This window comes from Rhinolophus sinicus, linkage group LG04 (genome assembly GCF_036562045.2).
Source record: "Rhinolophus sinicus isolate RSC01 linkage group LG04, ASM3656204v1, whole genome shotgun sequence".
Lineage (NCBI taxonomy): Eukaryota > Metazoa > Chordata > Mammalia > Chiroptera > Rhinolophidae > Rhinolophus > Rhinolophus sinicus.
In genome coordinates, this window is record NC_133754.1 from 51,555,967 (window position 1) to 51,628,055 (window position 72,089).

At 36.2% G+C, this 72,089-nt stretch overlaps 1 protein-coding gene across 1 annotated transcript; it reads left to right on the plus strand.

The window, feature by feature from the left end:
• Positions 1-15,250: 15,250 nt before the first annotated feature.
• On the plus strand, positions 15,251-45,713 carry TNFSF13B (TNF superfamily member 13b). Its single transcript, XM_019731025.2, has 6 exons — positions 15,251-15,790; positions 15,895-15,982; positions 31,189-31,245; positions 40,906-41,018; positions 41,104-41,254; positions 44,265-45,713. Exons 1-6 carry the CDS (start codon positions 15,440-15,442, stop codon positions 44,375-44,377), a joined length of 873 nt encoding a protein of 290 aa, XP_019586584.2. The 5' UTR covers positions 15,251-15,439; the 3' UTR covers positions 44,378-45,713.
• Positions 45,714-72,089: the final 26,376 nt, after the last annotated feature.

Genomic DNA, 72,089 nt, shown 5'->3' on the forward strand with positions numbered 1-72,089 from the left:
ACATTTTTCATTCTTTCCAGCTGCCCAGCAGCACCTGCCCTTGGCTTTGGCAAAGATGAGCCAGAGATGGTCTCCCCACGGGGGATGCTCCTCTCACAGCTAAGATGCAGATTCTGTCCATGACCCAGACTTTGTCAATCAGATTTACGGTGGAGGCTGGTGACATGGGAAAGGAAGAGCACATCAGACCTGTGCTGACATGGGCAATGGCCATGAGTAGCAGCAGCATCCTGATGCCGATTTCAGAGCCTCAGCACCTGTGGTTCTAAGTAGGCTCCCGAATGTGTGAGTGCAAATGGTGGTACAACCTGAAGGCTCTGTGCCCACAGGGAAGAGCAATAGTAGTTTTATGGGCCCGATTCTGCACTGTAGAACCTAGAATCGAGGAATTTGGACATTTAAAGGATAGGAGAATGAGAGCTGTCCCTAGATGAGAAAGAGAATGAGATGTTTGATTCAACTCTTTGCAGAGTAGCTGGCACTTGACAGTTTGGAACAAGGTTTGTGACCTTGTTCAAAATTTGAATGAAGGAATTAGCTAATCCTCAGTTAGAGAGCTCCTGAGGTTGTTATTAATTGCTTATGTAAATACACGTGGGTTATAAAATTTGGTGTATAGTATCATGGTGAAAAAGATTAGCAAACTGGTGTCACAGCAAAGAACCAAAGAACGGCTCTTTTTATTACGGTGCAGAGTCCACAGGAATTAAAGGGGGCAGAGACTCGCGGCTCTGTACTGTTTACTCCTCATGGAACAAGAAGCAAGACACCATTTTCTGAAACTCTTTTAACAGTCTTAACTTATCACCATGTTCCCAACACGCATTGTAATTTACTATTTCTCTGTTACTTAAAATTTATTCATGAATTTTGGTCATCATCAACAACCTTCATTGCTATTAGATTACCACACCTTTATTTGCTTAATAATGTCAACTCCTCTAGGTTAACAATAAACGTGGTGACAAAGTTAATTCTTACATTTCTTTTTTTCCTTAGCTGGATACTTAAAGGTGGCAAAAATGAACATATTTATGATAAAGATAAAGGAGTAAGAAAGAGAGGATGATATTCACACTTAGAATAGTGTAATTATAACCACTCATTGGCCAAAGGCAGAAGATCAGGGCAGTTTTACAGTATTGACTCTTGTTACTATAGAGGGGGAGGAGGAGGGAGAGGGAGAGGGTAAGGGGGGAGGGAGAGGGGGAGAGAGGCTATTTATGTTGGCCTTTTGATTCTGTTCCATTGACTTCTCTGTCTTTATTTCAGTACCACTTTGATGGAATTGAAATAATTTAGTGCAAATCCTCAGCATTTATTCTTTTTCAAGATTTTTTGACTATTCTAAATCATTTGTATTTCCATACAAATGAAATCAGTATGTTACTTTCTTCTAAAAGCCTATGAATTGATGAACTATCAATTTGGGTCAAATTTATCTTTAAAAATATTCATCTTGAGGCTTTCTTTAAGTTCTCTCAGCATTCTTTTTAAATTTACAGTTTGTTTTCAAATAAGACACTTCTTCATGTAAAATTTAAGAACCTTTATATGATATACTAATGTTTTCCCCCTCTTGCCTTTGTGTTAGTTTTCTCATTTATTTTGCTTCTATATATGTTACTTTCACACCAAAAACTCAATTGTAAATGCAGTGTTAGAGCAAGAAATAATGGCTAAATCAAAAAGCTGTTTTTTTACACCAACTCGGTGTCATCATTTTACTTTTTGGAAAAAGGATTGTTATGTACATGGACAAAAGACTGAGGTGCCACCTCCAACATTTGCTTTCCACAGAACAAAAAGATGATTGATCTTTTATTCCTTTTTTTTTTTTTTTTGGGGGGGGCGTCACAGAGTTTTCATGCCTACACAGATGTTGAAATAATAAAATAGATAACCATTCACTCGCCATTTATATTCAGAATTTGCTTATTTTTTTTCCATGTTTGCTTCACTTCTCTGTCAGTTAGTTTTATCTATCATGTATCTTTTATGTTGAACTATTTCAAAGTAAGTTGCAGGTATGACAACACTTAATATTTCAGTATACATCACCTAACGTTGGCAGTCAGTCCTCAAATGACCAACGAGACGGTGACGCTGAGAGTGTGGGTGTTAAAACAGATGTGTCACAGTAAAGTATGTAGATTTATTTTGCTAACGTGGGTTGATAACAGTAACTATAAAATTAATCCAACTAAGTCCCCTGATAAACTCAGCAACCTCCTACTTCTGATTTTGCTTCACCATGTTTTTGCAAATGAATCAGCATATTTGATAATATTTGTTGATCAATAAGAATTGTTTGTCTATCTATAGTTTTATTTCACATTGTTAATAAGTTAACATGCATGTTATTAAAAAATAGTTTAGAAGAAAAAATATATATAATGGGGGTGTCAAAAAAATGTATACAAGTGGACACTTGGTCAGCATTGCTCAAGCAGTAGTTCGCCATAATCAGAAGTGTCTGGATGCTGATGGTAACCACTTTGAACACTTCTTGTAATTGCAGAAGTCAAACGTGACTTGTATTCATCTTTTGTTATTGGTATATATTGAATATTACAATTTTAATAATTTTTTCCTTTCTTAAAATTTGTATACATGTTTGACACTGTGTGTGTGTGTGTGTGTGTGTGTGTGTATACTTTTATTTTTCTTTGACCTTGGTTCCTGACACAGAGTTCCTAAATTCCTTTGAATATCCTAGGTGGTAGCAGTGTTTTTTGTTCTAATCAGGTGATGGTCACTGCAAGGACAAAACAACAATTAGAAGCTTGGAATTTTCAGTTCTACCAGCAATTCTCCAGAGCTGGGAGAGGGGCTGGAAGTGGAGGTAATGATTGATCATGTCTAATGAACCCTTATAAAAATCCTTAAAATAGGAGGTTTGAAGAGCTTCTGAACTGGTTAGTGCACATGGATGCTGCGAGAGTGGTTTTCCTGAAGAGGGTGCGGTAGCTCCACACCTCTTCCCACCTACTGTGCCCTACACATCTCTTTCATCTGAATGTTTATGTGTACCCTTAGTCATATTCTTCTATAACAAACTGGTAAACAGTAAGTAAACTCTCTTCCTGAGACGTGTGAGCTGCTCTAGCAAATTAATCAAACCCAAGGAGGGGGTTGTGGGGACCACTGATATATAGACAATCCATCAGAAGCACAGGTGACAACCTGGACTTGTGATTGACATATGAAGTGAGGTGGAGACAGTCTTGTGGGACTGAGCCATTAACCTGCAGAATCTAACACTAGCTCCAGGTAGATAGTGTCAGAATTGAAGTGATAGGACCTCCAGCTGGTTTTGCAGAGAATTGCTGATGGGGGAATATGCACACACATCTAGTGTCAGAAGTGTTGTATGGTGGTAGTGTGAGGGTAAAAGAGATACATGGAAGGAAGACTGAGGTTTTTTACAGGCAGAATTGAGAAAATTTGCCAATCAATGAATAAGAACTGTCTATAGTTTTATTTCATACTGTAAATAAGTTAGCATGTATGTTATTTTTTAAGTAATTTTTTAAAGCTTTAAAAAATGTCCATGGTTCATCACTAATCAGGGAAATAGCAATCAAAACTACAATTACATATTACTTCATATCCGTTAGGATGGCTACTATGAAAAAACTAGAAAATAACAAGTGTTGGCAGTGATGGTGCAAAATTGGAACCTTTGGTCACTGTTGGTGGGAATGTAAAAATTGTGCAGCTGCTATAGAAAATTGTATCGAGATTCCTCAAAAAATTTAAAATTATCATATGTTTTAGCAATTCCATTTCTGTGGATATATTCAAAACAATTGAAAGCAGGGTCTCAAAGAGATGTGTGCACTTTCGTATTCATTGCAGCAATTATTCACAATCGCTGAAACATGGAAGCAACCCAAGGTGATCATCATCCATCACTGATGGGTGAATGGATATGCAAACATGCAGTCTTGTATTAGGATTCTCCAGAGAAAAGGAACCAACGATCTGTGTGTGTGTATGTATGAATATATATACGTTGCAATAGAAGTCTGAAGGTCTGAGAACAGGGAAAGTTGATGGTGTAAGTTCTGGTCTGGAAGTTAGTAGGCTCAATACCCCAGAAGAGCCACTGTTTCTGTTTAAGTCTGAAGGAAGAAAAAGACCTAAGTTCAGGCTCAGCATTCAGGTAGGAGGAGTTTCCTTCTGCTTGAGGGACCGTCAGCCCCTTTGTTTTATTCAGTCCGTCAACGGATTGGATGAGGGCCACCTACATTCATCACAGACATGTTAGATTGGTGCAAAAGTAATTGCGGTTTTTGCAATTATTTTTAACCTTTTAAACTGCAATTACGTTTGCACCAACCTAATACATATGTGCAATGGAATATTATTCGGCCTTGAAAAGGAAGGAAATTCTGACATATGCTATACATGGATGAATCTTGAGGACATCGTGCTAATTAAAATAAGCCACAAAATGATAAATACTGAATGATTCCACTTATATGAGATTCTAGAGTAGTCAAAAATTGTAGAGACAGAAAGTAGTATGATGGTTACCAGGGGTTGGGGGAGGGGTAGTGGAGTTGTTAGTTCAATGTGTATAGATGTTCAGTTTTTAAGATGAAAAAGTTCTGGAGGTGGATGGTGGTAATGGTTGTATGACAGTGTGAATGTGCTTAATACTACTGAATTGTGCACTTTAAAATGGTTAAGATAGTAAATTTTATGCTTTGTGTTTTTTACCACAATTAAAAAATATATATATAGGGCCACAGAAAGCATTGCAGGCAAAGGATAGCCCTGGGAATCAAATGCCTTTCTCTGCACTGATTAGAATAGAAGAGACCCTAAAGAAGAGTTACTATTTTTCTCCAAATGACTAAGATGAGACTTGAGGGTGAAGTGACCAAACCTAGTCAACAAACTATAACTAGAACCCAGATTTTCTGAGTGCTAGCCGGGCTTGTTCCACACACTCTGCTGCCTTCTGACGCCTGAGGTGATATATACATCCTCTTTGTGCTGCAAAATCCATGACATGCAGAGGTTTCCCAAAATGAAATAGGTTTTCTTGTCTGGAATGGGATGAGAATTACCAAGTCAAAGGTCAACTATATTAAAGAGAAATTAAAGAGTGACTTTAAAAAAGAAAAGAGTAAGGTAGAAAATTTTATGTGATGTGTACTTTAACCCAATTTTTTAAAAAGTAAAAAAGAAAAATATTGTCTACAGTTAATGATTTAAGATGAGTACTATTCTGAAATGGTAAGGATTTTAATAGTCATTAGCAGAGTGTGGTTTATACTTTATTTATTTGATTTGACTTGTGCTTGGTTAATTATTATAAGTACTGCTGATTGATAAACGATAATGAAAATTTCACGTGAATTTTGCACTGCATTATGAGTGCTTTTCCTGAGTGTGGAAATACTAACATCGGTCTGAATTCTGTTTAATTTTTGAAACTATTAGAAGCTCATTATTTACTTTAAAATATGTGAACAGCTGTAGCTGTGAAATGAGAGATTATGCTTTTGGTTAAAATCCTGGAAATCACCTTCTCCTTTTTTCATACTGGCAGTAGAACAACGAGGCTTATATTTAAGAAGAATAAACAAAAAAATCAGCAAATTCATTTTGAATGCAACAAATTCAGAAGTAATTAACAATAAGTACAATTGATGAATTCTTACTGACATACGAGACATGTTTTATGACTGCCCGCAATTATCTAATACAGCTTTTATAAATTTTTATATAGAATTATATTTCTCTTGGGTGATTAGACTTGGTAATAAAACGATCTGAGAACAAGAGAGTCTTTAGCTTTATAGTTTGAGTAGCAGGAAAACCCAAGACGTTACTGATTCCAAACAGACGACTAAACATAATGGAATTTAATCTTATGTGAGACTATGTATATGTGTTCTTTTCTCCCAATGGATAGATTCTTAGCAATAAAATTGTTGAGTGGAGCTATGTATGTGTTTTCCATGTTACTAGGTATTGTCAAATTGGTTTCAAAAACAACTTTATTATTTTACATTTTTGAAAGTGTAGCCTTTGTTCACATCCTAACTAGCAATACAAAATTAATAGACATCAGCATTTGGTTCTTTTGAATATCCTTGTATTTTGATTATAGTTTTGTCTTCAATGCTATAATTTTATTGATGAGTAGCCTTTGCTGTTTTAGTATAAATTGTTTCCTTCTCATTGGTTTCTAGGTAGTTTCTAATTTCAGTTTGGCATACCTCTTTGATTATAACTTTACCTGTGAATCTATTTTTACATTTTCAAATAAACAATTCTGGTCAACTTTTGTAATGATTCCTTTTTTTATTAAATTGTATAATTAGTGAATGTGATATTTCAGTTATCTGTTGCTAAGTAACAAACCACCTTAATTTCATGTCTTACGAGTGTAACAGTGATGATTTATTATTTTTGTAATTCTGTGGGTTATCTGAGTGGTTCTGCAGTTCCCTCTCAGCACACTCATGTGACTGCATGCATCTGGCAGCCATGCTGGGCTGGAAGGTTCAAGATGGCCTTACTCACATGTTTGGTAGTAGATGCTGGGACATTTTGGTGCTTCTCCGTGTGTCTTCTCATCCCCAGTAGGCTAAACTGACTTTCTTATATAGTGGTCTCAGGGAAGCAGTCCAAGAGCGTGAAAGCTGAAACTGGGTCACGTCTGCCATGTTTTACTGCTCAGAACAACTCACAAAATCAGCTCAGATTCAAGGGGCAAGAACATAGAGAAACCTTTTGCTTGGAAGAGCTACAAAGTCACATTGCAAATGGGCTTCCACCAGAGGGTTTGTTCTCACAATCTTCACAAACTGTCCCTCACAGCGGCCTGTAAAAACCTCTACCTTTTTGAGTTGTTAACATTGATTAAATTTTGTAGTATTCCTTGTACGTTTGGGAAAAAAAAAGATGTTTTAATAGACACGAGTCATTCTTATCTTTTTTGAATATTTTTGAACTAAATAATATAATGTTAAATAATATAGCACTGAGATCATAAAGTTAAAACCACAGGAGAAACAACTGGAAATACACAGAGAAAGACATTAGATGTATGAGACATTAGTCCATCTCTATTAGTCTGTGACAGACCACATAAACAAAAAATAAGGATATTGAAGATTTAGTAAAATTGTACCTTATTTTCAAGCATTTATGTTATATTCACACAATGATAATATTATTAATCCACAAAAGCTTTAATTAAATTTTATAAATAGAAATAGTGAAAATGTTAATGCTATACAATAAACTAGAAATTAGTACGAAAAATGGGGAAAAAAATGCCTGGAAATTAACATACACCTCTTAAAATGACTCTTGAGTCAAAGTAGAAATCCAAACCTAGTTATCAGAATTTTTTGAAAATATTAATAATAAAAACATTACATATCAAATATGCTTGAATTTCACTAAGAAATGCTTATATTCCTATGATCATTTAATAGCCTATATTTATATCAAATAAGAAATGAATGCTTAAAATTTAACGGAAGAAGTTACAGAACAAAACAACTTAAGAAAAATAGAATGAAGCAAATCATAAAATAAAATTACCTGCGATTATTTAAACAACAATAACAAAATAAGTTTTAGCTATCCTTTCATGAAATAAAGGGAGAAGTCACAAGTAGGCAATTAAAAAGATAGCTACAGCTACACAAGAAATTGAAAATGAGATAAGAAGCTATTTTGCATAAATTTATCAAATAAATTTTGAAATTGTTTGAAATGAATGATCTTACATAACAGAACGTAAGCTCCATTAACAGTTTTCAATTTTTCATTTTTTCCTTTTGTACCTCCAGCACCTAGAACATTACTGAAGAAGTAAATTGTGAGTGTCCTTCATCTAGCAATTGCTTTCCCTGCTTTATTGTTTCATTTTTGTTGTACACACACACACACACACACACACACACACACACACACACACACAAAGTATGTAAACTTCTATTTCTCCTTATTACTGCAAAAAATAGTTCATAATACCCTTACTATTATTTTAGCGTCTGTAATAGCTCTAGAAATGTCCCATTTTTCATTGTTAGTGTAAATTTATACATTCTTTTTTTCTTTGTCTTCCTAAAGATTGTTCATTTATTTGTTGTTTCAAATAACCAAATTTCCTCATCCTCTTTATTATATGTCTGCTTGCTATCTATTAATTTCTTCTCTTCTTTTTATATTTCATTTATCGTCTTAATTTGCTTTTACTTCTTTAATTTTTTAGCACTTTGTGAACTGTATGCTTAGGTCATTCTTTTCCACTCTTTTCTGAAATACAGAATTGAAGCTGCTATATTACTCGTTTTAAAAATAGCTTTAAATGCATCTCACAAGTTTTGATATGCTTTATTTTCCACACATCCCACAAATTTTGCTATGTTCAGGAATTTCACTGGAACTTTCTTAGGTCTATTTTTCTGAGTTTCTACTTGGGGAAGCTCATGGTGAGCACTTTCAAACTGCAGTTTCAGATCTTTCATAAATTAAAAAAAAAAGGTTTGTTTGTTTTTTCTACAAGTTTTTAAATCATGGTCTCTTTAATCTATCCCTCCCCCACTTATGTCTCCTATTTTTTGCATGTTAGGCCTATACTTTGTTTTTAAGGTTTTACTTCCACTTTATCCTGTAGGCCAATAATTCAGAGCTCAAAAGTGACCACCCTTTCCTTCATTTTATCTATTGAATTGTTTAATTGGGGAATTATGGGAATCCTTTTTAGTTCCAAAAAAAAAAATTCCTGCAATTGAATCTTTCATTAATTTTTAAAATTCGAGTTGTCTCTGTCACCTCTGTTTTGTGTATGTACAGGGGGATTTTTGTGTTCTCTTTCTTTCTGTAACTGCTGACCTCTTCTAAAAATCTCATTAGTTGTTTTTACCGCCAGAGCTGGTGCATTCTTGTCCAACTGGTGACAAATCAAGTCATCTCTAACCTGATAAACTGGCTTTGTACTCACAAGGAAACTTGTAGTCTGCTGCTTTCCTCTCATCTCTTTATATTCGCCCAGCCTTGGGGACTGGACGACAACTGGACTCATCTAGTTCCTTTGTGCACTCGGAGGTCAAGGAAACTTGGCACTCTCATGTGGGGCTCATGGTAATTACCCTGGAGCCCACAGATTTCTGCTCACCCGTTCATTACAGGATCCACTGAGACTCCAGTCCCAGATAGCATACTACAAATTCTTACTTTGGAGGAAAAAGCCTCACTTTATTTTTCTTTCTCTAGGGACGATTTGAACCCAATGTCTTATTAACATCCAGCCTCTAGGCTCTAGGCTCCCTGCAGTCTGGCTCAGGAAAGATAGATAATGTATAGGAAGTTATCTGAAAGGAAGGTAGGAAGGAGAAAAAAAAATGCATTCATGTTGCGTTTTTTTCTCAGAATACCCTGGGCTTCCTTTAGTTTTTCTTTTATTTGAAGTGATTCCCTCCTTATATGGAGACCCACAATTCTGATTTCATATTTTCTTTTTTTGAAAAAGGTGACTGAATTTATTCTGGGACCACATAGAAAAGACAGATCCACTAAATACATCTCTACAAAAAGCACTTATAAAGATGCTGTTTTCTTAAGTGTCCTAATACTACGAAATAACTGAAATTACCAAAAAAATAACTTTATAGCAAAACTGAAAATAAAAGTCTTTTTAATGAATGAATTAGCCTTTCTAGCAATGGATGCTGACCTTTTCTCTTTACACTGTAGTTTTTAAAATGTCGACATTTGAAAAAAAAATCTGAAAACATTCAAAATTGTTCTATAAAAAGTTCTTTAGTTGTAGGAATATAAATATCCTCAAACTAGCAGAATTCATCAGTATGTCTTTGTGTGCATTGTAGACGAAGAAGGGGCCACATACTAAACCTAAAAAGCTCAGGGGTGGCCTGCATGGCAGGCCCTACAAACTCAGAGACTGAAATTAACCACATAGGATGGTCTGAACATAAAAATTCCTAACTAAAAGCAGGTCATGGCTGGTAGTCACATCCTTGGTCTGTAGCTTCCTTGACAAAGGTCAGTCTTTATCTTAAGTGAGCCCGTCTATTGTCTTTTGGCATCTAAGATAACATACCCATGGAAAATCAGAGTAATCCCTTTTTCCAGACCACTCAGGGCACAACCCACAGCACCAGAAAACAGAAACCCTCACTGTTATCTTATTTCCCAAAATCATCTGTATGTGCTATAAAATGTTAATTGTTAACTATCCTGTACCCACCAATGTAAAAGAAATATGTGTCTCTCCATTTTACTTTTTATTCAATCCCAGAGATATCCCTGCTTTGCTTTCTCCCACCCCCTTAATCTATCACCAATGGATTTCATGTAACCCTCCTTACATCTTCTTGTTTGATTGTAATGTATAAAATAAGCGGTGAAACTGCCATTTTCTGAAGCATTTTCTTAATCCGTTGAGATTTTGCTTCCAGGCGATTGTCATCAGTTTGGTTCAAATAAACTCATTAAACTTCTCTACAGGTTTGGACGTTTCATACATCGACAGCATTAACATCTAATCTTGTGTCAAAATGGCTTAAAGAGTAAGGAAAAAGTATTACTCAATACACGAAGTACCGAAATAGGGAACACGAAGAATAGATTAAGTCAGCAGAACAATGGCGTTAAAGACCCAGATTTCTTCTATGATCCTGCTCTCCTACCCTCAGCCTGGCAGCCTGAGCATCACAGCAGTTGGTCAGCCAGCAAAGTTCTAGGTTGTCATATACAGATATGTGAGAGAGCAAGAAGAGTGTCTTTTTCTTGTATTTCTCTTTAAAGAGGATGAGCCTCTCAAGAGACTACCCTTTTATATCTGATTGTTGAAAATCTCTCTCATTCATCCGCGCTTAGCTCTCGGTGGCAATGTGGATGGAGTCACCAGGACTACACTGCAGTGAGTAAGACTAAAGCGTGCAATCGGTCAGCATCCCACAAAGGTGGATATCTAAACAAAATTTGTTTCTAGATTTGCAGCAGGAAAGAATCTGTTAAGATGCTGAAACAAAGTTGGGCATACAGATTTGTCTGACTTCAGAGCCCGCACTCCTAGCCCCTATCGTTTTACTTCTTACATTCAATAAGCACAATTTCAAATTAATCATTAAAAATGTTTGAAAACTCTGCTTTATTAATTTTTAAAGGCAGAGAGAATTTCATAATTAATATTTCCTGCATGGGTAGAATTACTTTATCATTTCTTCCAAGGTTTTTAAGGTGGTCAAATCTGACCAGGTATTATTTGAGGGTTCCTGTGTGTCAATGTGTATTCTGTGTGTCTATATATGTAAAATAGAAAAACCCATTCATGTATATGAAATAAGTAGATGATCTCATTGACTGACATATGGTATGTCCATCTTAATATTAATGAAAATATTATGTAAATATAAAGGTAATGCATGACTAAATTATACCTTTATTGAAAATGATACTGACTAAACAGAAATTTCTTTATTTAATTTTTTTATTTATTAAATTTATTGGAGTTAATAAGATTTTATAAGTTTCAAGTACACAATTTATATCACACATCATCTGTTTATTGCATTGTGTGCTCATCATCCAAAGTGTAGTCTCCTTCTGTCACCATGTATTTAATAACCTCCTTTACTTTCTTCAACCTCCCTTCATCCCCCCTTCCCCTCTGGTAGCCACATACTGTTGTCAAACAGACATTTATTAAAAACACACTTCAATAAACATTATTCAAGAGCCTTAAATCTGAGAGCAGTTACACAACAAATTGAGGACATAGTCACAAATGAACACTGAGTTCTTACCAAGGTGGATTTTTTTTTTCAACAGTGAAAAACACTTAAGCTCCAGGAAATGCATACATACTCCTCTTTTTCATTATAACTATTAAGAAAAAGAAATCAGCATTACTAGTCATGACACTTTTTTGTATAAGAAATGATCAGAGTTGTCTAATTTTAAAAACATATTGTTGCTTCACAGTTAAATTACACAGGGTGATTAGCATTTAGCCTTCCAAATGAAGTTTCATTATAATAACCTCTGACTACATATCTATTTCTACCACAAAACAATATAATTTTTTCTGAAATGTAATAATTACTTGTATCAAACTATTTTTCGTATTGCGAACACTTTAGGAAGCCATCTTTCCCTAGATCTGTTGATCTGTTTTTAGGTACATGCATATATAGATATATATAGATATATATAGATATATATATAAGAATTATTGTCTCCATGCTTGAGTGGTCCAAATCCTTGTGAAACGTTTCATCAAAGAAAGGGATATAGCAGAGATTTTCCAAACCTTCTAATTCTTCATAATACTATTAGCCAGAAGTTTATAATTAAGCATGTTGAATATTTTTGAGGTTGTCAATATAAGAAGCAAGCAGTCAAAGAACAGTTGTTTGTTTCATACTGTGGTTTAGCCTCTTGGATAAACTTAGAACTTAAATTCTTTTCAAATGTATCTTCACATGTTCCTAAATGCCCACTCCTGAGTGGGTGGGACAAGTAACATGGTATCTCCATTTGTTTATTAAATTTGGTATAGTTATATTACAGAATGTTTTACATTCCAGCTGAGAAAAACAAGTGGGTAAAAAGTAGCTAAATACTAATAGAGACCTCTTTGTGGCTCAGGTATCATAGCTTTTCCTCCCTGAATAAACTTGTGATTTAGTGTGTTATTCAATGAATATGGACATGCTATTCATTTAACAGAAGTTCAGTTGAATTATTGTGAAATCATTTCCTCTGCAGGAAACAGATCCTTGATTTATGGAGGGATAACTTCCTTTTTTTCCTCTAGGTAAGACATTCAAGAGCACATGAATTCCATTCAGTTATCTACCTGTCTTCAGAGAAATTTAATTGTGTGATCACTGTGGAGGACATGCAAATGGCAACGACTGCTTCTCCATGCCTGGGTCAGGGGGAGGCCTCTCTGCTGCCTTTTGTGGAGGAAACACTAGCTCTTTTTATGCTCAGGGTTGCTCACTGCGTGATTCAAGATGGAGTATTTGTTTTAAAATGGCTACATATAGCCTGGTCAGTGGCTGTCTCTTGAGCCCATCAGGCATGAAGGTCTCTGCCCAATAGGGCACTGAAGGCAGAGGCAGTTCCCTGAAGCAGTCAAATTATGCCCTCTCTCTTCAGAACTTTTACAGTAGATTATGGTGACAAGTGGCCCATCAGAAGTGGAAGCATGTTGACTCACAGAAAGACGCCGTGGCCTGCTGCACCCTGAGAGTAGCTAGTTTCTGTCACTGCCTTGAATTCTTTTATTTCTGCATGATTTTAGGTAATATTAATGCACACATATAATCTGAGCGAGATTCAAATACTTTCAGTCGAAAGGGTTTAATTACAATCCCAAACTAATGCTTTTTTATTTTTTAAAAAAAGGAACATTATCTAGTATGTGTCACCCTGATTGACATGGAAACAAAGACTGTGACAAATGACTTGCATTACGTGATGTCTGATGCAAAAGAGTTTGCATACTCATTTATAGAACAAGACCTCAGAGATTAGAGAACAACTAGTTTGGGGGACCTAGGTAATCATTAAAACATTTTTAACTTTTTAAAAGGTTTTTAAAAGTCATTTAAAAAGGTCTTGGAACTTACAAACATAATGGAAACAAATAACAATCCCAACAGGTGAAAATGAATAAAATGGAGTCAAGCTTAGTGGGATAATGAGGAAACGGGAACTCGTGGGAGGGTAACTATGTTGACACCTGGTAAAGGTGAAGACGGGCCTACTTTTCAGCAGGTGTTTGCTTGAGAAACACCTTGCAAATGTTACAAGGAGACATATACAAAGATGTCTATTGTGGCACTGCTTGTAATAATGAAAATATTTCACATAATGAATGAGTGAAACATTTCATTCATATAATGAGTGATATGTATGTAAGGTAATGAACAAACGCGGTGACTAAAAATGAATAAAAAATGGAAGCATCTTCCATTCTACATTCCTGTTAGCCTCATTACAAGTCTCAGGGACAGTTATCATCCCATTTAACAGATGAAGAAACTGAATCACAGAGAGGTTACATATGTTGCCAAAGGAAAGTAAGGGGAGAGCCAGGATTTGTACCCTGGCTCTGGAGCCAGTATCTTTACTTACATTATTTCTGTCACTTTCCTTTTGAAGGGAGCATAGAAATGTGGGGTGAGGGAGAGCTCCACAGTCTTAGCACCTAGGGGAGTTGTGCCCAGCCAGGCCTCGGCAAGAGCTCAGTAACAGTTCTTGAAGTGTGAACTCCTTACATGATACGTAGGTGCTAGGGGCAGAGCAGCCAGAAACCAAGAATGTCCAGGAGCTGATATTCAAGACAAGGCATGATTTGTGTCCCTGCAGCAATACCCAATCCAACAATAGAATTTTGAAACTAAAGTGACCCTGGGTTGAGTCAAGTTGTTTCGTGTACATGTTAGACTGGGGCAGAGGCAACCTATGGACTCATACAGAGGTGCTTTAGGGAAAGAGCAGTTCATGGTGGGACTGAGGTATTTGGAGCTGGAAACACGGCCGATTCTCCTCAAAACACTGTCAGACTGAGTGAGGACTTAAAGCTCCAAAAGTGGAAAGAGCAGAGGTGGGACGCCCCTCAGGACGAGTTATCCTGTGGGGAACTGACTCCCAAGCTGTGAGTCCCAGAAGGAAAAAGCTTTCCCTTCAAAATGTATCCCCCCCACGTGTAATGAACCCCCCTCATAATTTAATCTAAATAGGCTTGCAAAATTTAGTCACATTCTTTTTATTACATTGCGAAGATAATAAAGAGAATACTCCCCAGTGGACTTCCGTGCCTCCCTTGAGGACGCTTCGTTTTGTTTCCTACTTGAGGGCTGTTAATAAATCACTCTCCAGCTGAGTATAGTTCAATGCTAAAGCACTTAGCTTATCTGACCTTCACATTAATTATTTTTATTACACAAGCAGGAACTTTAATGTTCCTTTTCCCCTTCCCTGCAAAGCCACATGGCCCCAAGTAGACCCAGTTCGCTCATGGTGCAAAAGGGGGAGCTCCTTAAGCACCTGCGTAGCTAAGTTCCCTCAAGTGTGTTGATCCAAACCCAAAGTTCTGTCAAATCAGTAGTTTTGAGGGGCTCGTTTGTGAATGAGTATTTTGAGATGCCATTAAAATTCTTACAAAAACTGAAAGTGAAATGAGGAAGACTGATTGAGCAATCGACTAGAAGGGCAAATGCCAGGAAGACCTATCAGACAATAGGGGCAGCGATGCAGCAGGACAGGGAGAAGAAAATTCAGGAGAATTCTCCTGAGGGCAAGAGCCTAGCGGGGCCATGTAATCAATGTAGGACATCAGCAAACACAGATAACAGGAAATGATCCATTCCCTGTGGTCACTTATTCTAAAGACCCAAACCTTCAAAGCACAAGGAGTGAAATGGATGACTCCACAGAAGGGGAGCAGTCACGCCTTTCTTCTTGTCTTAAGGGAAGAGAAGAAATGAAACTGAAGGAGTGTGTCTCCATCCTCCCCCAGAAGGAAAGTCCCTCTGTCCGATTCTCCAGAGATGGAACGCTGCTGGCCGTAACCTTGCTGCTGGCCCTGATGTCCTGCTGCCTCACGGTGGTGTCTTTCTGCAGGGTGGCTACCCTGCAAGCAGAGCTGGGGAACCTCCGGGCGGAACTGCAGGAGCACCCAGCTGAGCGGCTGCCAGGTCTCCCCCAGGCGGGAGCAGCAGCCCCCAGGGCAGCTGCGCAGGAGGCTACAGCTGCCACCGCTGCACTGAAAGTAAGTTGGCAGCAGCTGCAGCCCCAGCACAGTTTCCCCACAAGGCTGCCTCCCCCACCTCAGATGTCTTTGCCATAACTTGGAATTCTTTTTCCTCTTCTTAGGGCATCTTTGCAGCACCAGCTTTAGGAAACAGCAACTCCAGTCAAAGCAGGAGGAATAAGCGTGCCACTCAGGGTCCAGAAGAAACAGGTACGTTTTGGACACAGAAGCATTTAGGAGTCAGGGATCCCAGCGTTCACAGGTGTGCAGGATAGCATCGGTTTGGGGGAGTAAGAGGTGAACATAACCTGGAGACTGCAGAATTTCCCATCTAAACCAGAGGTGGCTTTCCTGCAAAGCCCGAGCACTGACAGATTTAATAGGCTGCACAGCACGTTTTGTCCTCCAATGAGCAGATTGTGGGGGTAGACGTATTTGTCTGTGCTATACTTTAATTCTAGAGGAGGAAAATGGGACACATCTTTTTCCTGAAATACATAGTTCATGCCTATGCCAGAAGCATTGTCCAGCTCTCCAGAAAAAACCACTGCATGTTAGAGGAGAATTAGATTTTGTCGACCAAGGTCACAGAAGGTCAGCCAAAGACAAACATTTCCTGAGGGTGCATCGTATGCTGTGAAACCAAGGAAAGATTATAGCTCAGGCAGGTGTGTGTTTGTGCTTTATTTTGTTTCTTGATTTAAAACGTTTATTTTATTCACACATACACACTGATTTTAAAGCTTTTCTTCAATGTATGCTTTTCTAGGAGATCCACATACTCATAATCGTCTTGAAATGTTGCTTTAGTAGTTTCTGCCTCTCTTCACGTTTCACTTGTTCCACAGATTTTTATAGATTCCTGAAACCTCAGATTTGGTGAGGCCTCCCAAAATGCTCAATTCCAGGTCTTTCATTTCGAAGATGAAGAAGAGCATTCGCATTGCATTAACGATCACAATTGAACAGAACCTTGGCATGACTCCCCTTTTATATTGAAGAACATTTTTTTGAGCACCTAGAATATGCCAGGCAGGAATGTATTAGGATAAGTATTGTCACACCTACTATTTTCTTTAACCTTCACAGTGACTATGAGGTAAACAGAACAGGTGTAATCATTTGTATATATATATTTGTACTTCTGAAGAGAAGTGCATGGGAAACATAAAGATGGGTATTCAGGTATTCTTCTATTAGACCCTCTACCCCCCTCCTCGTGCCCCACGCACACGCACATTAGCTGCTCTGACTGAACTTATTTTCACTAAATGCCTTATTCATACAAAATATTTTTTATTTTGTAAAACCATATTTTTATCTGGTTATCATATCTTTGCATCAGTTATCAGAAACAGTTGGTTTTAAACATTTTTTACTCATATTTTTACTATAATTTAACACATCAATTATTTTTATATTTTTCATTTTAGCATCTATATTTTTTACATAATTGAAAAAATGCAACATGTATATTTTTGTGTTCACTTATTGTTGCACAATAAACATTTTCCCTATTTCTAAGTAAGTCTCACATATCTATATTAGCTTATTCATATAATTATTTAACATAATCATTTCCAATTTCTTTTTGCAGTAATGGAATATGCCAAAATTATTGTGCAGATCTCTTCTGTTTCTGAGGAATTATATATTCAATGTAAATTCCTTAGATGGAATGTCTGCGATAAAGAGGATAAACATCCTTATCACCCTGGCTACCTATTGCCATATTGCTTTCAAACTGAGTTATAAATGTATGCAATTAAAATGTAAGTTTTCCACAGACTTACAACATTTTATCTTTTAAAACTTATTTTGGCTAGTTCAGTAGTTGTAAAACAGTATCTCAAATTTATTTTCTTCTTACAAATAAGAATTAACTTCTTTCCACATATTTTGATAACTTCTAATTTTATCTTTTGCTAATTTATTTGTAAGTTCTCTCATTTGTTTCTCCTATTTTTATAATTTTGAATAAACTCTATATTAGGCATATTAATTATATATCAAAATTTTGATGTAAATATTTTCACAATATTTTGCTGCTTTTTAAAACTTGTACAGACATTTTTGCATCTGTGTATTTTAATGTGATAAACTTTTACTTTGATTTTCTCTCATACATCAAAACTAAAAATATGTTTGTTCATAACCTCTGAAATAGGCATGTTATTCTCTGCTATTTTGAGTATTTGATAATTTAGTGTTTTAGTTTGGTATTCAACTCATTAATCCTTCTGGCGTTTACTTTGGTAAGTCATGTCATACCAGCTTTAACTTCCCCTTTCTTTGATTTTTTTTCTTCCTAAACTGCTGCTAAATATCTCCAAAAATTTTATTAGATGATTTTTTTTTAACTTGTTTGCATTGGAAAGTTTATTAAGTTCCTCAGGTATAGTTGAACCTATTTTGAGACTTTTTTCCATTGATTTATTATTCTGTTTTAAATCAAATATTTTAAGTGATTTTATAATGTAATGAGCTTCAATGTCTAGTGGGTTTAGGATACCTCAGTCTTCTTCAACCTTCTCTGCTAGTATTCCCCTGCCTCTAAATTTTAGTTTTAAAAATAAACCTTAACTTTCCTATTGTATAGAGGATATAGGATACAGCAGATTTAAGAAGTAAAGGATTGAATAAGAAATCAATAACTCCTTGAGTCCCACTTCTCCAAATTATCTCTATTAATATTTTCAAATTCTTCCTATGTGCAAAATTTTACATATCTATGTTTTTATAGCATCCAGAAATTTTATACTGATGAAAAAATGTCCCCAAATAATTTCAGATTTTTATCAACTTGGAGAATAACAGAAAATTCTAACCTAGTAAGTAAAAATTTACCCACTTTCCACAGTCCAGATGTAACCACTGTTATTATCATGGTTTGCCTCAAGTTTTTATAAACTTTTAGTATAGTATATTTATAAAGTATATAGTATATATAGTACATATGTATATAGATATACTATATAGTATCTATATATAGTATATATATATCATGTATATATAGTGTATAGTACATATGTCTAATGTCTATATATCTCTTTTTATGTATACTCATAACATTTATAGATCTGAGATGGAAAGTTTGAAGATGCGAGCCTTAGTGACCAGTAATATATGCTATTCCTTGTCAATGAAATTTGCTTGAATATTATTTATTATAGGTACTATCCTTTTCTGCAGGGAAAATTTACTTGTTTAGTACTACTCTAAAATATTTACTCAAGAAGGTAACTATGATTTTGTTGTTGTTTGGTAGAGTCATTTTTCTGGAACTGAGAAAATTCTATACAGTTTGAATCTATGCAGCTTTCTTTGGCTTTTGTTTCTATTCTAGTTATTCTGATTCATTTTCAGTAAGACTCAAAAAACGTAGGTTGTCACTTTTACTTTTGAAGTGTTCATTCATGTTATTTACTAATTGTCTATATACATTTTAGAACCATTAACATTTTTGTTGGAATTTAAAACTGTAACGCTGAAAAGGAAAATGAATTTTCAGTGTTTAATATATATATTCAAGAATGTTTAATATCTCAAGAATGTTTAATATTGAATTTTAAATTTCCCAATAAGACATAGTTTTTCTAATGTAGGCTTCACTAATTAAATTTAAAAAGTGTTGCTATTTTAGAGTTATACATTTTCAAAAAGCTTGTTAAACTGTTTAAAAATGTACAGTTTTCAATAAATCATACAGCATTTGATCGCATGCTTCTTTATAAGTCACATAAACATACTATGGATTTATACTTAACAGAATTATAATAATATTTCAGATTTTTTCTGGAATACTCTGTTTTCTACATACACTCCTCAATGACAATGTGCCATCATTTCATATCTGTCAAAAAAGATTCATAGCTAAATATTGCTAAATAACACACCAGAATGTTACCTATTCTTATTTTTCTATAAATCTTACTCAAATTTACCAGCCACTTCAATTTTATCGCATGTATATTCAGTTTGTAAGTAAATTGCAGTCTGTTAGGCTAGAAAGCCCTACCTCCCCAGCATACAGCAAGCCTAGTATTGCATCAGTATTTGGTACTTACTACATATCACCTAAGAAGGCTGTTTTCATTTGTACAACTGTCTGTACAGCTAAAGAATAGAGACTTCTGTGGTCTGGTTCCTTTTTCTTCTTCTGTATCTTCATCATAACACTTGTACACAGTATTCTATGAATATTTGTTGATTGGTTTTGGGCTCAATATGAAGTAAGATAAAATGATTTGAGAATGATTTGGCATCATCTTGTGTGTGGGGGATTTTCCCATGTTTCTTCACTTGTCAGGTCTCACTTACAGGCCATCTTATACAGTATTTTAACTTGACATTTATGGATCTTGAGATTGTCATGCTAAACAAAATAAGTCAGACAGAAAAAGTCAAGAACCACATGACTTCACTCATATGTGGCATATAAAATTAAAAGCAACAAACAAAGAAGCAAAAAGTCATAGACACAGACAACACTTTAGTGGTTACAAGAAGGTAAGAGGGAAGGGGGAGTAGAAGAGAGTAAAGGGGGTCAAATATATGGTGATGGAAGGAGAACTCACTCTGGATGGTGAACACACAATGCGATAGATAGATGATGTATTATAGAAACATACACTTGAAACCTGTGTGATTTTACTAACCAATGTCACCCCAATACATTTCATAAAGATTAAACAAACAAGCAAAAAACAAAAAAACAAACAAAAAAAACCCCCACAACTAGTTAACCAAAGAATAAGCCTAATCATAAGACCAGAGTCCTAGGGAGTGTCTGGAAATACCTTGCCTCAGATCCTTTTGATTCACCAGGTACAGGCACTGTTTGGGCTAAAAAGTCATAGAAAAGCTCCCATGTTCAGGAACCTATTTAACTGCAATTTCATGGATTTCTGGGTTTATTTAATGTTTTCTTTTTTTTTGAAGTATTATTTACATATGATAAAGGGCTCATATCTTAATATTCAGCTTGGTGAATATTCATAAACTGACAGCAGTAGATGCAGGGACCACCATCAGCCCACATGCCTCCTGGCTGCTCCTTCCCCTCCTCCCAAGGGTAAATGATGCTTTTACTTAATCTTAAAATTTGCTACTTTGGCTCCAGTTTTGTTTTTCTTAATTATGTTTTGTTTCAAATGAAAGCCTTATTAAATTTTACGTATTTCATAAGATAATTTCTGATTATAGTATAACAAACAGAAATGTGGGGAAATCCAGGATCAAAGAATTGCCAAATGGTCATATTAGCCAAATATTCACTTTTAAAGTGTATTTGGAAATATTCCCAAGTGTAAAAAAAGAATAACTAAAGTGATAATGGCTTTGAAAATATTACCCATTAAAATTTCTTCAGCAAAGGGATCATGATGACCCATGTTTTTAACCCTCACCTAACTATATGCATCTTAAAAACCTAAAGATAAGCATCTTTAGAGTCCAGGAAGAAAATGAATTATTTTAAATGGGTTCCTACTGAATTGAAACAATTTATTAATAAAATCAGGTGAACTTTGTATTTTTACCTTGTTATTCAGTACAGAATTTAAACTTATTAGAAGTCATGTGTTTTAGATTATAGAAAGACAAAAATTATTTTTTGATTTTTTTTATACTTGTCTCAATTGTAATAGTAAAATAATGGTAAAAACATGCACAATTCAAAGAAATATAAAAACAAGAGTTGGAGAAAATAGTCCATATTTTATATTCTCAATATTTATTGTAAGGTTTTGACGAATCTACTTTATTTTTCTCCATTTTTTAGTTTAGAATTATTTTTAGAGTTACAGAAAAGTTGCAAATGCAGTGCAGAGAGTTGCTATATACCCCTCCTCCAGTTTCCCATAATGTTAATATCTTACGTTACCATGATACCTTTGTCACAACTAAGAAACCAACACAAGGACTTAACTAATAACTAAGCTCCAGACTTTATTTGAATTTCACCAGTTTTTCCACTAATGTCCTTTTCATGTTCCAGGAACCACCCAGGACACCACATTGTATTTAAGAGTTTTTAAATGAGTTTTGAATATAGTACACATAAATTAACACCTAATATTGGAACTTAAGTATTTCTCTGGAGTAAACACTTTTCATTGTTAAAAGTAAAAATATCAATACTATTTTTGAGTCTTTTTTTTTTTTTTTTTGAAATTCATAATCCATCTCCTGTGCATGGAAAGATGGGATACCTGAGGGGTCTCTAATGTCCAGTCTTTGTTTGCTTGACATGTCTAGCTCAGCTGTAACTTACAAGGCTGAAAATGAGTTTTGAAAGCATAAAATGTAGGACTCAACCATCCAGTTTGTACCAAAATTAGGCTAACTGGAGCCTCTTACCCAGTAAGGGCGTGTTCCTTCCTAGAACAGAAACAGCTGGCTGCTGTCATGGTGATCTTTGACCAGAATCTTCCCTGACTGTTATTCCACCCCCCACCCCCACCCCGCTTAATAATGAGAGACGCTTTTTTTTTTTCAGTGTTGCAAGAGTTGGCTTCTGTTCAATTTCCAAAAAAGTATTTAAAATGAAAATTGTGACCTGACAACCAAATCTTTGAACCCTGTTCTTGTCAAGTTTAAAGTTTTGGGAAATAGAAGAGCCAGAAAACAAGTCAGTTAGTGTAGCCAAGAGTGATACTGCATCTCTTCCACGTATTCTGCAAGGCTTCTAGGTTCCCAGAATGTTTCTCATTGTTGGTGTTGATCAGAAAACAAAACAAAAGTGTTCTGCCTATCTGAAATTACATTACAGGAAGGTGAAAAGACACAGAAAATAATCAATAAATATAATTAATGAGTAAATTATCATATTAGAAAATGGCAAATACATTGAATACGTGAAAATTTTAGGACAGGTTTAAGAGAATCAATCATGTGAAGGGTGAGGGTAGGTGAGAAAGGGATGTGTTTTTTGTTCCAAATAGGGAGTCCAGAGCACGTCTTTCTATTTTCTCCTTGAAAGCTCAATAATTCTTTATACTTTCAATTTTTTTTGAAAAAATTTGTAGACATGGGTATTTTATACATAAATTCATAATGTTGAGTGATATGTTCTCATAAATAATTTTGTAGGAATGAATAATATGAGTTTTAATGTTTAGTTATGTTTGTTATATTTAAAAGAACTGCATTGGGCAGCTGTACTTTTGTTATGGATTTTCTTTGAAAGGGTATATCCATTTCCAAAGAGAAAAGTAACAGATTTTCCTCAAAATAGAGTAAATAGCCACTATACAAAGCTCTGAGGTAGGCACTCCAGAATATACAGGAAAGAGAAGAGAGAACCTCAGTGATTAGTATGTTCCCTGTGCAAGCTCTCGGTTATGCCATGTCGATCTGATATCATTCACCCTCTCAATACCCTGATTAAGTGGCATTATTGTCTTTATTTTAGATGAAAGAGTTGAAGCCCAGACATGGTCAATTTCTCCTCTCAACAAGCTAAATAAATATTCAGTTGGAGAAATTAAACAAGATTCGTATACATTTTAAGACAATAATAAAATAAACAAGCTCTTTAATCTTTAAGAAACCCATGTAAATTAGGACTCCAGTTGATTCTGGCTCTGAAAAAGATATTGTTATTTTCATTAAGTAAGAAAAAGTGTTTCAAAATTACGTGTCAGTCTCATGATTAAACAGCTAATTGGTTTAAGAACTAGTGAATTCATTGTCTATTGACTAGAAATTCTGAGGTTTTTTTGTGTTTCTTTTTTATTATACAAGCTGTCTGTATTTATTGTTAAAGTAAGACACCAGATTTGAGAAAATGTATTTGGTCCTATAGTGGCCTAGACTATTACTAATGTTATTACCAATGAGAGAGACAGCTACTTATGGAATCATAGAATGTTAGTAGTGGAGATCACAGACTAAAAGGTTCTCTAGAATATGGTGGAGAAGAGCTGACCTGGGTTTTGAAGATTGAGTAGATTTGGGTAAGAGGAGAATGTATCCCAGGATATAGGAAGAGTAATTTAACAGGAAATAGAAAAAAACAAACAAACAAGAAGAAGCCTTATGTTAGCAGGTGCAAGAAGCATAACACATACCAACACCTTGACATTATCCACTTACTCTTCTAAATTTTTAGATTTTTGCAAGTGCTGATTGATTGAAGTGTTGTTACAAGTTCAGGCTTTCCTCTCCTCCTCCTATGGCTAGACTGTTTGAGACAGGGGAAATTGAAAATAACTGTTTCATGATAGCTTCTAACTCTAGTCGTGAAGTCACACAGCAACTCATCCTTTTTGTTTTTTTTTTTCCCCTATCTGCTGCTCGGAAATAGTAAGAAATTTTAGAGAATAATACACAACCATTTACTTTAAAAAATATTATAGCATGCTACAGTTCTATGGATGAAAATTCAAAAAACTTGTTGAGAATTATTTCTTATGGAAATTTTTTTTTCATATAACTTTGGGTCCAAAGGTTTATTGTTAGAGGGTCCAGAAACAGGTTGTTTTTTTAATTTTTTTTTCATGGAAACTTTTTTTTTTTTAGTTTATGGAAACTATTTTCCCTAAAGCATTAATTTAATCTAATTTAACGTATATTATAAAGTTGAATGTAACGATGGGTTTTTACAGAATTATTTGGAAAGGTTGAATGTTATGAAGTCTACTTTCTTTCCTAAATTGTTCCACAGATTTCTAAATTTTGAGTCTGTTGTAAACCAGATACTACAAATTTGTAAATGATTGTTCTTAATATCAAGTGACTCCCAGTCTAGGGGGAGAGACAGTTAAACAAACCATTAGAATGTATAATGAAATGTATGTCGATATACATACCATATTTTGCCATGTATGATGTGCACTTTTTTGCCCAAATTGTGAGGGAAAAATAAGGATATGCATTATGCATGGTTAGTACTAATTCTGTATTTATATAAATGATTTTAATTCTTTTATTTATGGTTATGAGTTAAAAGTGCAATAATAAATAAACAAATTAATTAATTAATTAAATGCTAACATTCCTTTATAATACAAAAAACAAGTACCTAAATATAAAAAAATAAAAATTTGAATTAAAAAAATTTAAACAAAAGATTTTTTTCCCTGAAAGTTTGGGCCAAAAACTTGGGTGTGCATTATACATGGGAGTGCATTGTACTTGTCAAAATACAGTATGTATAATGTGTAGGGGGATCAAATGTTTAGCTAGAAGGATCAGGGAAAGAGTTGATATTTGATCTGAACCCTGAAGGATGATTGTGCTTTCACAAGATGGAAAGTAAAGAATATTTAACCACAGGGAATGGCAGATACACAATCATGGAATTAAGAAGATGACCTCCTGTTCTGAGAAAGTGTGTTTAAGTGCAGCTGTGTGGGAGTGTAGAGTTCATGAGGCGGTGAAGTTGACCTGATTTTTGTATGCAAGGGAAACCCGCTGAAGGAATTACAAACATTAGAAGGACAAAATAAATTTTGGGTTTAAAAAGATAAAGCTGGAGAAAATGCAAATGATTGACTAGAAATTCTAGAAAAGAGAAGAGGCCCAACTTGTCCGCTAATGTAATTGTCAAGAACAATGACGATAAAGATCTGAACATAGGCTACCATGCTCCTCATCTTCTCTCTTTTTTTTCAAAGATTTTATTGGGGAATGGGAACAGGACTGTATTGGGAAACAGTGTGTATTTCCAGGTCTTTTTTCAAGTCAAGTTGTTGTCCTTTCAATCTTAGTTGCAGAGGGTGCAGCTCAGCTTCAGGTCCAGTTGCTGTTGTTAGTTGCAGGGGGCACAGCCCACCATCCCTTGCAGGAATTGACCGGCAACCCTGTGGTTGAGAGCCCACTGGCCCATGTGGGAATCAAACCGGCAGCCTTTGGCATTAGGAGCACGGAGCTCCAACCGCCTGAGCCACCAGTTCGGCCCCATCTTCTCATTTTTTTATCATTCATTCTCTCTCTTTCTCTCTCTCTTCCCCCCCCCTCTCCTTTTCTCTCTCTCCCTTTCTCCCTTCCTGTGCCTTCAGCCATACTTGCTGTGTCCCTCCAATGTCAGCCTTTGCATATACTCATGACTATTAATTTGTTTGGATGTTCCTATCCCTTTCTTCCGACTTAAAAGTGCCACCACCATTCGTTGAAGCCTTCCTGATTAACCATATATCTGGGCACACTATCACATATAAATGCAACTTAAATTCTGTTTTTATGATATTGATTCATGCCTGTTCTTTCCACTATATTGTGTGCTCCAGGCGAGTAGGGATTGTTTTTCTTTTTTTCTTTTTTCTTTTTTTGATCTATTCCTAGCACAACACATGACATAAATGTAGCGCTTGGTAAAATTGCTGAATGAGATGAATGTGAGATAGAATATAAATTTAACGAAAGTTAAAAATTCAAACATTAGAACTTATTATTTGAATTTTAAGATTGAGGATGAAGGAAGGAATCAGGCATGTTTATACACTTTCTATCTTGGGCAACTCAGGAGACAGTTATATGTCCACTAATAGAGAAAATAGAGGAGTAAGAGGTAAGTGTGTGAGGAAAATAAAGAAATAGATTTGGGCATGTAGAAGTTGAGGTGTCACTATAGCATCCAGAGAGAAATGTCCAAGGGGAAATTCAAGATGTAACAGCCAATTGTGTAACTTATTGTTACCTTTCTCCAGATATTCAAGTGTATTTCTATTTTTGGTTTTACCCTCCTTGACTTCAGACATGTTTGCATGTTGTGTCATGAAATTAATATTCTTCACTGTTAAGTTACTGATGTCCAGTGACTTCTGAGTATACATCATTAAAAAAGAGAAATATTCTAAAATAATGCAAAAAAGTCATGGCAGAAAAAAAAAAACATACCTTGTGGAGATGACAATTCAACTATAAAGATAGTAATTTAAAATTAAAATATTTGATCAATTGTAAAATGAAACAACATTAGATGAAGATGGTGATTTTTTGGTTGTTTTTGGTTTCCTTTTTAACTCTTAGTGATTATGAGGCTATGCAAAGGGCTACATATCCTACATTGTTTTAGGCATAGGACATATTATGAGTGGTATAATACATTACAATGTCTAATTAATGCTTAAAAGTCTTTCTGTATACATATGCACACGTAGAAAGTCTTCAGTTCAAATATTTTTCTTTACTTCTATCAGCTATAGTTATTTCTGTTTCATTTTATCAACTCCATTCCAGCCCTCAGAAAACTACCACCCCTCTCTTATTTCCTCAGGACCATTATAGTGATACTATCTTTCTGAATTCCCCAGAATTGAAAACTTGAAAAAAATGAGTTTTTAAATCTCCTTCAAACACCTATGGCCATTAGTCACAAACTTTTACCTTTATTTTTTCCACAATTTATTTTGGATGCTCCATTTATATAATTGCATTAGAGACCAGATCATCCTTATATTATATTTATTACCAATCAACAGCTGAAACTTTGCTTTCATTCTCCTTTTATGGCAACTCGTTCTATACATAGACACATGTATGATCAATCTGTATCAGACAAACCTATCTCAAGATTAAGAATTCCTAATTTTTTTTTCTGTTTTCTAGTAAGTCGAGTACGTACTTCTCAATCTAGTTCTCTAGAAATTCTTTTAAAACTCTCAACTCCTACTGGTTTCATAAGTAACCACCTAAGCAAACTGCTTATCATTGATCAAATAAAACTTTATAATCCAGTTTCCACACCTAGATTCTTGTATTCCCATTCCAGAAGAAATGTTTATCCCAAAACAATGCTTTCTTTAATTTCTTCATTGACTCATGTCCAACTTTAGGTAAATATTTAGATCTTGAAAGGATTTCCCCTAATTAAACTTTTCTAGCTGGGTGAATGAGAACTACAAAGAAATAGTAGGTATAGTTCATATGGATATGGCAAAAGTAATACGAAAAGCTCTGTTTTTTCATGGGAACCATGCATACATAATCTGCAATAATTTCATTATTTATGGTCATTTATATTAGAATTAGCTTTGTTGAAATAATGTATAATCAACCAGATTCCAGTTTGAAAGGGTTTCGTTCCAATACAGAAAACAATACAACAGATATTAGCAGTCCCATAAGCTTTCAAATCCCTTTCCTGATTAAATGGTATTTGAATATTATACTTACGAAGGTAGTTTTCAAACCCAAATGTTTTTCTTATAGAAAATATTTAAATGCTATTCTAATTGTGAAGTTGGTTATATTTTATTATGTCAAATATTGAACAATAGCAAGTTGTTGTTTTTCCTAAAAGTTTTTGTTTTAGGGATTCTGTTTTGTAAACTATTTTTGCCCTCGACATAATATTTTGTTTTGAGAAGTACTTTACACAAAGTTTGATATTATGAGTAAATTTTTCTATGCTTTCAAAGTGTACTCAAGATTAGTTATCCATGTTTCACACATCACTATATATATATATATATATATATATATATACACACATATATATATATTTCACATATCGTGTGTGTGTGTGTGTGTGAGAGTCTCCCCATCAGATACAAAAGTATGCTATTGCCTTGCTTTGTTAAAAGATAAACTGTCCTCAAACTCTTCAAAGTCTTCCTCAAATTCCCTTCAATTGTAGTAGAGGGAAAGATGTGTGAGAAACTTATGAAAACCACACACAATCAATTAATAATATAATTGTTATCAATGCAATGTTTCTTACATTAGACTATGCATTCTCAAAACTCTTGTGGTAACAAACTGCTCTATCACCATTTTTAAAAAAACAAAAACAAAAACTCTTGTGGTTGGATATCTATGCTATTGGGAGATACCAAAAAATAATATTGCTCTTTTTTGGCCCACTTTTTGTGAGTAATAATCTATATTCTAAGATCAGATCTGTAGAGAATCCTAAAAGGCTAAAATGGAGGTAAGTGGTTAATAGGAATCAAATTTCTTACAGGGAGAGTTGAAAAATCAAGAGGCAAATAGCACTGATAGGCTGATGGGACGTGAGGAACATTTAATGGAGAAAGCCATGTTTTTATTTTCAACAAAACTCCTTGAAAAGCCTAGTGACTTTCTCTGGAATAAGGAAAAATAATGAATATGACTAGCTTCAGCGAGTCTAATTCAAATATTGTTATTGAACTGCCAGTTTGATATTCCATTTTCTTTTCTGAAGAGTATTTCTTGAAATAAACTTTTCTCTCCATAATGTATTTTCTTCTAAAAGTTAGATTTCTGCTACTACATGATGGAATGGACCATTGTTTTTCAATGTGTAGCTTGTGGCCAAGTTTTAATTAGGCTGCTGAGATTAAAATTCAGATATTTTCATAATGGCTTGGTAGTGTCGAGGCATCAGTCATTTGGTAAAACTAATTTTGTCTAATTAGAACATGTAAGTCTCCCATAGGAGTTTTGGGAAAACAGTCAGGGAAAGGGTTAATTGAAATAGGAAGCAATGCAGTCTAGTATTTCTTTGGTCTCTATCAGCTTCATTGGGTCTCGGTGCGCTCATCGTGTCTGTCCTTCATTATGTTTCCAGTTTGTTTGGTTCAATACTATTAGGAACAATAATGCCAGCACTACTATTATTAATAACAGCCAAGAGTGATTTTGCAATTATTATATACCGTGCATAGTACTGAATGCTTCATATGCATTATCATTTAATCTTTATAATATACATGCACACATATCATGAAAGAAAGACGGAAAATTTGGAAGTTTGGCTTTGACTTTTGTCAACATCCCCTTCTGTTTTGTGTGAAGGAAAGATTAGAGCTTTACCTACTCTGATTGACCCTTGCTTCCCTCACAGAACTTATCAACGTGCCTTGTAAGTAGTAATTTCTTAAGAAGCATTTGTTAGAAAAATAAGAACATGTTTAAAATAGACGATGGCTGTGCCATATAGTATTGTGCCCTTCAGATTTTAGCTGCTTTGGATGTTTTGTTACTTCTTTCTTTAAAGCCATCCTTATTCACAACTGTTCTGCCTGTTACAATATTTTTACATATTTTCATAGTAGAAAGTCTACCATAGTAACTGCATTAATGAGTCACATTTTCCCTATGGCTACCCTTGTTTCACAAATCAATTAAAGAAACACAGAGTAGACCCAAATGTTCTGCTCCTATTGAATTGATCAGATTAATATAAAAATGTGTTGGAAAACTTTCATAGTTATAAAGGAATTGCAGTTGTTAACATTATATTTCCACCTTTAAATGCCAAGGGACATTTCTTAACAGATTTTCTTATGTGATAACTCTTTTTAACACTATTCTTTTTAGGCCTATGTATTTGCACAACCTCAGAATACAATCATTACATCTGTTATTCCATGTTTTAAAAATTAGAAAATTTTCAGTTAATCAGCTGAGGCAGAAATTCTAAACTGTCTGAAGCTCTTAAAATGTATACATTGAGAAGCATGTTTTTAAAGTATTACTTCAATTCTGAAGAAAACACTTGCTACATAATAAAAAAATCTAAACTAATATTTTCTTAATTTAAAATAGGCATGCTTAGGTTTATGTTTCATATTTTCATAGATGTTTACTGCTTTGCTTTCTTTTCCTACAGGCACTGTACTTATTTTGCTTTTACCTGAAGGCATTTGTCTTTAACAGAATAGTTATTTATTCCCTTGAATATTCTCTGGAATATTCTACTGTGCATGCAATATGTGATATGAATGGAGGTTTCCCAGCAACTTCACTGATTGTGCAGTCTCATGGAAATCTTCCATTTTATTTTTAAAAGACGTTCTCTCTTTCTCTTTTTGGTTCAAATATTTTACCAAAAGCCTGATTAGCTCCAGAGTGAAACAGATGTGGTTTATATTTTGGCCCTGTCACCTTCCACCTCAGGTTCTGAGCAAGTTGTTTACATTTTCCAAGACTTAGTTTTCAGTATGTAATTTTTAAGATCTTTGTAAGGTTGCCTGAATTTATATCTGCTCGATAAATGTTAGCAATTATACTTTTGTTTTTAGTAATGTTAATGGTAGTACTTATAGTACTAGTGAATCATTATTACTGTTAGATTTTTTGAATCAAAAAATCATTTTAGTATAATCTGATAGTTTGATTGGCTCTTGTATTTGACAGACTTGAAAAATGAATAATAATGACTTAACTTGCTTTCTATACATAACATTTTAAAGCAAGTTAGGTTAAAATATAAAGATAACATATATACTTACTCTACTTCAGCAACCTGTAGAGTTTTTCTACAACGTGAATTTTAAGTAAAAATTATATTTCAAGTATGTTATATTAAAATTCTGTTGGTAAATTTCATAAAATAATTTTAAGAACAATATACAAGCTACAGAGGAAATATAATAGATTTGGTGTTACTGGAGATTGGGTTTGTAGCTTTGTGTTCTCAGTCATCCTTAGTTCCCTGACTATTTCTACTGCAGTAACTAAAATGATACATTTTTGCTTTTCAGTCACTCAAGACTGCTTGCAACTGATTGCAGATAGTGACACGCCTACTATACGAAAAGGTAATAAAATAGTCCAGTAATTTTTTCACTTAGAATTCAGTCTAGTCCAATTGCTTGTAAGTTTCAAGTCCAAACTGTATTCAAACTTCATTTCAAATCAACTCCCTACCTGAAAACTTTTTATAGTCAGATGTAAAATAATAAACTTAAAAATATTCAAAAATGATTAGGGAATAAATTTAGAGGCTTATGTAATATTTTAGAACAGAATTACCTTGGAGACACTAATACATAGAAATTTTAAATAATGAGCATATGATAAAACAAAATCAATACTAAAGCAAGTTCAGTTTTTTATTATTTATAAATCATTTTGGCCTTCATAATACCTCAAGATCATTTTTGCAAATACTAATTCTCCTATTATATTAAGTTGTAGAAATCATAATAGGATGAAGATAAAACTGAACATGTCATGAACACCTTATATCAATTAATTTATTAATAAATATATACTATGTACAAATAAAACGTTTTATTTTAGAAAGTTCAGTGTGAAATTATTGCCTTTTATTTTACATATAATGGTTAAAAATATCCAATGTTACAGTTACTGTGTGGGCATTGGGGCTTAACAATGACTAAAATGTGTGTTTCCTCACTTGCATGGAATTTACCTTCTGATAAGGGAAGAACAGAAAAAGAAATAAACAAGTAAAATGTAAACTGATAAAATTAAATGCTGTGGAGAAAAATAAAGCAAGCAGGGGGCAAGGGAATATTTAGGCTGTGAACCACAAAAGAGAGTTCAGAAGTGTCAGGAGCTTAAGCTGGAGCCAAGAATGGGGAAAGAACAAGCCCAGATAATGAATTGGGATTGACCTTTGTAATAATTCCCAGGAGTGGTATTTTCCATCTGTATTTTTCTATGTGACTTTAATTCTTTTAAATGTAACACAAATATTAAACTGCGAAATTCTATTATTATTTATTGCTCTGCATTTTCTAAAGTCATATGTTTGCAACTTTTAATAGGCAGCAAACTGTTGCCTAAGAATTAAAATTAAGTCAGAAGACCCTAAGGACTAAAGATAAAACTGAAAAAATATAACTTGGAAAAGATTTGTTTTACTCATTTGGCCAAAAACAAAAATTCTGTACATCACACAAAAAGATACAGCTGTTCTTCCATTGTGAGTGTGAATTGCCCAGTGTTATGATCTTCCTGGTGCTCTCCACCAATCCAGGGTGCTTATCTGGGTGCCTTGCCCTCGGGGACTCGGGTTGGCTTTGTGATGCCAGCAAGCCTTGAGCAGCATGTACATGTAAATGTGCATGGGCAGTTTAGCACTACTGCTGTACTGCGCCCCATACATTTTGATATGTTGTGTTTTCATTTTTATTTGTTTCAAGATATTTTTTTGATTTACCTTTATATTTCTTTTTTGATCCCTTGATTGTTCAGGAGTGTATTGTTTTAACGTCCACACATTTGTGAATTTTCCAATTTTCCTCCTGTTATTGATTTCTAGTTTCTTGTGGTTGGAAAGGATACTTGATGATTTCGGTCTTATTAAATTTGTTAAGATTTATTTTGTGCCCTAACATTTTTATTTCACATATAATGGTTAAAATCCTCGAGAATTTTCTTTGTGCACTTAGGAAGAATGTATATTCTGGTTCGGTAGAATGGAACATTCTGCATGTATCTCAATTAATTTGGTCTATATTGTTGTTCAAGTATGCTATTTCTTTATTAGTTTTCTTTTGGATGATCTATCCATTAATGGGGTATTGAATTCTCCTACTGTTATTGCATGGTTGTCTACTTCTCCCTTAAGAGCTGTTAATATTTTCTTTATATATTTAGGGTCTCCAATGTTAAATGCATACATATTTTTATTTTATATCCTCTTGATAAATCAATTCACTTGTCATCATATAATTGCCCTCTTTGTCTCTTGTGGCAGTTTTTGGCTTTAAGTCCATTTTGTCTGATATTAAAATAGCCACTTCTTCATTTGCATAGAATATTGTTTTTGAACCTTTCACTTTCAGCCTGTGTGTGTGTCCTTAAAGTGAGTCTCTTGTAGGCAGCACATGGTTGGATTATTTTTTAAATCTATTCAGCCACTCTACACTTTTACTTCTCCCTCCCCCACATTTTGTTATTGATGTGACAATTGACATATTTTTATATTGTGTATCTATTAACAAATTATTATAGTTGTAGTTCTTTTAATATTTTGTCTTTTAACTTTTATACTAAAGTGAAAGTGATTCACAACTCATTTCAGCCATTTGTTTCAGGTTGATTATTAGAGATTTGTTTTCTTTCTTTGATTGTGTTATGCTTTCTTGATTCTTCATGTTCCTTGTAGATTTGCTTTGTTGTCTTTGCATTTGAAGAAGCATCTACCTCTCCCAGTCTCCATGGACTGATTTTCACAGACATGTTCATTGCTCAGCAGTGCTTGTTGTTAGCCATTCTAAGGCTGGGGACAAGACCCCCTTTGCTTCCTTTCGTTCCTCCTGGAGGAAAAGCATCAATTCTTTGCTTCCCCTCAATCATGAAAAAAAAAAAAAAATGTTGGCAATAAGAAGATGCTCTCTCCTTGACTTTGTTTTTAACTGTATCAGGGCACCAAGCTCTTTTGGTTGTTCAGTGCTCAGTATGAGGCAAGATAGAAACCAGCTCCACAGAAGGTACTATGAGAGGCCATGAGGCCCAGTGCACACTCTAATCTCACCATCCCTCCATGACAGAATCATGGGCTGAGGCAACCTTCTTGGTGCTGAGCTCAGTCTGTTTGGGGGAGGGACTGATGTGAGACAACTGAAATTGCTCTTCTTACTCATATAAATATGACTGCTTCTTAGTTTGTGCTCCTCTAGAATGCTTCTAGTTGTTAGCTCAAATCCGAATTTCTTTTCAAGGTATTTTAGCACCAATATTATTGTTAAATCAGTGTTTCTGTGGAGGGATGATGTGTAAGGGTTCCTACTTTGCCATCTTGCTGACATGATCTCTCATTCAGAATTTCAAATGTGTCATCCAACTGACTTTTGCCTACATGGTTTCAAATGAGAAATCAGCTGTTAATATTATGGAGCATCCCCTGTACTTGAGGAATTGCTTCTCTCTTGCTGCTTTTCAGATTCTCTCTTGTCTTTGTCTTTCCCCTGATTAATTATAATGTATCTTGGTGTGGATATCTCTTTGAGTTTATCCGTCTTGGAATTCATTCAGCAACTTGGATGTATAAATTTATGCTTTCTTCAAAGTTGGGAAGAGTTTGGCCATTGTTTCTTCAAATATTCTTTTTGCCCCTTTTTCTTCTCCTTCTGGAACTTCCATAATGCATATATTAGTCTGATTGATGGTGTCCTACATGTCCTTTACCCTCTGTTTACTTTCTTTCATTCCTTTTCCTTCCTGCTACTCAGACTATATAATTTCAATTGCCCTATCTTCAATTTTGCTGATTCTATCTTCTGTCTGCTCAACTGCTGTGTACCCTTTCCAGTATATATATATATATATATATATATATTTAATTTCAATTATTTTACTTTTCAGTTCCACAAGTTCTGTTTGGTTCTCTTTTTTAAAATATTTTTTATCTCTTTACTGATAGTGTCTATTTGTTCAACCAAAATTCTCCTGTTTTTAAAAAAATATTTTTCCTTATTTTTAACGAATATGTATGTATATACAGTAAGCATATATTTTTGTTTTCTTTTTCCATGGTTTCCTTTAGCTCTTTAAACATATTTAAAAGATGCAGTCTTTGTCTATTAAGTCCAATGTCTAGGCTTCCTCAGGAATGGTCTCTGCTAATTTTTTCTTTTTCCTTTGAGTGATCTATAATTATCTGTTTGTAGGCTTTGTATTTTTCTTTGAAAATTGAACAATTTGAATATTACAGTGTGGTAAGTCTGTAAATTATATTTTCTCCGAGGGTTTGCTGTTGATTGTTGTGGGCTGCAGTTGTCTGTTTATTGAATTTTTCAAAAATATTTTGCAGACTGTATTCCTTATTCTATGTGGTCACTAAAGTCTTTTTCTTCTCTCTCTCTCTCTCTCTCTCTCTCTCTCTCTGCAGTCAGTCCAACAGAGATTTTTTAAAAAGTCTCCAGTCATAGTAATCCTGACAGAGATTCACTTAAATACCAGGAATGAAACAAAGAAAAACTCCCCTTTTCTTAGCAGATTGGCTGTGAGCTGGGAACACTCCTTCAACATTTAGCCAAGCTGCCAGCAACTCTGCCTTAGATTTCCCCTCTCACTTGTGCAGGAACCGAAAATCAAGTACAGGTGTTAGATTAGGATTTTTTCACGTATTTCTGAGCATGCCTCTGGCTCTGGCCATGCACGTTGTATTACAGATTCCTTGGTGTATGTGGTAGTGCTTCAAAGCCCTTATTCCTTCAAGTGTCTTCCTCTTTAGTCTCCTCCTTCTCAGGCTTTTTTCGTCAGCCTGCTGCCTGCCTCAGCAGCTGTCCCTTGTTCCAGGTGGCTACAAGTAGTGTATGTCTTTAAAGCTTTTGATTGACTACAGCCTGGGGAGCTGCTTCCATCTGAAAGGAGCCTCTAGATTGGTCACAGTGCATAGCCACAATATTTTGAGAGTAGGGTGAGTATTGCACTTCCTGAACTCAGGCCACTGTTTCTATGCCTGGAGGGTAGAAAATGGTAAGCGAGTAAGCAAAAATATTACAATACTTTCTTATTGAAATTTAATAGCCATTTTTTTCTATTAAGCACTCCCTTGGTACTGTAATATTTTTTTTACATAAATACAGATTTTATACTTCTAAAAATGTTAATTATTTTGCCAGTTTAATTGCTGCTTCAGTGAAGGGATTTACTTTTTGAGAGTTCTACTCTGCCATTTTCCATAACATAACTCTGACATCTACAATTATATCTTTAGACAATATCTATTGATTGTGTATGACAAAATTAATGATTCCTCTCTATTCTGTCTATCCTTCCTGTCCACCATACTTTTTTTTATAATAATACTATATTTCTTAATTTTTATCTATGAGTTCTGACAATTAAGTTCGTGAACTTGTTACAACAATGTTGCTAATCTTTTTTGATGTCAGAGGGATTATTCGTTATGAATTTGTACCAATTGGACAAACAGTTAGCCAAGTTTACTATTTGGAAGTGCTGAAAAGGCAGCGTGGAAAAGATAGGCGACCTGAAATTTTCACCAACAATTCATGGCTCTTGCATTACGACAATGCATCAGCTCACAGGGCTATGAGGGATTTTTTTCGCCAGTAAATAAATAACTGTATTGGAACATCCTCCCTACTCACCTGACCAGGCCCCCAATAACTTCTTTCTTTACTCAAAGACAAAGGAAATATTGAAAGGAAGACATTTTGATGGCATTCAGGACATCAACGTTAATACAATGACAGCTCTGATGGCCATTCCTGAGAAAGAGTTCCAAAATTGCTTTGAAGGGTGGACTAGGTGCTGGCATTGGTGCATAGCTTCCCAAGGGAAGTTCTTCAAAGGTGACTGTAGTGATATTGAGCAGTGAGGTATGTAGTACTTTTTCTAGGATGAGTTCGCGAACTTAATTGTCTGACCTCACATTTCCACAATCATGTTGATAGTGGAAGTTTCTTGTTTACTTCTACTTTCCAACATAATTATTTCATAGAGGCAATGATGAGGTCTACTCTTAATTGCTCAATAGAATTTGACATTTGATGACTCCCGTTTTCTTGAAACACATGCTTCTCTTTGTTTCTCTAACCATATTCCTGCCTTTTGGCCACAACTTTTCAAACACTTTTGCAAATTACTCTTAAATGTATCTCTTTAAGATTGATGTTCTTTAGACCTCTGACATAGTTCCATTCTCTAACTCAGTACATTAATCTCAAAACACTATCAATCATTTCTCATAAATATAATTTGGATTAATCTATTTCTCTTCATTCCCATCTCACCATTCTAGTACATAAACCACCAGCATCTCTCACCTGGCTGGTTTTCTTGCCTCCGGTTTTGCATCTTTTCTTACCTGGAAGCCACATAGTGGTATTTCTAAAACAGGTATAATAATTTTTCTCCACTACTCGCAGCCATTTAGGGATCTCCCGCTGCCCTTCAGATAGCTCAGCTTACATGGCCCTGCCTGCCTGGCTTCTGTTTTCTATTCATTTTTCTAGCCCCACCTTATCTATGAAGTAAATCATATGAAGTATATGATTTCTGTGAATTTCAATGCCAAATTATATTTGTTTTATAGCCCCCAAAAAATCATTATTTCTTGAATAGGTTTACTTAATCTACCTTTAAAAAAATATTACCATTATCTTCTCCCTTAAAAATATTTCCAGCATCTCTAAGATAATAAACTAGAAAATTAAGAAAAGTAACCAAATGTGATAGGTATGACATTTGATATGGGATACCTGCTCTCTGTAGCATTTATTTTCAGTTAGCGAGGGAGGTAACATTGGAAGTATAAATATTTGGGAGGAAATTTCATGTTCATGAAATAGAATAAAAAATAAATATTAATGAAATACATCTTTTAATGAAGTTTCAAAATTTCACATAAAACTTTGTCATACCTATTCTTTTAAAAGCAGTTATATTTTCAGATATACATGTAAATTATTTTCACATTAATACTGACATTAATTTTATTTTATTACACCTATTAATGTACATAATAATTTTGTTAAGTTTTCGAAAACATTTAAATACGACAAGTATTTAAAGCTGAGTGGAGAGGGGAATTCAAGCTTTATATACCAAGGTACATCTGTAGTTTAGCTGTTGATTAACAAAAATAAGCATTAATACTCTTGGACTTTACTTCCAAGTTCTTAAGTATCTCCTATAAGGAGAGGGGCATGCTAGTGTAGAAAAGCATTGTACAGAATAGGTACTCACTGCATGTTTTCTTGTGAGCACTTATCAGGAGTCTAACTAGCATGCTAAAAATATATGTTAAGTTTTAAAATGTAGAAACATGTTATAATATTTATGCTTAAGTTTATCATTGCTTTAGCTTTTAATTTATTGTTAAGCTTGTTTTCTTAAAGGATTTAACAATTTATTCAGCAGCACGTATTATATTGAGCGCATAACATGTGCTAGGCTTTAGTCTCAGCATTGGTTTTACAGCTATGACTGTAGCAGAGCCACAGCCTTGGCCTTATAAAGTATAATCCGTGTGTGTGTGTGTGTGTGTGTGTGTGTGTGTGTGTGTGTGAGTGTGTGTGCATGTGTGTGCAGTGGGGGAGAAATACATAAAAGACAGAACATAAAACAAGTAACATGTACTCTCTTTAATAAGAATATTTCCAACAAGTGATAATGGAGAAAATAAAATGGAATAAGCATTGCTAAGAGAATCACTTAAAATGGAGTGGGGGCCATTGAGGAGGTGGGGCCTATGCACCTGTCCTGTCTCAGTTCTTAGAACTATTAAGTTACCAACCTGTGTTAAACTCAGCTCAAGGCTGAACAACAAACATCCTGGATCCATAGTTACTACATGGACAAGTATGGACTGGACTTCCCCCTCACTATGGCAACCAAACCATCTTCATTCTTCACCTCAAAAGGAACCAATCCACTTTAACAAACAGCATCCTCCACTTACTTCATGGGCCTAACTGATCCCACCTGACCTAGCCAACATCCTTCATCTACATGGAGGACTGTTAGGAGAATAGCTCTTATGGTTTTGCCCTTTATAAACCCTGCCTTTCTTTGTTCCCTTTGGAGGTTGCTACATGAATCTGAGGTCTGGATTGCAATCCATCCTTTGCTTAAACCATTGCTTTTTATTCTTTATTATAGCCTAAACTTATATTTTTGGTTAACATAAGATATGATGTATCTTATGTTACAATATCAAGAGAAAATAAGAATATAAACCTAAAACCTACTTGTTTTTCTTTCTATTCTGACAGGTCATGATGAGTTTGCCTGTGTTACTCATAATTGAGGAGATCTTTTATTCATGGGCTCTCATCATCCAGTATGCCACCAAAGGGTTTTCATTTGAGGAAAGTGTTTCTCAGAGACCTTCTTTGGAAATGGCAAATTGGGGTAATCAGGCCGGGCCGGCCCCACATTGGGAGAGTTCACTCCCTGAGGGAGGCGTGATAGAGGTGGTTCCTGGGAATGCTTGGAGGGGTCAGGAACAAAGGCACTTTCAAAGAGCTGTGATGTCCCTTCCTTCCTGCCTTCCTCTCTCCTTTCTCCCTCACAGTTCTCCTCTGTCTATAGTAATTGTGAACTTGGAGGGTTGCCATAAGGAATTGTTTCATTTTAACCTGAATTCACAGTGTAATTTACTTTGTTTGATCCCTTTGGGTTCTTAACTCCTCAAAAATATTCAGAAAAATATGTGGTTCTTGTTTTATATTCTTCCCTTGAGAATCCTAATTGGGAAAAGTTCAGATATGATGGGTTTGCCCTGAGGGCACTACTGAAGTAGGTACATACACATAGCAATTGTGTTTATGTATAAATGTGAAAGCATTATCAACAATGTATCCTAAGGTGCCTCTTAAGAAAATCCTCAGGGGAAAATTTGCTTTCATCTCAATTCTACGGGGTAAGCTGTTTTATTTTTTGAGCTTCTAGCATATTGTTTTGTGGACTCTGAATATTATTATTGATTTTGTTTTCCTTTTTGTTATAACCGAGGTGAAGCTTGGGGACACACATTGTCCAGCACTACCAATTACATAGAAACCTTTTTATACCATTTTAGACTATCACAGTTTCCTCTTCCTATTCTATCTTCTATCACCATTTCTCTAATGTTCTATTCATTTATTTTATATCCTTTTATTAATACTTCTCCACATTTCCCAGTCTAGCTTTGGGGTTTGCTGTGTACTCCAATGTTTCCTTAGTGGTGAGAAGTCCTGTAAACTTTCACTGTGAATTCACAGGAAAGGAGTGTTTATATTCTCTTAATCGGTGTTGGTGTCCATCCAAAAGCACTGTGTTCTGGCTCAGCGGTTTGGTCCCCTCTTGCCAACTCATCCCTGTAGCTGCTGTCTTCTCTCTGCCTCTTCAATCCACTTATGAGCACCGTGGCTTCTCTGTCACTCCCCAAATGAAGTTTGAGGGATAATGGAGAATTAGTGTACTGAACAGAAACCACTTCAACTTGACTATTACAGACTGTTATCACCAAGTTCCTTGACCATTTCCCAGTAAAGATTATGTCTTCGTAGCTGTCCTTGCTCTCCTGAAACCCTGTCCTATTGCTGTGCTGGGAGGGGGCTTGCTTTCTCCTGAAACCCTTGGCTAAACTCTCCACATACTCATCGTTTCTTCGCTGGCAACCAAAGAAAAACTGAAAAATCTCTACTGTGTGTTACTCAGAGACATTTTGTACATTTTTTTTGCCTCAAAATCTGCCATCTAGACTAGACTTTATTAGGAAAATTGCGGAATTACAGAAGAATGAAAGAAAAACCAGACATTTCATCTGAAGTGCTTGCTCTCAAGTTCCTGTATCTGATAGTTGCCTGGGTTAATATGTAAATGACAGTGGAGAAAGCAGTGGAGTATTGTGATTTGTCTTCTTTTCCTCTTTTTTTTTAAGATGAAATTCTCTTCTAAGCTTTAGACTTAGTTTAGCAACCAAGTAAAGGTGAAAAATTGCTTTTCTCAGTTTCCTGTCTTATAAATTGTTCTCTTCCCTGTAGGAGCCTACACGTTTGTTCCATGGCTTCTCAGCTTTAAAAGAGGAAGAGCCCTAGAAGAAAAAGAAAATAAGATATTGGTCAAAGAAACCGGTTACTTCTTTATATATAGTCAGGTAAGTTCCACTCTCATTCTGCTGTCACTGCCCGGTACTCCCATCTGTGCTCACTTCTGACAAAATTCTTTGGTTTGTTTCTTAGGTTCTGTACACCGATAACACCTTTGCCATGGGACACCTAATACAGAGGAAAAAAGTCCATGTCTTTGGGGATGAATTGAGTCTGGTGACTTTGTTCCGATGTATTCAAAATATGCCTGAAACACTGCCCAATAATTCCTGTTATTCAGCTGGTAAATAATAGTTCTATATAAATAGAAAGAAAGACATACCTGAGCTTGTTGTGTGGTTTTTATTGTCTTGAATGATAAGCTAGTCTGCTTTAATTGAGACAGAGAAAGTCATTACTAATAGGTTTACCATCTGTACATACATTTAGGAAGGGCAGTAACTTCGTAGCAGTCAACGCTGAAAACAATTCTAAGCTGTATTTTCTTCAACCTGTAATAACAATAATAACAGAAGAATAACAGAATAATTATCATGTGCCAGGCACCTTTTTCTGCACTTTACCTGTGCTCGTTCATTTAATCCTCCTGTTTAATGGAGATGGAATCTGAGACATAAAGAGGTAAAGCATATTGTCTTGGGTTGCATAGCTACTAAGTGCCAGAACTTGATTGAAGCCAAACAGTTTGACTCCAGAGGGTGAGCTACCAAAACGCTTCTTTACATGCTATGGAAGAAATGCCCTTAGCTGGTTTGGGGGTCAGTTCAAGTCGCACGATGGCTTCTCTCTCACTTTCATAGAGGTGACATCTGGTGTATACGGACAGATGCCTTTGCGATGTGCACATGTAGGAGCAAACCTGCATTTCAACTCAGGGGCAATGAAAATACGGAGAGAAAAGGGAAAGAGTAAGCTTTTTTCACTGCAGTTCTGTTTTAGCTGCATTGCCAACACAGCCTTTATTTTGAGGGGTAATTTCAAATTAATCAAGGCTAATATTAGGAAAAAAAAGTATTTTTCTTAACACATTTATTCTTCTCTGGCGATTTGGACAAATCCATTTAGAACCTTGAGGGATGTCTTCTGTTCCGGTGTGAATGAAACACAGGATTGGGGATTACTGAATGAGTTAAAAAGGAAGGAAAATAGCTCATAATAATAGAGATGACTGTCATTATGGATCTGCAGACATAAATAGCCTCAATAGGGTGATGAGGAAGTTTGTTAAATTGGAATTCCCTAATTTTCATAAAACAATGCTTCCTTGCACCCAGTGGTGACTAGTATTTTGGTGTTACAAAATACTTAAAAATGGAAAGGCTCCTCCAATTCTTATTTATTTATATTCATTAGCACTTATAGCTTTACAAAGAACTCTTTTTCAAATTTTCTAATCTTCTTCTCCTCTCCTGTTTACTTTCTGGGCCAGATTTCCTAGATGCCTTACTTTTTAAGAATAAATAACTTGACTTTAAAGATATTTCTCAATGCTGATACTTTAGTATTATAAATGAGAACAATTCTGTAGGAAATTTCAGATTTGCAATTTTAATCTGTTCTGGGGCGGATTTATTTAAAACCATTAAAAACTACACATTAGTATAAATGCATAAAGAGCTTCCATGATAACCTCAAAAAAATTAAAATAGCCCATTTCAGGAGCCCAAATAATACTAAAGAATCTCTTTTATACACAAAGTTGAATCTTATTATTTTATTAACAAATTGAATATGTTTTTTGTATAAGAAGAACTTGTTGCTGTAATCTGGAAGAATTGAAATAACAAATAACTCAGTGTTGGAATTTTAAATAGAGCCTATTTTTAAAAGTAGTTGGTCCACACCAACTACTTTGAGAGTTAATATGACTTAATTCCTGTGATCTATAGCCTTTGTCAAAATATTAGATTATCTTTAGTGTCTATGGTAATGACTAATCTATTCAACAAATAAATTCCTTTTTTTTTTTTTTTTTTACTATTTAATGTAATCATCAAATGCTTTTCCAGTCCTAGAAAGTAATTCTTCTTTTGTTCGTTGTCTGTCTTGGTCTGTTACAAAAAAAAACAAGATCCTTGGGGACAAAATCTTTTGTCAGTCGGATCACTGCTCTGTGCATGCCTAGAAAGGTGTCTGGTATATCAAAAGTGTTCAATAAATAAACACCAACTGACTGTTGCTGGAGGAAATCCAGGTGCTTTGGGTGTGATGATAGAATAGATGTTAACAAGATGTGTTTATGTAAATACATTTTTACTGTATGTTAATGAAACAATGTAACTACTTTTTAAATTGATACAGTTGACTCCTGAGCGACTCCGTTAGGTGTGCAGAGGTTGGTTGAATCTGCAGGTGCTAAACCTGCAATGCGGACTGGGAGTATATTTATTGAAAAAATCCTCACTTAAGTGAATCTGCACAGTTCAAACCTGTATTGTTCAAGGGTCAACTGTCACTGAAAGTACTGACAATTCAAGTACTATTTTGTTAGGTGTTTTTTTTTTTTCTACTTTCCTCACTTCTCCTCTTTTCCTTTATTTTTCTTTTAAAATGGAGTCAGGAATTAATTAACCTGATATACTGAGTATAGTTCCTGAATTTTGGTTTGTATTCCTGAATCATAGAATAGAATACATTATTGTAAATTAGGCACATGCAGGTTTATTGGTTAGTTTCGAGAAGCTAATTACTGTGCTGCTTTTGATTATAAAGACAAATTGTAAGGAAACATAAAATACAGAAGGCTATAAAAAGTAATCCAAATGACTCCAAATCCCTAGTCTGGACTCTAGTGAAAAACTATGTTAACACATGTACTTTGTTAATAAATGGAGTTTTGTTTTTTACTTTTAATAGTTTATATACTTTATATGTACATTTGAAAGTGTATATATGTGTGTGCGTGTATTTTTATTTAACATTATTATGAAAAGTTTCTCTTGTCAATAAAATGAAGCAAAACCATTTTTAACTATATAAGATTCCACCGAGGGATTTACTTAACAGTTTTTCTTAAACATTTGGTTCCAGTTTAGATTCTCCATTTTATAAACAGTAGGTGATAAATACATTTATATCTGTTGTAACTCCCTGTGCTTATTTCTTTTAAGTCTCCTCCTTCTTCTCCTAAGCTAGTAGACTAGTAAATAACTCATTTAGAACTCCACTGGTGTAATTTGAACTGTGAATGCCTACATTTTTTCCCAAAACAAAATAGTTTTAATATTCCTTTTTTTTTTTTTTCTTTCCTATTGTACAACTACTTAAAGTTCTTATAAACCATTCTTTTCCAGGCATTGCAAAGCTGGAAGAAGGAGATGAACTCCAACTTGCAATACCACGCGAAGATGCTAAAATATCACGGGATGGTGATGGCACATTTTTTGGTGCATTGAAACTTCTGTGACCTACTTACACCTTGTTTGTGGCTATTTTCCTCCCTTCCTATGTACCTCTAAGGAGAAAACACTTAGCTGGAAATGCCAAAAGAAGAAAAAAAAAAGTTAACCATAGCCTTTTCTGTGAGCTATTTGTTTTGGTTTTCTGAAACTAGACCAAACAGGAAATTTAACAGACAACCACAGCCAAAGGGTGTCATGTGAATTACAAGAAATAGAGCCCATTTAAGGAAAGAGTTAGAAAGACTTTTCACTGTAATGCCATGTTGAACAACTTAGTCAGAGCTTCTTGTCTTGGAGGAAGCATAGGATTCAAAGGGACAGTAGTCATTTCTTCAAAAACGGTATTCCATTATTTACTATGAAACAAGTGCCCACATCTGTAAGATATTTGGGAAAACTTAGGATCCGTCCTCTATTTTTATGTTAAATATGCCCCTCTCCTTTTTCAGTTAACATGGTAGAAAGTAAAAAGAACAAATTATAGAAATCTTGCATTTGCTACATGAATAAGTAATTAAAAGCTTCAATTTAAACATCATATTAAAGAATTGAACTCAAAATAGGATATAGATATTATTTAAGTCTTTTTGGTTTATTTCAAGTTTGCAAATTTTATCTCTAATATTGTATATTACCTGATGGAACACTTCCAGACATTTTTCACAGGAGGGAAATAAGTCTCTTATGTGTTTATACATATGTGTATTTTCTGTAGCTAATTTCAGTTACTTCAGAAACAGCATAGGCTAAATCCAATTCATTCATATAAGCATTAATTGAAAAAAACTATAATTGTTCTTATGTAAAAATAAAGTCTCTAATAAAAGTTAGTGAATACATTTATAATAATAACGTGGTATAATTTCCATTTATTAATTTCCATTTTCTATCCTTCTGTTTTAAACTGCTGCTATTGTAGTTCACGTATCCCAGCCTTTAAAAAATACGCATGTTATTAGCTTTAAAGAATTTGAGGTTTAATTAAAGTTCTTGGCATCCTGAAGTATGTTATATGACATGTGCTGTTATAAAGAATGCCATATGCCAGAAGACATCATCCTAACTTTCATTTTATAAAGAGTCATATTCAAGAATGCTATAATTCTTATCTTTTATTACATCGCTATCCCTTTTTTTGCTTGTGTTTTTAATGTCATCAGTTTAAAGAGTTTTTACTTCATTAAACAGTTGGCTTCGTTATTTTAAACAGTAACTGGAAGAATAGACCTTTGGTTAGCATTTATTTTCTCCAGTCTATATAAAAATATTTTTAGATATATTTTTCAAAACAAAAGGGATGATTTGTATTTTTGTATCTAAAATTAAACTTTGTTTAAAACTGATATCTAGAATTTTGGGTTTTTCGTTAAAATAAAACATTTTGCAATTTGTTTTAAATATTATAATTAAAAGAAATGATAGGTAGAGTAGGAGTTTCAATATTAGAAGGAGGTGAGTAACTTTTTTAGTATTGCTGCTAACTTGGATGGCCAAATAAAAATTTTTAGACCCATTTGCCTCATTTTTTGATGGAGTTTGTCTAACATCACTCATCTTTTTGTTTGTCTCCTCCTAACTACTAAATGTCATGTTAAAAATTAGGTGCATAACTGTAAAGCATGATAAAGTAATGTGTGTTAGGGTATGACAATAAAGTATTTGAGATCGTGAATATTTTACATATTTCAAAAAGGGTTTGTACACATCTATACTATATTTAAAGATATAAATTAAATATTTCTTAGAGAATAAGGTTAAGAAAGATACTATATTTATAATAGGCTTGCACCCTAAGCTTATTATAATCTGCAGCTTGTACCATTATTCTTTTTTAAGTGACTTAACATATTTTGTCAGCAGATGTAGAATTCAGCCACATAAAATATTCTTTTTTGCTTTATTTTTTCCTTTAATTTACCAATTTTTAAAAAGGTTTTTATTAAAAATATAGTTAGCATACAATATTATATTACTTTCAGGTATACACAATAGTTATTCAACATGTATATACCTAAAGAAGTGATCACCATGATTAAGTCCGGCAACCACCTGACACCATACCATGATATCACAGTATCATTGACTGTATTCCCTATGCTGTATGTTACATCCCCATGACTTACTTGCTTTATACTTGGAAATTTAGACCATTTATTGCCTTCCACCTTCCCCCTTACTTTTTAATTTTTCAATTACAGTTGACATTCAATATAATTTAATATGAAGTTTAGGTGTACAGCGTATGGTTAGACATTTTATTACTTAAGAAGTGGTCCCCCTGACTAGTCTAGTACCCACCTGGCACTATACATAGTTATTGCCATATCATTGACTATATTCCCTATACTTTACATTACATCCCAATGACTATTTTGTAACTGCAAATTTGTACTTCTTAATCCCTCCATCTTTTTCACCCTTCCCCAACCCCCTCCCACTTATCACCCAATAAATCTAGTAGCCACCTGACACCATACGTAGTTATTACAATATTATTGACTATAATCCTTATGTTACACCCTACATCCCCATTAAATACTTTGTAACAACCAATTTGTACTTCTTAATCTCTTCCTCTTTTTCACTCACCCCCAACTCCCCTCCCATCTGGCAACCATCAAAACATTATTTGTATTTATGAGTCTGTTTCTGTTTTGTTTGGGGTTTTTTTTGTTCTTTAGATTCCACATATAAGTAAAATCACATTGCATCTGCATTTCTGTGCCTGATATACTCCTCCCAGCCCAACACTCTCCAGGTCCATCCATGCCACCGCAGATGACGAGAACCCATTCCCTTCTCTGGTGGAGCAATATTCCACTACATAAATATACCACCTCATTTTTATCCATTCTTTTATTGACATACTCTCAGACTGCCTCCACATCTTGGCCATTGTAAAAAATCTTGCAATGAACATATGGATGCACACGTCCCTTTGAAGTAGCATTTTGGGTTTCTTTGGATAAATACCAGGAAGTGGGATTACTGGGTCCTTCTCTGTCTCTTGTTATAGCCTTTGTTTTAAAGTCTATTTTGTCTAGTATAAGTATTGCTACCCCAGCTTTTTTTTTCTTTTTTTTTTCTTTTTTTCATTTCCAGTTTCATGAAATAACCTTTTCTATCCCTTTACTTTCAGTCTGTGTGTATGAGTCTCTGTAGGCAGCATATGTAAGGGTTTTGTTTTCTTATTCATTCAGCCACCCTATGTTTTTGACTGGAACATTTAATCCACTTACATTGAAAGCAATTGTTGATAAATATGTAGTTATTGTTATTGTATTATTCATATTTTTTATATATTTTTTTCTTTTTTTGTCTTAAGTCCTTCTAACATTCCTTGTAATACTGGTTTGGTGGTGATGAACTCCTTTAGCTTTTTCTTGTCTGGGAATCTCTTTATCTGTCCTTCAACTTTAAATGATAGCCTTGATGCGTAAAGTACTGTTGGTTGTAAGTCCTTGTTTTTCATCATTTTGAATATTTTGTGCCAGTCCCCTCCGGCCTGCAAAGTTTCTGTTGAGAAATCAACTGACAGCCTTATGGGAGCTTGCATGTAGGTAACTAACCGCTTCTCTTTTGCTTGTTTTAAGAATCTCTTTGTCTTTAACCTTTGCCTTTTTAATTATAATGTGTCTTGGTGTGGGCCTGTTTGGGTTCATCTTGTTTGGGACTCTGCACTTCCTGGGTTTGTATGTCTATTTCCTTCACCAGGTTAGGAAAGTTTTTAGTCATTATTTCTTCAAATAGATTCTCAATCCCTTGCTTTCTCTCTTCATCTGGTACCCCTATGATGTTAATATTGTCCCAGAGATCTCTTAAACTATCTTCTTTTTTTTTTTTTTTTTGATTCTTTTTTCTTTCAGCTATTCTGGTTGGGTGTTTTCAGCTACCTTATCCCCAAATCGTTGATTCGATCCTTCCTTCTAGTGCATTTTTCATGTCAGTTATTGGATTCTTCACTTGTGACTGGTTCTTTTTTTATGGTTTCTGTGTCCGTTTTTATGCTCACTGTCTCTTTGTTGAAGTTCTCACTGAGTTCCTTGAGCATCCTTATAACCACTGTTTTGAACTCTGTATCTGGTAAGTTGCTTGCCTCCATTTCACTTAGTTCTTTTTCTGCAGTTTTCTCCTGTTCTTTCATGTGGGATGTATTTCTTTGTTTTCTCATTTTCACTGCCTCTCTGTGTTTGTTTCTATGTATTAGGTGAGCCTGCTATGTCTCCCAGTCTTGCTGGGTGTCCTTATGTAGTAGGTGTCCTGTGGGGCCCAGTGGCACAGACCCCTGGTCACATGAGCCGGGTGCTCCAGGAGTGTCCCTTGTATGGCTTGTGTGTGCCCTCCTGTTGAGCCTTGATTGCTGTTGTCATGTCAGTGAGTGGTATTGACCTTCAGGCTTCCTGTATGTTGGGTTTGGCCACATCCACAGCTTTTGGACTGCTGTGAGGGGAGCTTACCCCACGGAGTGACATTCACTCAAGAGGGCTCTGGTGATTGTTGAGGCCACGTTTTGTTGTGCCACTTGTGGAGCTAATTGGGTGGTGCTCTGCTGTGGTCTGAAGCCAACCTAGAAGTATGTTGGTTCTGAGGCCACTTTGGGAAAGTTTCCAGTCTAGGCCTAATTCAGCCATTGCCTGTGATGGCCCAGAGAGTACCTGGCAGGAGCTACAGAGTGATCCGTGGTTGGTTACTGCCTATGCTATACTTAGAGGTGCGTGGAAGAGGCCACTCTGTGAACCAAGGATGGCTGGCATCAGTACCAGGCCTGGGGTAGCTCCACAAACAGCCAGGACACTCCAAGGCCTGCTGCCACCTGCTGGCTCCTGTAAAGTTTAGCTGCTGATAAAGCCTCCTTTGGGAAGGAGTGAGGCAGGTTCCCAGTGAATCAGCAGGGTGGAGCAGTGGAGCTCACCAATCCAATCAGATTCAGATTTGGCTTGTGGGGGCATGCTCAACACAGGAAAGATGGCGCCTGCCTGCGGCTGTGTGAGAGGAGCCCCTCACACAGGGAAAGTGGGACTGTCCCTCCCGTCCTGGCCCCAAAGTTATACAACTCAGTCTCTCCCCATATATCTCAGACGCCCCCAGAGTCACCATCCCTCCACTGGAGCTGAAGGTGAGTGCCTGCACAGGCCCTCTAAGAGGGTGTCTGGGTTTCTGGCAGCCTTCCATACCTCCCAGACAGTCGGAATCCCCACTGTTTTTCACAGCCAGATGTTGTCGGGGCTCCTGGCACTAGTACTCCGGGCTGGAGAGCCTCATGTGGGGGGCTTGAGTTCCTTGCCCCTTTGTGGGGAACATCTGTAGCCGAGATATCTCTCTTGATTTTTAGCTGCCAATCGTGGGTATGGGACTGGCCCGTTTTGCATCTCTGCCCCTCCTACCAGTCTCGATGTGGCTTCTGCTTTATATCCTTAGTTATAAAACTTCTGTTCAGCTAGACTTCAGATGGTTCTCCAGGTTGAATGTTGTATAATTTCATTGTAATTTTGATGTGTGCACAGGATAAGACAAGCACAGCATTTATCTACTCCGCCATCTTGGATCTCCTGATCTACGTAAAATTTTCTTAAATCTTATTTTACTTTCATTTTAAACCAGTGTTAAAATGTGAATTCTATCATCCTCACATGTGAAATTCCGAGGAAAATTAGAGACTTTAGTTAAGTCAAAGTTTACTTAGATATTAGGAAATAGACTTAAGATTAGGTAAATACAGTGTTGTGTATGGGGATCTCCACTGCAGCAGTAGCTGCCTGAGTTTCTTTTTCTCTACCTTTCCCCCATTTATTTTAGTAAAAACTGGTGTTATATTGGGGTTACCTACAACAAAACATTTATAAAGTTTAAGTGGGTGGGTCCAGTCCAGATACTCTTATGTTTTAAATCTGAAATCAAGAGTTGTGATGAATAACTACTTGAGGGTATTAAATTGTTCCCTTGTGTGGGAACTAAAAAAATTAGCACAATATCCAGAGTGAAATAATGTGCAGCCCTAACTGGCACCTGAAGAAATCAACTCTCTTCTCTAACCCATTATGCAAGAGAAGGTCTTCCCAGTGTGGTTTGTTATGGTTGCAGAAATTTATTGATAGAAGAATACAACAAATCTATTTGTAATTTGAATTATGAATTAAAAAAATATTACTCTAAACACTTCCCTGCCCTAGGAGAGAGGTTCTAAACTGGTGAACAGCACACCAACGCAGCCAGCTGCTCTGTTTGGTTTGGCTCCCATGTTGCTTTACAACTCAAAAAAATCTAGACTCATTACAGGAAACAGGGCATATAAACTTTCAAAACTAGAGATGTTTTATTTTAAAACATAGAAGAGTGATGTATAATATACATGCAATCAAATACAAAACCTTAAGGGTACAGCTTGGTAATGTATGTTTACAAAACCGACCTTCTCCTGTAGCCACCTCCCAAATCTAAATATGAGACACTGCCAGCACCCCAAAACCTTTTATGCTCCTCCCTGTCTTTAAAGGTAATCACCACCTGACTTCTATCATCAAGGAAGAGTTTTGCCTTTTAGAACTTTGTACAAATGGTACCTCATGGGATGTAATCTTTTGTACATACTATCTGCCTGTATGTGCTCACCATTTTGTCTGTGAAATCCTTCCACACTGTTATACGCAGCAGTAATTCATTCTTGTTCACCGCTGAATAGAATTTTATTCTATGAATGTGTTTGTCCATTTTACCCTAGAAGAGCTTTTGGTGTCTTTCCAGTTTGGGGCTATTGGGACTTATGTGTCTGTGAATATTTTCAGAAAATATTTTGAGGAACCTATGTACATATTTCTGCGGGATTTACACCTAATAGAATTGGAATTATTGTGACATAGACTACACATATGTTCAACTTTAGTTAGTACTGCCAAAAAGGTTCCTGAGTGATGAACCATTTATTTAAAATCAAACCGAACTGGGCTACTGGAGGCAACAGTTGACTGAGCTAAGTTTTTCTACCAACAGTCGCCAGGCAAACACTCTCTGCTTTGCTGCAGACTCTGCTGACTCTCTTTGTCCACTTGTTATCCGCCTGGCCCTGTACTGGGATCCTGGGAATTAGAAGATATAGTTTACTCCTGATGACATGTGGGTATGTTCACCTTTATAAATTAATCTTGTAAATTAGAATACATTTGATTAACTTTTACAAATTAATCATGGTTGAAAGAGGGGTTCAAATCTCTAGCCGTGCTTATATCAGCAGCTTCTCCTTTCGGGTTCCTCTTCTTCTGTGGGCCAGACATAGATGTGAAGGGCTGACACGGGACAGTGAGCAACTCCAAACACGGGACATCCCTGCTAAGCCCAAACCATCAAGAAGTGAACGCAACTTTATTTTAAGCTCCATTTGAGGTTTTCTTTGATTTCCTCATCTTCACCATCACCATTATCCAAGCTGACTGAGTCTTTTGAAGTAATTTCAGGCTTGTGAAAATATAGAAAAAGAACAAGGAAACAGTACAAGGAAATCTCTTACCCTCTTCACTTTTATTCCCCAATGTTAGCATCTTGCAGTACTAGAATCAAAATCAGGACAGTACCTTTGATACAACATGGTCTTAAATGTGAGTAATAATCACCTTCTCCTTGGTATTCACTATAGCCAAACACACACACACACACACACACACACACACACACACACACACACTACAATTACAAAGGAATATTCGAAGACAGAGCTGGCCTTTGGACATGCCACCTCTGCAGTAGCAGAGGTTCCCACACTGCAGAAGGCCCTATTTTTAGATTAATCCCCTGTTGTTTCCATCCTCAAATTTGAAGTGGTCCTACTTGAAGATACTATGAGAGGAGAGTAGCGGATGGTAGTTAAGAGAGCGTCTCTAAGGCCATGCCCCTGGAATTCAAGTCCCAGTTCAGTTTTTTTTACTAGTTTTATAATTTGGGGTATGAAGGTAGTAGTGCTGGTAAACTCATGGAGTTACTATGAGAAATAAATGATTATGTGAAAACACCTAGTATTGTGTCTGGCACATTATGAATGCTATTGCTTAAAAGACACACATACCCTTAGCCTCATACACACAGAAGAAGAAGGGTTTGGACTGGAATTCAATAGAAGGGAAGAGATGTACACGGTTTGGTTTTATTAGCAAAAAAGATCTGAAAGCTAAATTGGCAGGAAATTGAGGAATACCTGGTTTGGTTGTTTAGTTTTAAGGTTTTTTTTGGGGGGGAAAGAAACAGAAAACAGCCCCCCTAGGATTGGGAACACCACTCTGGCCCTTCTTCAATTCCCAGAAGGCCTCCTCCCTCTCCCCAGCCGTGCAAATGAAAAAGAAAGCAACTCTGAGGACATCCTATCCTGGAGGCTAAGTATTTCCAAGATGGGAGACAGGTGGGGCAAGAATTTCAAGGTGGGAACAGAAGCTCACCCTAAGTTTAACCTCATAGGAGTGAAAGGGAACCAGGATTCAGGAGATCAGGGGGCAGTGGCAAGAAAACAGAATAAGGGGGAGTTTAATGAGAAAGAAAATGCCCATCAGGAAGGTTCTTTCCCCGGCCAAGGGATGTCCATATGAGAGCAGCATGCAGGTGTGGGCTGGGGACAAGTAGAGTAGAAAGATGTGCTCTGCCCACAGCCCTCAGGATCACCTCTCTACCCAGCCTTCATCTAAATGCCGGGAAAGAATTGATTCTCCTAAGAGGCCTCATCAGGGAGGGAGCATACGATCAGGGCCCCTGGTCACCCACGGGAATAGCCACCACACTCGACATGAACAGGACTGTGTGGGTAGAGTCACGTGGGAACAAAAACACAGCCACATTTTTATTTTCATTTCAGATAAGTCTATTGCATAATACATGACAATTTGACTCCCTTGGAAGTTAGAACTAACTGATTAATTTCTTTCTTAAGTGTAAACCTCAGAGTAGACAGGGCTGCCAGATTAGAGTCCAAAAGTCACAGTTTAAATGAACAAGACATTTCTAAATAGCATCCAGACTGCTGGGAAATCTCCTCTACCAACTTGGAAGTTTGTCACCCAGCCTCAGAGTAAATCCCTCCAGAGAAGTCAGCCTGCTTTGAAGTCCATGGCTCCTGTAGGAAATGAGAATGTGGTCTGTACATTCAGAGATAAATCTTACCACATTCCAAGAAAGGAAATCTAGCACTTAGTGTAAATCCCTTTTAACCTGCATTATCTGAGTGGATGAATTACAGGATGAAGTTACCGTGCTGAGATCTGGCTGCCTGCCACTTTAAAAAGTCAGAAATCGAGAGACCAGGTTGGTGGCAAGAAAAGCAGGATTATTTAGAATGCTGGCTTTCCAGGAGGATGGCAAACTCCTGTCCAAAGGCCATCTTCCCATTCCTAGAATGGTTAGAATGTTTTATAGGTACACAAGAAGAAGCAGAACAAAGGAAAGGGGGAGTTAGTCATGTGATTCACCTGGGAGAGCATCTCCTGGGGTCTAATTCTGCAACGGTTATCTCGAACTCGGTCTTATGGGTGATTTATATATCATCTGACAGAGAATCAAAGTCAAGAATTGCAGCCTGGTTGCCAGTGTCTGGAGGGCTGACTCAGTTTCTGGCAAGTTAGTGTTCTGCTCATTAGCTAGGTAGATTAACAAGGTATGCATGTAACCTGGGGAAAGCAGAGCAATTAAATCGGACAGTGAGGGAGAAAAATAAAGAGAAAACAGCTGAATAGCAAACTACGAGATGAATCAAGCTATCGACTTACTAAGTTATTGATTTCTTAAGTTTTGCCCTTACAGTGAAGTCCAGCCACTTGTAAGAGTTTGGGAAGCTGCTGTAATTTTCATTTATGAAACTCATGACTAATTGGAGTTCTATTATAGCTGTTGCTAGTCCACATCTGTCTTAGGAAAGGTTGATTGCCTGCCTTCCCATATGTGGTGAAAAAGACCATGGGGACTGAGCCGGGAGAGCAGTTTCCAGGCTCTGGATCTCCTGTGGAAAGATGCTGGCTTGGGTCACAGCCAATGCTGTGACTAGTTGGCCATCAGCTGTAACCAGTTAGCCATTAGCCACTAGTATAACTGCCGTGGCTACGCTGGCAAGGGTTGTTGGTTGGTTGGTTGGCAGAGAAGTGGAGGGCAGACTGCGTGTCCTGTGGCTCATAGTTCCTGTGTCTCGCCCGGCCGCCAGCGAGACTGGGGCGCAGGAAGACTCCTTGTTGGGGTACTGGCGGATGTTTGCTTTTGTGCCTCAGCCAGCTGCCAGCGAGAATACAGTGGTATGAGTCCCCTATCTATGGCTTTGTTGGTGTTCCTTTCTGGCCTCACTATATCTTGCGTTCTTGTGTGGGGAGCGGGACCAGAGACCCCGCCTGACAGAGACCCTGAATTTCCTGATAGCGAAAAATATAAAAACTGCCCAGTAATGAAATGTAAAGTAACTAGGAATTTCTATACGAGAGGAATAAATATATAAGAAAGACTCCCCTCCTCCAAAAGAAGTCAGAAAAGATAGAGAGGAAGAGGAGGGAGAAGAAAAGAAGGAGGGAAGGGAGGGAGGGAGGGAGGAACATTTTCAATTTTTTAGAAGAGCTATAACATGCTAGAGGGTAAAATTAGAATCGATGGGTAGAATTTACAGATTTTGTTCTTTTTTCTTTTTAAACAACTTTATTATGGTGAAAATTATATACTATAAAATTTACCCATTTATAGTGTAAAATTCAATGATTGTGTTTAATAAATTTGAAGAGTTGTGCGTAAAGTTACAGAGTAAATTAAAAACATGAAGAACCTGAAATTATATTCCCAAGAAGGAAGAGGTGGAACTTATAGGAAGAAAGAGAAGGGAAAAAAAATACTTTCTTTGAGGATATATTTGAATCATCCTTTTTATTTTAGAATGATTTAGATTTATAATAGGTTAGAAAGGTAACACAGAGAGTTACGTATACCCTTCACCCAGGATCCCCTGTTGTAAACATCATATATTATATAACACTGTCACAACCAGGAAACTAGCACTGGTACATTACTACTAACTGAGCTTCATACTTACTAGGATTTTATAGGTTTTTCCATTACCGTCCTTTTTCTTTCCACGATCTGGTTCAGGGAACCTCATTCACTTAGTTGCCCCGTCTCCTTTGCCTCCTCTGGTCTGTGACAGTTTCTCAGACTTCTCTGGTTTTCACGGTCCTGGAAGTTTTGAGAAGTATTGAGCAGATGTTTTGTAGGTTTGGGTTTGCCTGATATTTTTCTCATGGTTAGAATGTAGTTGTTATGCCTTTTGGGGAAGAACAGCAAACAGATGAAGTGCCCTTCTCATCACATCAAATCAGAGATAGATGATCATTTCGAGAGGTAGTGTTTGCGAAGTTCCCAAGAGATCACTTTTAAGTTCACATGTTTCTCTAGTCATTAAACTATTTAACTGTGCATGTACATTAATTTGGAAACAAACCCCCAAAATGTTCAGCCTGGGCAGCACAGCAATGCTCTGCCTTTGCCTTGTTGAGATGTTGTATACATGTATAACCACTAGAGGGAAGCACTAGAACAACAAAAATGAACGGCCCACATTAATCTTAAACGCAATTTAACCGGATTGAAAAATAATAAAAATGATAAAATAAGCGCGTGGACCTGTTCAGTGTTTCTTCAAACCGTATTTAACTTCTAACGAAAATTTGAAATATTACAATTTCTTCTCTGTCCTATGTGATGGAAGTTGATTCCTGTTGAGTTGTAAATGGCTTACAAACCTGGTTTCTTTGACAAGTTTATAGTCCCCAAAATTTGGGGGCAAAGAGAAGAAATGATGGCAGGGAGAGCCTGGAGAAGGGCATGCTGGAGAACAGGCTCCGTCCTCATTTTGCCCAGGCTTTGTAGAAATCTCTTCCCATCTCTGGCTTTTTACCAGCAAATGGTTAGTGACATATTCTGATACCCATGCATAGAGCATATCATCTATTGCTGTTTAATTTTTCAACTATATACATATCACTGCACTGAACTGATTTTTCATGTATTATCTAATTTTTAACTTAAAAATATTAATAGACTATATGTAGAGCAGTTTTAGGTTTATAGAAAAATTGAACAGAAAGTTCAGTATTCTCATAACCCAATCGTCTCAACCCCAGCTTCCTCATTATTAATATATTGTATTAGTTTGGTAAATTTGCTATAATTAATAAACTGATCTTGATACATAATTATTGACTGAAGTCCAGAGTTTTCAGTAAGGTTCATTCTTGGTGTTGCGTAGTCTATGGGTTTTGATAAATGCATAATATCATGTACCCACCATTAAAATCTCATACACAATACTTTCACTGCCCTAAAAATCCTTTGTGCTCCACCTATTCATCCCTCCCCATCCCATACCCATGACAAACCCTGATCTTTTTATTGTCTGCATAGTTTTGCCTTTTCCAGAATGTCGTATAGTTGGGATCACACAGTATGTGACCTTTTCAGACTGGTTTCTTTCACTCTCAGTATGACTTAAGTTTCCTCCATGACCTTTCATAGTTTGATGGCTTGTTTGTTTTTACTGCTGTATAATATTTAATTATGTGGATGATACACAGTTTGTGTATTTACCTACGGAAGGACAGCTGAGTTGCTTCCCAATTTTGGCAATTATGAACAAAGCTGCTATGAACATTTGTGTGTGGACTTTTGTGTGGACATATGTTTTCAACACATTTGAGTAAATATCAAGGAGCATGATTGCGGGCCCGTATTGTAAGATCATGCTTAGCTTTCTAGAAACTGCAAAACTGTCTTCCCAAATGGCTGCATCATTTGCATTCCCACCAGCAATGAATGAGAGTTCCTGTTGCTCCAAGTCCTTGTCAGTATCTGGTGTTGTGTTTCAGATTTTAGCCATTTAATAGGCGGGTAGAGTTATCTCTTGTTGTTTTAATCTGCAATTCCCTCAACTCATGATGTTGAGCATCTTCACATGTGTGTTTGACATCTGTGTGTCGTCTTTGGTGAGGTGTCTGTTCAGATCTTCTACCCACTTTTTAATTGGTGTGTTCACTTTCTTACTGTTGAATTGTAAGAGTTCTTTGTATATTTTTGATGCAAGTCTTTATCAGATATATGTTTTTCAAAAGATTTTCTTCTTGTCTGTGATTTCTTTTTCTCTTAAATCTAATTTAACGTTTGCAACAATTGTGATGCAGGACTATTTTTTTTTTTCTTTTAAATCTTTTTTATTTTTTATTTTTATTTTTAAAATTTTTTATTAAAGTTTATTGTTAGTAAAGTTACATAGATTTCAGGTGTACAATTCTGTATTATGTCATCTATAAATCACATTGTGTGTTCACCACCCAGAGTGAGTTCTCCTTCCCTCACCAAATATTTGATCCCCTTTACCCTCATTTACCACCCCTCTCCCCACTTACCCTCTGGTAACCACTAGACTATTGTCTGTGTCTATGAGTTTTTGTTTCTCATTTGTGTCTTGTTCTTTTGTTGTTTTTGGTTTATATACCACATATCAGTGAAATCATATGGTTCTCTGTTTTTTCTGTCTGACTTATTTCACTTAGCATTATAATCTCAAGATCCATCCATGTTGTCACAAATGGTCCTATTTTATCTTTTCTTCCCACTGAATAGTATTTCATTGTGTATATATCTCACAACTTCTTTATGCATTCATCTGTCGAAGGACGTTTTGGTTGTTACCATGTCTTGGGCACCGTAAATAAAGTTGCAATGAACATTGGAGCACACTTTTCTTTATGGATAAATGTTTTCAGATTTTGTGGATAGATACCCAAGAGATAGATTGCTGGGTCATATGGTAATTCTATTTGCAATTGTTTGAGGAACCTCCACACTGTCTTCAATAATGGCTGCACCAGTCTGCATTCCCACCAACAGTGTATGAGGGTTCCTTTTTCTCCACAGCCTCTCCAACAAATTTTTGCTATTTGTCTTGTTGATGATGGCCATTCTAACTGGGGTGAGGTGGTATCTCATTGTGGTTTTTATTTGCATTTCTCTGATGATTAGTGATGTTGAGCATTTTTTCATATATCTATTTGCCATTTGTATGTCCTCTTTGGAGAAATGTCTCTTCAGGTCCTCTGCCCATTTTTCAATTGGGTTGTTTGTTTTTTTGGTGTTGAGTTGCATGAGTTCCTTGTATATTTTGGATATTAACCCCTTATTGGAGGCACTGTTTGCAAAACTCTTCTCCCATAAAGTTGGTTGCCTCTTTATTTTGTTGATGGTTTCTTTTGCTGTGCAGAAGCTTTTAAGTTTCATATAGTCCCATTCGTTTATTTCAGCTTTTACTTTCCTTGCCATTGGAGTGAAATTCATAAAATGCTCTTTGAACCCAAGGTCCATAAGTTTAGTACCTATGTTTTCTTCTATGCAGTTTATTGTTTCAGGTCTTATGCTTAAGTCTTTGATCCATTTTGAATTAATTTGGTACATGGTGACAGATAGCAGTCCAGTTTCATTCTTTTGCACGTGGCTATCCAATTCTCCCAGCACCATTTATTGAAGAGGCTATCTTTTCTCCATTGTATGTTTTTTGCTTCTTTGTTAAAAATTGTTTGTCCATATTTATGTGGTTGGGTGGTCCATTTTAGAAGGAGGGGTCATAAATTAGAAAAAGGGTTCTGAAAAGCAGCATTTCAAAGGCGTGTTAACCTAGATGCACAAAAACAGTGCACAGGGCTTGCTTAAGGCAAAGATAAGCCTGGGGCATGACTACCCTCCATGATCTGCCCAATTAGGAATTTATGATCAGATCACCCTGTGAGGTTATTGTCCATAGAACCCCTTTTTTTTCATCTACAATATGCTGCCAACAGGAGTGGAGAGAGGTCCCAGGAGGAGATGCGAGAGCTTCTACCAAATGCCGTATAGCTGAGGAAAGAAGTGAGTGTGAAGGAGACATTTATGAGTGTGGAGTTAGAAGCCACTTTGCAGTGGTTCAGTCAGGGGTGAGAGTTGGGAATAGCAAAGGGAAGGCATATTGTTTCAAGAAGTTTGATGACAAACAATCATTTTTAAGCAATTTGGTGATGAAAGGGAAGCAAGAGCTGTATATGGAGGGGGCACCCCGGGCATGCACACAGGCTTAAATCCTGGATCGGAGAAGAACTGGTCTGAAGATAGAGAAGAGGGATGTAATGGTCAGTACTGGAGAGGGTGAAAGGTTGTGGGATCCAGAGGCAGGTTAGAATAATCTAAAGATAGAGGAGGCAGTAGGCCAGTAGAAAGAGGAAAAGGAGCGTTACAGCCTGAGAGACGGTATTTTCTTTGTAAGGTGGGAGATGAGTGTGCTGACTGCACAGTGTGCCAGATTCGTAGCTAAAGGCTCTCACCCTCCTTGGCCTCTTCCTCACAGAGTCTGTTCTCAGATCTCTGTTTTACTGTTTAAAAACAATCTGCCCCATGCACTACCTGATTTCTGTTGCTGGCAGTGGGTCTTCTCTCTCTCTCCTTCACTCTCACTCTCCACCCTTCCTCCTACAGCACAAGTGAGGGAGAGGTTTTGGATTCCATTGCTTTTTCTACCATCTTCTCCCATCGAATCAAGATAAAAATTTAGAGTCCCAGAGCCTTCTTTGTTAAAGGAATTAGTGGTTCTATTTTCAAACAGTTTAATAAAGGCAACAAGAAGATTGGTTTTAAAAATGACTTAATAAACTGTTTTTTTGCACTATCCACAATGAGGATAGCCCTTCCTCCACCAGTCCCACCTGCCCCACCTGCCCCATACCCAAACACCCTCACTCTCCTGTCAGTGAGCTACACAGGAATCTGGGAGATGCTCAACAGCTCACAGCTTCATTGTGTCCCCTATGGCAAAACACCTCCTTTAAGTGGAATATTTACAACTCCTATTGAAGTTCTTGATGTGAAGCTGCAATCAAGCTTAAATGATCATAACCTTCAGTGTTTCCTGAACCAAACTAATTCAATGCATGGTAGAGAATACATTTACATCCCTCTTTCCTTTGATTTCTAATGAGCTTTTGACTTTAATAATGAATTAAGTTTAATAGACCCTGAGCTAGAGGCAGCCTCATTGAATTTCACTTACTTTTGTTTGAACTGGACTAGCCATGCATCACTAGGTGTAAATGAATTTATCTGTATTGTGAATTGTATTAATAATATACTATAAAATACTAGAATTTTAGTGATTGTGCTACTAATATCTCGATATATTATCATTTTAATGATTGTGTCATTCATATTTATCTTGGAGTTCCAAATCATCACTTTTCTTTTAAATTGATGCACCAGAGCAAAACAATGTGGTAATTCAGGGTCTATTTAGTATTTCGAGGGCCAGACCCACTTTAGTCTTTAGAAAAACCTTCTGTAAATCTTCACCCACACACTTTTCTTTGAACTTACAAGCTATGAATGAATAATTGTGGAGCAGTAGATATACGTATCTAAAATGGCAGTTTGGTGTGGAATCACTTGTATTTCACTTGGATCAATTAGAAATTGAATACCAGTATGTCTGTTTGCCTAGGAATTCACTTTCTTTGCCATGAAGATTTTGCATCTCTCTCCCTGTGGAACTGCTTAAACCTTCTTTGGAAATTATGCAGAACTTTATTTTTACATATTTGGTGTATCTCACTACTTTACCTTGTAAAGCAGGGTAGTGGTCTGACAGGAGCATGGCACGTGGAGTCCAATGGAACTGTTTGAATTCCAGTTGTGTGCATTTTAGATATACATTCTTGAACAAGTCCTCAACTCCCGTGAGTCTGTTTCTTGATGTGTAAAACCAGGATAGTAATCTGTACAGAGGTGATGTGGGAATCAGAGATAAATGTATAAAACATGTAGCTTTGTTCCAGCCCATGGTGGTGTGGTAATTACATCTCCTGTGTGCCTCTGTTACTAGGCTGGTGCTATCAGGGCAGAGGCTGTCTCTGTCTTACTCCCTTTTCTATCCCCATTGCTTAGCACAGTGTTTAGCTCATAAAAGGTATCAGTTGATGTTTCATGATTGAGGAAATTAATTATTCAAGGGATGAAGCCCCTTATAAACTCTAACTTAAGAAAATCTGGAAAGCTGTATAATTTCCACTTTCTTTCCCTATACCAATTTCTTTCTATACATTACACCAGTTTGTTAACAAGATGGAGGCTCTTTCATTAGCATTGTCTAAGGTCCTGTAGAGAGAAGTGACATATTTTTCACATCTCAAGTAAATAGAATTGAAATGCTCACAAAGAACTGAAGTATTCTATGTTGTTTCCTGTAGACACAGTTCCCACTGCGTCAACCCAGAAGTTCAATAGTACTTCTTGTCAATAAGCTAGTAATAAAAATGGCACCAGATAAGTCACAATTCAGATAACAAAAGTTTAATGTAAAGGTGACATTGTTTTCTTTCCTTAGAGATAAATCTTTGCGAGAGATTAGGACTTCTATTTAAAAATGTGTGATCTATTTTCTAATACCAGGCTCATACAAATTTAATAATGACCATTGTTTCTTCCATTTCTGTTCTTGGATTCAAACATCATAGGAAAAGGCTAATTGGTAAAGTAATATAAGTGTGTACACGTTTTAATTAAGAAGCTTAGAGTATTAGATAAGCACATGGCTTTTTTCCCCTCTTCTGCGTATGCGCCATCTTCTTTGGAGATTTCTGATAATGATGGAAGCCTCCGTTTAATTTCTACTAAAAAGAACTAAGTCTTTACCACACAAAGTCCCAGAAGCAAAACACAACAACAACAACAACAAAAACAAAAAAACAAAAACAAAACAAAACAGAAAAACACTATAAAGCTGGCCCTGTACAAAAGCTACCTGGATGCTGTGGAGGGAGGAGAGGAGACAGACCTCTGCGTGGAGTGCACTCTTGCTTAGGAAAGGGAGATAGCACTAGATAAGGAACTTTGTTTGGGGGCTGTGGGGCACAGGTGGAAAAACCTACTCTTTCTGCTCTAGGAAATCAGGAAAGAGCTAGTCAAACATGACTGCGGAGGAGAGTGGGGAATACTGAAAGGAAAGGGTATAAGAATGGATGTCCAAAATCTGTCCAACAACACCTCTGACTGAACCCCGAAACATGTATACAATGAACAGAGTCAAAGCACATGAGCTAAGGATAAGATACATGAACTGAGACCTGAAGCTCTGAAGAGATCAAGTTTGCAGTTCAAACTCAGCTAACATAATGTTTACATGATTGCTGAAATTCACCAACCTACCTACCTAAAATTATAAATGCTATCATATGTAAATTTTTCCTTTAAAAATGAGCATAAATAAGGGTCAGAGAAGCCTCAGTTAACTATAATTGAGAATTTTGTTTAGTGTGTAGGCTCAACTATTTTCAACTCAGTTAATCTTTTTTTTTTTTTTTAAACAAGTAGCTTCAAAAGAAATGCACCTTACCAAATTATCTTTTTAAATTTTCAGTGTAGGTTGTCCGTAGATTCAAAATTTATGGAATCATTTTATTTCTCTTTATAAATTTATTATTAACATAATTCTTCTGGAGACATTTAAGCTTTATTCATTTTCATTTTTATTCATTTTCTCAGATTTTGGTTTTATTATCTTCAGTGTCTTATTTTGTCATATCCAATCGGTTGTCTCATTACTTAATGAATTAAACTTTTTCTGAGACAGATATATACATACCTGTGGGAAACTGACATAAGTTACTTTGGTCATTGTCAATTGTCATATCCTTTTTGGTGGGCATCAGTAGTTTCTAAAAAGTGCAGATAGGCACCCCTGCACCCCAGCCAACTAGGTACCAGGACGTATGCTACAAAGAGAGAAAATATTGTATTCTAGCAGTCAGTTCTCTGTCCTTTTAGGCACTTCAATAAATAGTTTGCATCATAGATTTCCTCAGGTTTAAATTCAACAATATTCTGAAGTTAGGATATACCCAAATTTTTGAAGTTGTTGGTGACAGTATCAATTAGAGCTTTAGAGCTTTGGCACCATTTTGGAAGGTTAAACTGCTCACACACCAAGATTTTATACATGGCCTTGTAAGAGTTGAGACTAAAACTATTTGAGCAACTATGTAGTGTGAAACCACTCATTTCTCCAATGAAATATTATTTGAATCAGTGTTTATGCTAATCAGCAGTCCTCCAGTGCAGGTACAGAGGGTGCTATTCAACGGGCTTGCCATTGGCCTCTGGAGACTGGGATCCTGAGCAGGGTCTTCCCATTGTAGGAAATACTGTGGTGAATGGGGTAACGCTGAAAGCAGGCTCCCGGCTGGAGGAGACCGTCATCCAGAGCTGACCAGCTATGATAGAAAGGAAGATGCAGGCAGGACAGCAGAGGCAGGGGTGCTGCTAGGAGAACGAGCATAAGAAGCCACGAGGGCAACTCAAAGTAAAAGTAGGAGGTTTGATTCCACTTGTTAAAAATTCGGGAAGAGACATCGCTCCTTTTGCTTGGAGCATTTTCTTTAGAAAACTTGTAGGTTCTTTCTCTGTCTCTTCGAAATATACATACATCTTTTTAAAAGCTAAACTTCCCAGTTTCACAACCCTGGAAAGTCTTTCTCAAGGACCTGGGAGCCATCTCTATGAGATGTAACCTCAAGAAAGATGGTGACACCATTGCCTGTCTATAAAGACTGGAGTTTCTTTTTTCTTTGTATCAAGCCAATTTGCTAACACGCATGGTCATTCCAATTACCAAGTGGATTTAGGATGAACTGTGTGTGACAAATGGTGCTGTCAAGTCCTGTTACTCAGGACTAGTTACCGTTTATCCCGAGAACATGTATGTAATGGATTGATTGCGTCTGTTTGGATACATAAGACAATGAAATTGCTTCTGTCTTTGCAATTTCTTAGCAGATTACCTGTGATGTGCATCCCATTTTGGTTTAATGCTTATTCAGTAATAAAACTGTTTCCTATCTCTTCTGACTTTGTGGAGAGGATTTCTGGGTTGGATGAAGATTTTGTTTTAAATTTTATTTCCCTACTAAAGGCTAAATAAGGCTTGAGGGGGTTCTTCATGATTTCTTGGTTATTTTTACTGCAGCATGATGCCGACAAGAGGTGCTCTTCAAACACGTTCTCTTTGTTTATAGAAATATGATTTATTTTCTAGCAGGTCAGCATATTGACCCTCTCACCTCTGGTCTAATATTTTAACTTAGTTGCCCCATCCAGTAACTGCTGACATCCCTGATCAATCTAATTGTTTTCCTATCTGAGCCCTGAGCCTTGAGTCTATCCCTATGAGTCCAGAGGTGATTTGATCAATATTGTTTAGCCAAGTGTAAACTGGATCCCAGGACAATTTAGTCAAAATAATAATGTTACAGATAATTAACACATACATATATATATTCTTTGATTAGTGCTACCTTTGGTGCATCATTGGAGTTTTGCAACTCTTTCTGTCTTTAAATATTTTCATCCAATTTTCAGATCATTATTTATCCCTTCAATTTCTTCTTCATAATTTCTCTAATAGATTTAGCTCTGTTTTTAATAGATTGAAGTTAAAAAAATAAAGTGATTCCTTCCCCACCTTGTCCTCCCTCCCCTCCGCAAAGAACACATCAGAATGTTAACTACCCAGAGATAATCACTATAAAGACTCCACAATTCTCAGTGAGTGAGCATCTGGGGTTTTCCATATTTTTACTATTGCAAAGAGAGCAAAGCAATAATAAAATAATACACATTTTATAAAGTTAAATTAGGAAGGAATAAAGTAGAAATCCCTCTCCCCAAATTCTTAATAGGACTTCGATATTTTAAGCACTAGACTTAAAAGACAAACATCCTTGGAAGAATATTCATTTTCAGTTAGGCTTTCCTGTTGAACATCGTACTTTCAGTCCCATAACAGTAAGCCAAATTGCTTTGGCTAAATTGCCTTCAGCCTAATCGTATGCTATGTCTTAACACAGGGCTTTGGGTAGCCACTACCAATTAATTGGAGTGATCGTCAAGGGTTCTTTTTCATTAAAGAGATTGTCTTTAGGGATAAATCAACCATTTGCTTGGAGTAAGTTGGTAAGAAAAAAAATTAGGATTAAGAAACAGTCTCTAAATTGCTGGGCATTCCCAATATTCTGTTGCTCATTTAAAAAGTGTGAGCCTTTCGTAACACCTAAACAAACAAGCCACTTGATATAGACACTAGGGAGAGTAAAATGTTACTGACCGGAAATCTAACTTCCATCATGAGAAAATTATATCAAAGACACCTCCTTCTGAGAAGACGGAAGGGGCTCACTACAAGGAAAGCGATGATTTATTGAAGCTTGTTGCGAGCTATAAAGATTGCAAATTATTTCACCTTTAAATATTTGAAGAAATCCTCTATTGAGCATTACACTCATGTTTCACTGGCTAATACTCTCATGTCTTAAAAAAGATGAATGTATTTTTCTAGGTGGCCTAATTTATAGCAGGGAACAGTGGAAGGCATGAGAAAATTTGGCTTCAGTACCATCCTGGTCTTTAAGTTGGAATGTAAAATGCTGTGATTTCCCCGTAGTGAATACCACTAGAGGGGGTACACTGGCAATGCCTGCTTCTCCATTCGAATCTTCAGTGGCTAATAATAGCAAGCTTTTCTTCTCAGGAACTGCAAAACTGTAACCTCATTTGCTCATATAATCTATAAATTGTCTTTTGAAAATGAGAAAGCTGTCATTTAATTGCCATTGAGTCTGGCCTCATGTTTTACCAATTCTGTTTCTTGTTAGCCCCTCGAGCTGCCCACACTCCTTCCCCTCCCTGTTGCCTCTGTTCCATGTAGTTCCTTCCGAGAAACATCAGGAAATGGCTGCAATGTGGAGGTAACCGGTGATGGCAGAACAGTGGGTAACATGGGAGTGCTGGCAATTTTGGAAATCAAGAATAGGAGAGCATATAATATTAATATCCTAATATTTTTATCTAAAGGCCAATGAAGGGAGAACTGAGCCCTAACATCTCTAAAGCAAAGATAAATTTTGATATCTTGTCAATGCTGCCAAGGTGAGAAAAGGCAAGATGGAAATAGAAATACAGGAAGGATCTTTCATTTCTGGTTGACATTGTACAAGCAGAAATGACACTTTGCTTTGCTTCTGAGATGTCTGAGAACTTCAAGTGCCACAGCTGTCAGACAAAAATACTGTGTACCTTGGCATAAACCAAAAATAGCTATCACCCTTACGGGTTCTGCTACCCAAAATAATAAAATCTTGGCTATTTTGCATAAATCTAGACTTCTAGCAAAATATTTTATCCCCAATGTTTTATATGCTAGTGTTTGAAGATACATCATAAACCTATTTAATATAACTGCTTGAAAAATTGCTGCCTTCCGCCATGAGCAGATTAATATCAACTATGTTTGGGAATTTGCAATTGTTAAAAATATTTGTGGTGTTTTATGTTTGGTCCTTTTGAAGTCTGGCTCTCCCAGAACTCTTTGTGAAAAAAACATGTTCTTTCATTTTCTAAGTAAGTCTGTTTCTGAATTTCCCTTTGCCACTTTTCAACACGCACACTGCTTCCAAAGATGTTTGATAAAGAAGAAATCTTGCTTTCAGAAATAACGATGGGGTCTTGATGGAATACACAGATGCCAGTTTTCCCGTTGACCTGTTTAAGCAACATCTCTAAGTCTTTTCACTATTTCATCCAATCAGAAAAGGTAGGAACTACAGCCTGTAATTCTGCAATATTTTCATCGCGAAATATTTTGCCAGTTGACCTCCAATATCCATCCTCCCTTTCTTTCATAGTAACAGAAGTTTTCAGTGGGTTAATTGCTTCTCAGAATAATATTACATCTCACATAAGAGATGGATGTGACCATTTGACTTAGTTCTGGGTAAAAGAATGTCAGCAAAAATGTTGAGGGCAGTGTTGGGGAAACTTCCTTAACAGAAAGCTTGCTTATGCTCTTCTTCACTTTCTTCTTTACTCATTACCACTGCCTGTTAGCTGGAATATAATCACTATGGCTTGTGTGCTAGAGCAATAGTTTTCATCCATGAGGTAAATTTAGAAAAAATCATGCCCACCTGAGAAATAAGAATTTACCAACCTGAGGATGTTTTTGAGTATTAAACCAACTGTCAACATACCATCCCTGGATTAGTCGAGGAAATCAGTTTCTATCTTCTATAAGTTACTATTATTTTGGATATTTTATGGATTAAATTGTTTTCCCCCCAAATTCATATGTTGAAGCCCTATGTGTTTCTTTGACTGAGGTAGTCAAGTTAAAATGAGGTCATTAGGGTGGGCCTTAGTCCAGTCAGCTTGGTGTCCTTACAAAAAGGGGGAATCGGGAGGCAGGTACACACACAGGGAGAACGCCACTAGAAGACACGCAGGAAGAAGGTGGCCACCGACAACCCCAGGGAGAGGGAGGGAACCGGTTCTCCCTCACAGCCCTCAGAACGAATCGAGACTGTCCACAGATACCTCTGTCTCCAACTTCTGGTCTCCAAGACTGGGAAACGATGAATACCTGCTCTTGAGGTCACCCAGTCCCAGAACACTAATACAGGGTCTGAGTAGCAAGCAGGATTTTGTCAGGAAAACAGAAATTACTGTTTCAAGTTGAAAGGACTTAATACAGGGAATTGGGGTTATGGAAACATAAAATGCCTGAGAGAGGGAATAGAGAGGACAGTGGCCACTAGCTTCAGGACGTCAAGAACGGCAGCTACTGAAGGAACACATGACTGATGATCTCAGCTACCTACGGGACTGACTCTGGTCATTTTCAGGAATATCCTTGGAAGCTGCAGCTCCCATTGGCTGTTGAAGCTCACAGAACAGCCTGCTACTAACAGAACAGTAAAGGTGCTGCAACTTCCATGATTCCAATTCTCCAGTCAGTACCCTCAGTGGTAGAACATAAGTTCATATGCTGCCAATAAACCAGGAAATGTAGTTTTTAGGCTTCCAGCCCCTGTTATACAGGGAGACTATGGACAAGGGCAGGAATATTCCTGTGATGGGCACAGAAAATCCCACACAGTCTTATGACTCACAACAAAAATAATCAAACTTAGTACACATATTATATATCCACTGAAGAATTAGGTGTTCCCTTCCTCGCCATGTGTCCCTTTAGCAGTATTTGTGAAGTATAACTATAGTGTCAATTTCAAAAGTACGCTGCATATTCTTCTACTCAAAGGGCAGGCTTTGAAGTCAATGACATCTGGGGTTGAATTCCAGATCCTCCATTTCCTAGCTGCACAACTTGGGAAATTTACCTAGGCTCCCTGAGCTTCCTACCACATCTGTAAAATGGAGCTAATAATATATACCTTAAGTAATTGTGAGGATAAAATAAAATAAAATATGTAAAATGAATTTCAGCTTAGCTCATCCTAAGTGACAGTAAATGTTAGATATTTTTATGATTGAGCTTATTTAATTCATTACTTTGATTTGAAATTAGTTATTTATGTGTAGGTGAGACTGTTGCGAACTCCTGATGGTCAGGAGTTTCCATTTTCTCTCTTAGCCCAGTGAGCTGTGCAGCATCTAACACTTAGTTGGCACTCGGTAACTCTTGTTGCTGAGGTTGTTCTTACTAAATGATATCTACAGTTTCTAAAAGTTTTCAAAATAATTTTAATTAATTCAACCAAGAATTCATTCAATAATTTTAAGGTTAAACCTATAGATCTTCTAACATTCACTTGAACAGCTGAAGTTTGATATTCTTATATTCCTATGTGCAAAGATATTTATAGTACAAAGTGGTGAAATTTTCTAAACGGGATTAAGTGTTGGGGTAAGGAGAGGGGTGGCATCAAGTAATAGGAGTGTTTAAATCTGCCCAGAAAAGACAAAGATATTTGTATAGATCATTCCTCCTATGAAATGTTAAGAAGTTTAACATTTATCTTGGAGGCAATGGAGATTACATAAACAATTTTATTTTTGAACAGGTAGTGATATTATTAGTTTTCCTTGTAAAAGTACATTGGCAGCACTGCAGAAGTTGGTTTGTCAGGGTGAGAGAGAACACTGATTAAGAGGGCCTGAACTTGAGCAGTCATGGAGAGGAAGGAAACGAGTAGATGGGCAGAGAAGATATTTAGGACGTAGAGTGCATATAAATAATGGGCCTTGGTCAGGTGCTGCAGGCCCACTGGCTTGAAATAAATAACTGAGAGAGGCAGTAACTTGCACAGCGAGAATAGCTTCTGGGTGTAATCATGGTATGCCTTCTTCTAGCCTGTAACCGAAAAAAAGCCCTAAGTCTGCAGCTCTGAGCTTCTCTGGCCATGCAGGCTGCCCTGACCCCAGAACTCTCTGCAGACTCCTTAGAGGCCTTGAGGAGACGAGGGACCACTGTGTCATCCTAAATCCTTGGTCATGTTCTTTATCCTCTACATGGCTTGTTCATTGGTTTTGTAATAAGATCATGTGGAAGTAACCTCACTCCACATGAAGTTGCCACATCCATCCTGTTGTTCAGATACAAGTGCTACCATGTTGTAACAAGATTGACTAAGATAAGAACATAAATTTCCAACACAATTCAGCAATTAGATCTTTGTTGCCCTTGCTGAGAGCAGTTTGAATGCTGCAAAAACATCAGGTTGATTGCAGGGGGTGGAGAAATGTGAGGAACACCAGGACACGGGGACATTCAGTGCATTTCCCTTCGGTCAACAAGCACGTCTGTAAAAGAAAGGAAAGCGATGAGGCAGAAGCATCATGAAAACATGTCACTTCATTTTGTCAATCCAAGTATTCTCAGATGGATGGCACTTAATGCTTTGCTGTACAATAAGCCACGGATTATATGATTAAGTATGAAATTCCAGTAAAAATTGTCCTCCCTCCCACTTTCTTTAAATTGCCAAATTACTCCTTGGCCACCAGTAGTCATAAATCTGTACACATCAACAATAAATAAATATATATATATATATATATATATATATATATATATATATATATATATATATATATGTTTTAGGACGTGATCTCACATGAAGTAAGTGAGCAGTGACATACTTTGCTGGGGAAGACCTGTTTCAAAATATACCTCCTGCCTCATCTATCGTAGACCAAAAAATCCCTCCAAACTAAAAAAACCTGGGCATACAGGGCAACAAATCCTGAAAAACACCTTAGTAGAAACTGGGAAATACCACATTGAAAACTAAACCCCCACTGTGTTTTGTTTTCCTTTTCAGTGGAAGTTTTTTTAAAAATGGTTGTAGGTCTATAGAAAAAGAGAGAGAGAGAGAGAGAGAGAGAGAGAGAGAGAGAGAGAGAGAGAGAGAGAAGATAGTAGAGTTCTTATATATGCTGCATCATGTCACAATTAATGAACCAGTATTGATGCATTATAATGAACTATATTGCATAGTTTATTTAGATTTTGATAGTTTTTACCTAATGTCCTTTTCCTGTTCTAGGATCCCATTCAGGATATCACATTACATCTGGTTGTGAAGTCTCCTGAGGCTCCTCTTGGATGTGACAGCTTCTCAGACTTTCCTTGTATGTGATGACCTGGATTGTTTTGAAGAACGTTACTCAGGTATTGGGTACGATGCTTCTCTATTGGAATTTGTTTGATGTATCTTTCATGATAAGACCAGGGTTACAGGTTACTGGGAGGAAGACCATAGAGATAAAGTACCATTTTTATCACATGATATTGAGTGTATATATCATCAACGTGATTTATGACTATTGATGCTGGCCTTGATCACCTGGCTAAGGAAGAGTTTGTCACATTTCTCCACTATAAAATTTGTGTTTTATACCCTCTTCCTTTAGAAGGAGATAACCAGTGTTTACACCACATCTAAGGAGTGGGAAGTTATGCTTAACCCTTTAAGGATGGAGTGTCTACATAAAGTATTGGAAATTCTTCTGCATGGGAGATTTGTTTCTTCTCCCATGTTTATTAATCTATTCAATTATTTATTTATACCATATGGACTCACGGATGTTTACTTTATACTTTGGGTATAATCCACTACTTTTTTCTCCCTGTCCTTAATTTTGTTTCCTTTTTTGAAATTTAATTATTTTTCATTAGTTGCAGGTATACAAAACAACATAATGATTAGACATTAACACCCTTCACAAAGTGATAACCCCACGAAGTTTACTATCCATCTAACATTGTACATAGCATTATAATACCACTGACTATATTCCCTATGCTGTACTTTACATCCCATGACATATATATATATATATTTATAGTTGACATTGAATATTATTTTATACTAGTTTCAGGTGTACAGCACAGTGGTTAGGCATTTATATCATCTATAAAGTGATCCCCCAATAAGTCCAGTACCCATCTGACACCCTATATACTCTTTACAACATTATTGATTATATTCCCCAAATTGTATTTCACATCCCTGTGACTATTTTATGATTACCAATATGGAACCCCTCCATCTTCAGAAGGGTCCTCTGCCACCAAGGTGTTTTCTCCTGGTGTTCAACCACCACCCATGAACTTGGAGTCAGCCCACTTCTCATCTTCCCCGCTCTTACCAGTCTCGATGCGGCCTCCTCTTTATATTTTCACTTATAGGGATTCTGTTCAGCTAGTCTTCAGATGATTCTTGAGGTTGATTGTTCTATAATTTATTTGTAATTTTGGTGTGATCCTGGGATGCAGTAGGCATAGTGTTTACCTAATCTACCATCTTGGACCTCTCCTCCACTATTTATTTTATTGGTCAAATTGTTCCAACTTTGGTTACT

Coding starts and splice junctions, on each gene's coding strand:
- TNFSF13B (XM_019731025.2), top strand. CDS start 15,440: ATGGATGACTCCACAGAAGGGGAGCAGTCACGCCTTTCTTCTTGTCTT. Junction 15,791..15,894: donor CTGCCACCGCTGCACTGAAA/GTAAGTTGGCAG, acceptor TCCTCTTCTTAG/GGCATCTTTGCAGCACCAGC. Junction 41,255..44,264: donor TAATTCCTGTTATTCAGCTG/GTAAATAATAGT, acceptor ATTCTTTTCCAG/GCATTGCAAAGCTGGAAGAA.